Source organism: Phodopus roborovskii, unplaced genomic scaffold (assembly GCF_943737965.1).
Source record: "Phodopus roborovskii unplaced genomic scaffold, PHOROB, whole genome shotgun sequence".
NCBI lineage: Eukaryota > Metazoa > Chordata > Mammalia > Rodentia > Cricetidae > Phodopus > Phodopus roborovskii.
In genome coordinates, this window is record NW_026125059.1 from 11,337,820 (window position 1) to 11,398,767 (window position 60,948).

Here is a 60,948-nt window from a genome sequence, read left to right on the forward strand (position 1 = left end):
ATTTCCTCTATACCAGGCTGTTGTCCAACTGTCCCCACCTCACTTCCTCCAAGCCCAGAGAGGTTGGGTCACTTACATGAGGCTGCACAGTTAATGCCAGAGCTGAGATGTGAAGCCAGGTCCTTTGCTAGTTTCTGCAGGGGATCTTTGGTGGCAGGACTGGACTTGGGGACTCTGCTACCCAAGCCTGTGCCCCCCCCCTGGCAAAACTGTAAATAGAGCCTTCATTTTTGTGTGCAGAAAGGAACATTCCAGGGCTTATGAACCAGCAATGCCTGGGCCGCCTCCAGGTCTGGGCATATTTAGTTTGGTTAGCACTGTGTGTACGTGTTGGAAAAAAACAGGCATCGCCCCTGGCCGTAGTTTCTTTATAAAACTGTAGAGCTGGACTGAGGGATTTAAGGGAGTCACTTCACCTCTGAGGACCCAGCTGGCATGAGGAGGCCACTCTGAGGCAGTTTCCTGTGCCCTGCCCAGAGGCTGCTTCAGGGCAGACCCGGATACTCCTTCCTTCAGGGATGATGAGGTGTCCTATTCCTCCAGTCATTCTCCATGAGGGGCGACCAGCCTCTGCTCACTCCACAGACCCCACATCCCAGCTCTGTGTCTACCTTGCCGAGGCTTGTGCTTCTCTTGACTCCATGTTTCTCATCTGTGAAATGGACACACACCCTCCTGACCCTCTTCCTTGTTTGGCTGCCCATCAGGGTTAAAGGGCAGGTGTGTCGTGTAATCCATGATCAGTCGACTGGACTCTCTTGGAAGATTTAGTCCTTGAGGAGAGCCAATGGCAGCAAAGGAAACAGCTGAGCTAGAATTGTTTGGGGGCACACGGTGGGGATTGCTCTGCCTCTCCCTGCCCTGGAGCGGCAGTTCCCTCAAGTTTTCTGGCTAGCTCTTCCTTCCAGTGAGCCAGTGCTGGTTCCTGTTGCTTGCCCAAGCCCAAGTGCTCTCCTCCACAGGCTGACATCTGTTTAAAATTGGTGTGAGGGTCAAATGGCCTGGTCCGTGTAGACTTTGCAGATGTCAGGGTCCCCCCGGTACTGGCCCAGGATGGCAGGAGCTTAGCTTGCTGTTGAGCTCCTACATGCCCCTTTCTGAGCCTCAGTTCAGCCAACTGAAAGGCGGAAAAACTGCTCAGATCAGGATTGGTGATGGAGTTCATGGACCCCTTTCCAAGGTTATGAAGAATCCGTCCTTTCTGTTAGGATGACTGTTGTGTTGTTGCTGTTCTGATTTTTGTGACGCAGGCTCTTGCATAGCCCACCTTGACCCAGCTATGCAGCTCCTGCCCCCCCCAGGCTGGGGTAACAGGCACAAGCTACTGCACATGGTTCTAGGAAGGCTTTTGTTATTATGTGCTTTTCTTTATTGTTTTGTTTCTTTGATACAGATTCTTACTATGTAGCCCTGGCTGTCCTGGAACTCTCTGTGTAGACCAGGCTAGCCCTAACTCACAGAGATCAGCCTGCCTCTGCCTCCAAAGTTCTGGGATTAAACGTGGGTGCCTGTACAAAGCCTGGCACTTTTTTTTTTATTCTGACATTAATCTAGTCTAATCTAATCTAATCCAATCCAATTTAATTTATTTATTGATATAAGGTCTTCCTATGTAGCCCAGGCTGGCCTCAAGGTAAGTAGCAATCTATCTGCCTCAGCCTCATAAAAGCTGTGGTTATAGGCATGGCCACATCCCCTAGCTGTCCTAGTTTCCATCTAGTTAGTCCCTAACCCCAAAGGCCAATCGTCCCTAAATCTCATCATTTTGGAAACTTTTTGGCCAGTCTTTCTCCCCCCCAGACAGATTTTCTCTGTGTTGAACGAACCTTCTTCTGCTTCCGGAGTACTGGGAGTAATGGCATGTGCCACCACTGCCCGGCTTCATGCCGGTCTTTCAGGCTCCTCACCTGGCGAATCGTCCCCAGACCAGCCAACACCTGCCTCCGCTTTTCTGCTTTTCCTGTTTAGATTCTGTTACACCAATGTCAAGAACTGTGGGTTGGACCCGAGTTAGAATAAAAACCAGTGACCATCCTGCCCCAGACTGTCTGCTAGCCTGGTTTGGATCATGAAGTAATACCCTTTTTACAAAAAAGAAATTGCCTTGCTGGGCTATTCCTGCTTTGTTTCTTTGGACTCCGAGAAAGTGTGTTTCCAACAGACTTGTGAAGCATGCATCTTGCGTTACTTATTTTAGACAATCTCTCAGCTGTCCCAACACTACTTACAGAATAACATATCTTTTTACAAGTGGTTTTCAGGGTCAACTGTTGCATTGCACTCACATGCACATACCTGCTCCCCCGCTTGCCACATACATGTAAAATTAAAAATAAAATAAATCTTAAAATACAAGTACAACCTGCCACATTGATTTTTACTGTATATTAATTTCTGAATTGATTTGGATTTATTCCTAGGCTAGCCCCTCCCCCAATCTATTGATACACCAGTGTAAAAAATATTTAAACTATCAACTTTACAATATCTGATAGAGCCCTAGTATTCCACGGAGCTCATTGAAACCCTGTTCTCGTTCCAGAGAATTTTCTGGATATTTTTGTTCATGTAACTTTTCATTATTAAAATTAGAGTTAAAAGGCTATTGGAAGCTGGGCAGTGGTGGTGCACACCTTTAATCCCAGCACTCGGGAGGCAGAGGCAGGCGGATCTCTGAGTTCGAGGCCTGTCTAGTCTACAAAGGCTGGTTCCAGGACAGGTTCCAAAGCCACAGAGAAACCCTGGCTTGAAAAACAAAAACAAAAACAAAAAAAAAAAAAAAAGGCTATTAGAACTTTTATTCTGTTAGCAATGACTTTCTGAATCACCCTGGGGGTGATGGACATTGTGTAGCTACGAGCTTTCCTGTCCACGATCATGTTGTGTTGTATCCTGTGATGCGCCTGTCTCCCAGAGTCGGATTGGATGAATCAATGAGTTTATTGGGCTTACTTCCAGGAGTGTGACTGAGGAGTTACTGTTGCAGGGACAATTCAAAGGCCACTGCATCATTGAACAGCCTGTCTCAACACAGGCAACTACACAGTAGTTCACAGAAACTACAGCCCTGGCATTCTCTGGTCCATAGAGAGAATCTCCTTCTCCAGGGTTTCATCCACAGCCTGGGAGAGGGGCTGTGATGGGTACATTTCAGGGACTTCAGAAGCTTTGATAAGCCTCCCTCCAGGATGGATGTCCCAACCCAGCCATACAGAGGGCTGCACCGTGAAGACTTGATGTCCACATAAGGGTGCCTTTCATTCTGTTCCTTCCTTCCTTTCTTCCTCCTTCCCTCCCTCCCTCCTTCTTCCTTCCTTCCTACCTTCCTTCCTTCCTCCCTCCCTCCCTCCTCCCTTCCCTCCTTTCTCTTTTGAGGCTGGGTACCTCTATGCAGCCCTGGCTGTCCTGGAACTTTCTATGTACCTCAGACTCAAACTCACAGAGCTCCTCCTGTGCTAAAGGTATGAACCACCAGACCCAGCCAGGCGCCTTCCTAATCTCCCTTGGGGACTAAGTCTCTCACTGAGTCTGGCTGTGCACTGAGCCCTGGGATCTGCCTGGGATCTGTGTGTTGGTGGGGTGGGGCAGGGCTACTGGAACAGACCACCACAACTGGCTTTTACATAGGAGCTGGGGATTGAACACAGATCCTCATGTTTGCATAGCAGACCCTTTATCCATTAGCCCTCTCCCAGCCTCTGATCATTTTGTTAGTTTGCTTGCTTGGTTGGTTGGGTTTTTTTCAAGATAGGGTTTCTTTGTGTAGCCCTGGATCCTGGAATTCCCTTTGTAGACAAGGCTGATGTTGAACTCACAGAGATCCACCTGCCTCTGCCTCCTGAGTGCTGGGATTAAAGGCGTGCGCCACCACTGCCCAGCTTGATTCTCTTCATTTTATTAGAGACAGAGTCCCGAGTGCTGGAAGGCTCCCCGTGTGTGTCTCTGCATATTTGCTCTTTTCAGTTGTATTCCTCTGAGGGCCCCAGCTGTGCAGCTGTTGCCTTGTCTACCCCATTCCTGTACTTGCCATTTCTTCTAGTCTTGCTAATGCTTTCTTACCTCTAACTATTATCTTTCCTTTCTTCTTCCCATGACTTATTTCCATCATTATATTTCCTGTGGGGCCAATTTATGCTCCTTCCAAGTTTGTCTTTTGTTTGTTTGTTTGAGACAAGGTCTCACTCCAAAGCCTAGGCTGTCCTGGAACTCAACGTATGCCTCAGGTTAGCCTTAAACTCACAGCAATCCTCCTGCTGTGGTTGAAGCATGAGCCTCCACACTCTAATTTGTCTTAATTCCTCTCATGTCCCCCCCCCACCTCATTCTTTCCAGTGTGATTGTGACCAGGGCGCTCTTGGCCTGTCCCCTCAGACATGGACGAGTAGAGGCAGGAATTGAGGTTTTGTGCTATTCTTTATTCACAGAGCCGGCACTGTGAGAAGACAGCAGGTTAATGCCCAAAAATCTGCCTGCCTCGTCCCCAGCCAGCTGGCTTCATGGAGGAAGGAAGGACAGAGGCGGTCAGTCATCCCTATGCTCAGGCTTGCCTCTCCGATCACATGGCCAGCCAGCCAGCCACGTGGCTGAGACTTGTGGCATCTGTGCCTCTCTCCTGATCATCCCTTGCACTCTGCCCCATTCTCTGAGGCAGAGAAAGTCTGAACTCAGACTTTCTATATACATACATACATACAGTCAAGCCATGCTCAGATCTCCTGAGTTTGATGCCAGCCTGGTCTACAAAGTGACCAGGACAACCAAAGACACACAGAAAAACCCTGTCTCAAAATACAACCGATATAACCATTTCTTTATGTGTGTGTGCCTGTGTGTATGTCCATGCACCATGTGCACGCAGATGCCTGCAGAGGCCAGAAAAGGGCATCAGATTCCCTGGAACTAGAGTTCCGGGTAGCTGTGAGCCTCACTGTGTGGGTCCTGGGAGGGGAACCTGGGTCTTCGGCAAGAGCGGTCAGGGCTCTTAACCTCTGAGCCATCTTTCCAGCCCCTCATGTAGTTCTTAAACACTGAATCTGGTTAGTGACTGCCATATCAACCCCTCCAGGCCCATCGGGACAGTCACACCCACGCTCTGTCTCCCTTTCCCAATGTGGAGCGTGTCTCTGAAATGCAGGGCACATCACTCCTCTGTGCTCTCGTGACTGCAGCGTGTTCATTTAACCTTCTGGTTATGAGTTCCTTCCGAGCTCAGACTTCTGCTGCACTGCAACCCTTCACAGATGCCGTTGTCACTTGACTGCTTTGAAAGGGTCTAAAACCTTTACAGTTTGTTTCCCAGCTAGGCGGAGTGGCTCCAGTACTGGTGAGACTGAGGCAGGAGCATTCTCCCGACTTCTCTAAATTTGAGGACACCTAGAATATACAGCAATAGCCTGTTTCAGTGCACTGCCACCACACACCACATTTCATGCCAACGTGATTTGGGAACTGTTCTGTTTCATTTGTTTGAGACATGGCCTTGCTATGTATGTAACACAGGCTGGCCTTAAGCTCATAATTCTCCTGCCTCAGCCTCCCCAGTATTGGGATGGTAAGTACCCTCCACCATTCCCAACTCCCCTCCGTCTGTAGCAGTAGGGAATGTAACTTCTGGGAAGTTTTATTTTGTTTTGAGACAGGCTCTTGCTTTGTAGACCAGGCTGACCTCAGAATCACAGAGATCCAGCTGCCTCTGCTGGGACTAAAGACATGAATCTGCCCCTGACAAATGTTTTTGCTACAGCTTCCCAGAGTGTCATCACTGACACACACACACCCGTGTGACTTCCCCTCTCTCAGCTGTTGGGGGAAATGTCACCCACACACTTAGTAAAGTCCAAGGACTCCATTCTCTGCTGGATTTGTTTGCTTCTCTATCCTTTGTCATGCTTTGTTACAGAGGACAGGAGAGTATTCGAGGCAGCTCCCCCCCCCCCATCTTATTAGGTCTCTCTAGCGACTCTGGACAGAGGCTGAACAGCCATGACTGGTCCTCATTTTCCACAGAGGAAGGCAGGTTCCCAGGCTGGGGTGGCAGGAGAGTGAGCCGGCCCTGGGGTGGGTGTGGGACAGTGATTGGAGAATGGCATCTCTTCTCTGTCCTCCCTTCCAGGCAGGACAGCAGGAGTTAGGAGGTTGAGAGCTGCTGTATCATGGTTCTACTCCAGACTGCCAAAGTGGCTGGTGAGGAGCCGCAGGGCTGCCTATAGCCCAGTCCTGGTGTGAAAAAGTTGACACAGTGAATGCCATCTCCCAGGCCCAGCTGGGCCCGGGTGGGATTAGCTTGGCAAAGCTGGCTGCCAGCCAGCCCGGTGTTCATCTGGGCTGCTCTGGGGCTGCCACAGGGTCTGTTCTGACTACATTCCCCTCCTAATCCTGGCTCTCCCCAGGGAGGCTGCAGCTGAGAACAGAAAGGCCTGGGTTTGGAGGGAAAGTCATTTCTTGCTTTGGCTTCTGACTTAGACAGGCTTCATCTACTGCACAGAAACTTGAGTGAGGTAGTATGTCCTTTATCCTTTAAAATTCCCAACAGAGAGGCTGGCACGGTGCTGGATACTTAAGTACTTGGTGTGGGCACTTATGAATTATACTTTGTCTTTTCTATTTTATTCTGTGTGTGTGTGTGTGTGTGTGTGTGTGTGTACACGAACTTGTGTGCACACCCCCCACATGGCCATGTGGGGGTCAGAAGACAACTTTGGGAGTATGCCGCCGGCTCCCCGGTAAGAGAAATACATAGATCAGCAGAAATGGGTTAATAATTAAGACAGAGCTAGCCGATAAGAAAGTAGTAACCGGGCCAACAACATTGTATCAAATACAGAGTCTCTGTGTGTTATTTGGGGCTGGCGTGGCAGCAGGACAAGACCGGGAGGCGGCAGGCGGAAAAACCGTACTCTTACAGGAGTCAGTTTTCTCCTTCCACCGTGAGGTCCAGGGTTTGAACTTAGGTCGTCAGGCTTGTGTACAGATGTGTTTGACCTGCTGAGCCACCTCACTGGCAAGCATGAGCTTGACTAAACCCTGGGTCATTGCCACCTGAGTCCTGACCTCTGTGGCTGAGCCCAAGTAACAAGTAACCTTTGCTGCTTCTTGTAGTTTCTCAGCAGATTGTAAGGAAAAGCCAGAGAGAGGCGGGGGGGGGGGGGCGTTGAGGGGGGGGGAGAGCATCCCATCCTGATCTCAGTGTCAGACAAACCAAGACTTTGCAGCAAGGATGAAGTCACTTTTGTCCTCACCAGTCCTGTGCAAGCCACTTGGTCTTGTTGTGGCCAGCTGTCCCTAACTGAGGTCCTGTAGGCCTCGGTCTGCCTGGCTCTCTGGTCTTACAGAACCTTGGGGCTGTTTCTCATACAGACAACTACAGATTGTTTCAAACAGGCCCTTGGCACAGCTAGACTCTGGGGATCAAACTAGGAGACAGATATATGCTGTTGGCTGTCCTGTGTTTTGAAATAATTTGAGCTGCTATTTCTGGCTTCTCTTCAGTCAGGAGAGCTGGCCATGAGGGCCTGACTCTCTACCCAGCTGGACCGGCTGGAACTGAGAGGATGGGTCGTTTGGGATGGGACATCACCATCCAGTCTTCCACTGTCCTCACCCTCTCCTATACCCCCCCCCCGGCACGCAGGATTATACCACTCCCCAGCAACGTTCTCTGGGAGGCAGAACTGCCCGTCTCTCTTCTGGAGCATGAAACAGCAGGGACTGCAGTTGGGGTCTGCGTCATTGCCACCTTTGCATCAGGGACATACGAGGGGCACTGGGCACAGCCCCCACGGCTCCCTAGTCGGGGCCCCATGCGCAGGGACCATGGCCTTCCTTGCACTGGGTACTCGGCAGGGTTCCTGGTGCTCAGCGAAGGAGGTGGGACTTCTCTGCCTCCATGGAACTCCTTCTCCTCCTTCCTTTCCATTCTGCCCTCCCCTCCCTTCCCCTCCCTCCTTCCCTCCCTCTCTCTCCACTCTCTCCCCCTTCTCCCAACCTCCTCTGGCTTCCTCTCAAGCACATTCCATTCTAGTTTGGAGGTGGAGTACACCAGAAAGGCCTATGCACTGAAGGCGTGGTCCCCCACGTGGGGTTCAGAGGTGGTCTTTGGGAAGGTCACAGGTGGGGCGTGGACCTCATCAATAGATTCATCCACTGGTGGTGCACTCATCAGTCAGTGGACCCCTTGGAAGTGGTGGGAACTGGAAAGTGGGGCCTGGCCGGAGGGGGTGGGTCACCATGATCCCCTAAACTCCCACCCCTCTGCTTCTTGGATGCTATGAACAGACCCCTTCAGTCAGAAGCCACCACCTTGATATTCTGCTCACCACAGACCCACTGTCACAAAAGCTAGCTAAGCTGACATCTCTGAAACCAGCAAGAACCCCTCTTGTTAGTGTCTTGAGAGTTTTGGTGGCAGCGATGGAAAGCTTGAGGTACACTTAGTATGTCCTCTGGGCCATGTCACCCCTCTTCCTGTTCTAACTGATGGGGCCCCTGATCAAACGCCTGTCCCCATAGCTGATGGATATTTCCCACAAAAGCGGAGAGAAGGCATCCAGGCAGCCAACAGAACAAGCCAGGGCTGGAGGGCAGAGCCAAGTGGGCATGTACATCAGCCTGCCACAGGAAGTGCTGTGTGGCCCTGGGTAAGTTACTGACCCTCAGAGGTTTGAGTTCATCTTCTGAAGATCAGGGATAACAAAGGTATCACTTTACAGGGTCCATGTGGGAATTAAATGAGCTATGAAAAAAATGAAGATGCCCTAAGTTCCCAGTTGGAGCCAGGGCTTCTCTGATGGGCCGTTACTCAGCTCTGAAGAGAGTAATGCATGGTGTTTCCTCTTCTGGACAGTGTGTGGCCTTTCAGCCGCAGAAACAAAGCAGATGGGATTCTGAGAGGAGAAAGCAGGGTACAGTGAGGAATAAAGGACTGTGTGTTCCCAGGCAGAGCCCCCGTTCTGAGGCTGGCTGCGTGCTGACACTATCCTCTGACTGTGTGTTCCCAGGCAGAGCCCCCGTTCTGAGGCTGGCTGCGTGCTGACACTATCCTCTGTGTGGCCTCAGGAAGGACAGAGCAGAGGCTGAGTGGAGGTTTGCCCAGCTGTCAGCCTGTTGCAGACGGGGAACATCTGGACACAGAGGCGCTGGGGTGCAGAGGCTCTTCCAGGTCAGTGCTGGGGTGCAGGGGTCCTCCAGGTAGCACTGGGGTGCAGGGGTCTTCCAGGCCAGTGCTGGGGTGCAGGGGTCCTCCAGGCCAGTGCTGGGGTGCAGGGGTCTTCAGGCCAGTGCTGGGGTGCAGGGGTCCTCCAGGCCAGTGCTGGGGTGCAGAGGCTCTTCCAGGCCAGTGCTGGGGTGCAGGGGTCCTCCAGGTAGCACTGGGGTACAGGGGTCTTCCAGGCCAGTGCTGGGGTGCAGAGGCTCTTCCAGGCCAGTGCTGGGGTGCAGAGGTTCTCCAGACCAGCACTAAGGTGCAGGGATCCCCCAGGCCGGCATTGGGGTACAGGGGTCCCCCAGGCCAGCGCTGGGGTGCAGAGGCTCCGGGCTCCTCCAGGGCAGAGCCAGGGCTTGTCACCCACTGGGCATGTGCAGGATGCAGGGCTTCAAACCTCAGAGGTGGGCTTCCACAACAGGGTTGGTAGGCTTTATTTTTTAAATTATTGTATTTCATTTATTTACTGTGTGCTTGTGTTTGTGCGTGCACTCGCCACGGTACAAGGTGGAGTGACTGTCACTGTCCTTCCACCGTGTAGGTTCTGAGAACCGAACTTGTGTCTTCAGGCTTGGTGACCAGGGTAGAATATAAGTCTCTGAGAGCCAGATTCAGTAATTTCCCTGACACGACAGGCCTGAGGTCACCTTCTGGGCAGCCCTCACTCTTCTTACTTGAGGCAACACCAGCTCATCCCTCAGGCCCTCAGCAGATTGAGTGTGGAGCGAGGGGTGTGGGATGAGGGAGGTAGGGGCGAGGAGTATGGGATTGAGGGGTTGGGAATGAAGGGTGTGAGGGTAGGGGTGAGGGGTGTGACGGTTAAGATTTGGAATTTTGAGAGAAAGGAAGAGTTTGGTTTTCTGGGTGTTTTAAATTTTTTATTTTATTTAGTGTATGGGAGTGCTTTGCTTGCGTGTGTGCGTGTGCGTGTGTGTGTGCGTGTGTGTGCCAAGTGCATGCACGTCTAGTGCCCATGGAGGCCACAAGAGGGTATTGGATCCCCTGCAATGGAGTTATAGATGACTGTGAGCAGTAATAGGTGTGGGGAAAGGAACCCAAGTCCTTTTCACCAACAACTTTTAACTGCTGAGTCATGTCTTCAGCCCTGAGACAGACTCTTAAGTAGTGCAGGCTAGCCTCAAGCACACGCAGCTGAGGATACATAGGCGGAAGTTTCTGTCCCACCCAGCCCTGCAGCTGTTTAGATCCAAATAAACACACAGGGGCTCATATTAATTACATACTGTGTGGCTGATGGCTCAGGTTTCTTATTGGCTAGCCCTCTCTTCATTATTAACTCATTCCTATTAATCTGCGTGGCTCCATGTGATCTTGGCTTGCCAGTGATGCCCAAGCCTCTTGCTTCCTTGGCAGGAACATGGCGTCTCCTCGGAGACTCACCTTCTGAGTTATTCTCCCAGCATTCCTGGTGGCCCCACGTGTACTTCCTGCCTGGCTACATCCTGTCTTTCCATTGGCTGAAACAGCTCTATTCATCAACCAATAAGAGAAACATATATTCACAGCATACAGAAGGACGTCCCCCATCAAGGGTGGCTTCAGTGCTGGATTACAGGCATATGCTACCGTGCACACCTGTATGCTCTTCCAAGTTTCCACAGCTGGAACCTGAGGAGTTTCCAAGCCCTCATATCAGTTGATGTACACAGCCCTGCTGTGGAGGTGACCAGCCGGTGGCAGTACAGTCTAATTCCAGCACTCTGGAGGCAGGGGCAGATGGATCTCTGTGAGGTCAGCCTGGTCTACAAATCAAGTTCTAGGACACCCAAAGCTACACAGAGAAACCTGTCTCCAGAAAACAGAAAACAGAACATCCCCAAAATGAGGCAACTGGCCAGGCAGTGGTTCTGAGCTCTCTGGGTAAGCCCCAGAGTGGTTTTCCATGCCTCAGTGGGCCCTCCCCTGTTCTCAGCAAACAGTCTTTCAGATTATGCTTGGCTGTAATGGAGAAGGAATGATCTGGTATCTTTTTTTTTTTTTTTTTTTTTTTTTTTTTTTTGCGAGACAGGGTCTTGTGTGTCCTGGAACTCACTCTCTAGACCAGGCTGGCCTCAAATTCAGAGATCCACCTGCCTCTGCCTCCTGAGTGCTGAGATTAAAGGCGTGCCCAGCTGGGATCTGGTATGTTATCTTGATGCACTGAGCTGCAGTCTAGAGACAGGTGCTTCAGGCCAGCTCATTCCACAATATCAGGGCACTGTCTGCCTGCCTTGCCCTGACCCCACCCAGTTGCCCCCAAAGGATAGGAGGCAGAGAAGATGGAAGACAATTTAATTCCCAGTAGTCCCAGTGGGCATCCAGAAGGATCCAGTCTCTGGACAAAGCTCCCAAAGCGAGGGTTTCCCATAGTGTGGTGATGTTTTGTTTGTAAAGTTTGCCTGAAGATCAGAGTGCAGAGCTAGCACTAATTAGCCATAGATGTAGTGAGATATTCACTCTGTCTGCACTGACCACATCCATTGGGGACAGCTGTAGACGTGACCTGAGGGAACTGGGTCTGGGGTAGGGGACCCCTGGAACTCTCTATCTTCCTGGATGGAGACGAGGGAATCCGGAGACATCCTTGGGACTGGAACCTACTGACGTTCATCTGTCTCTGTTCTAAGTTATTTCTCCCTGAATAAACATCTATTCAGCCTATCTGTTTCCCCCAATCCTTATTATTCCACCATACAAAGAGGCCAGGCAGTTGTGATGCACACCTTTAATCCTAGCACTTGGGAGGCAGAGGCAGGAGAATCTCTGAGTTCAAGGCCACCCTGAGCTATACAAGATTGACCCAGTCTAAATGAGAAACAGAGCCAGGCAGTGGCAGTTCACACCTTTGGTCCCAGTATTTGGAAATCACACACCTTTAATCCCAGCTCTGGGGGTGGGGTGGATGGAGACAGGAGTGATATGGCCGAGCAGATAGGAACATAAGGCGGGAGAAGACAGGATCTCATTGCATTCAGTCTGAGGGTTCCTAGGGACAGAATTGCCCCTTCAGTCTGAGGATTTGGTAGAGGTAAGTCTCTCTAGTGGCTGCTACTCTGCTTTTCTGGTCTTTCAGCATTTACCCCATTTCTGACTCCAGGATTTTATTATTAAGACCAATTAGAATTTGAACTACACCATACTTCCTGGAAAGAGTCAAACAGGGCCCAGGTTCACTAAATTCCACCCGGGAAGAGGAACCCAAAGTAAACACATACCCACTCTTAGTTACTTTTCTGTCATCATGCCAAAACACCAGGACCAAGGCAACATATAAGAAAGCATTTAATTTGGGGCTTATGGTTCCAGAGGGTCAGAGTCCATGGCCATCATGCAAGGAGCGTGGCCATCATGGCAGACAGGAGCTGGAGCAGTGGCTGAGAGCTCACATCTGATTCATGAGCAGGAGGCAGAGAGGGCTGAAGGGGAGAAACTAAGAATGGGTAGCTTTACACTCCAAAGACCCTCTATGCAAATTACATACCTCCTCTAACAAGGCCACACCTCCTAATCCTTCCCAAACAGTTCCACCAGCAGGGGACCGAGCATTCACATGTGTGAGCCTATGGGGCCATTCTGGTCGGAAAACCACCACACCCACTCCCCTGATGTGTGAGTAGGTAAGAGGGAAGGGGGCTCTCGGGAGGAATTCAGGCTGAGTCCCTGCTGGAAAAAACTAACATTTGCTGAGCACAGAAGTGAACCTAGCGTTGGGCTGGAGGACCTCATCCTCTGTCCTCTAGTCCACAGAGATCTGGAGGAAGGACGGGTGCATCCCATTGCTCAGATAAGAAAACTGAAACCCTGATCAGACACCGAGCGGCTCAACTGGAATACATGGGGACTGTGGCTAGCTGGCATCGATGCTCACTCTGTGTCAGGGACTCTGGGTGTCTGTCCTTCAACCACAATCTCGTGAGGGTCTCTCCATTCTCCCCAGCTGGAGCATGCAGGGGGACTGCCTGGGGACTGGAAACTGCTGAGCAGGACACTGAACCTTGCTGCCATTGGAGAGTCCCCAGGGAGCATTGTGGGGACTCTCGGCTTCCCTAGCAGACAGGCGGCATACATAAACACAAGGTTCTGGAAACTTCTTTTTGCCTCTTGCTGTTCTGAATCTTTTGAGCTCCTTCAAGATCCACGTGGCTGTCTTGAAGGCCAACATGAGGCAGACAAGAAGGGAGTCCCTAATGTGATAGAGTTTGGGAAATAGGGCCCAAGAAACAGCCACACGGAAGGCAGTGTCAGGTTGATGTCACTGTGATAGTTGCTTTTAAATGTCAACTTGACACAATCTAGAGTCATCTGGGAAGAGAATCTCACGAGGGACTGTCTAGATCAGGCTGGCCTGTGCCTGTGGCGGGTGATGGTGGGTCTCTCGATGGCCTTAACTGATGGGGGAAGAGTCACCTTGAAGGTGGGAAGAGCCATTTCCTAGCTATGGGGCCATGGGCTGTATGAGGAGAGGAAGCTGAGCAGTGGCCATGCTGCGTTCATTCTCTCTGCTCCTGACTGTGGGTGCGGCGTGACGAGTGGCTTCAAGCTCCTGCCCCCACGTCTTCTCACTGACTTCTCAGGGTGATTTTTTGTTTTGTTTTGAGATAGGGTCTCCCTATGTCTGTAGCCCTGGCTGTCCTGGAACTTACTGTGTAGACCAGGTTGGGCTCGAACTCAACAGAGATCTGCCTGCTAAAGGCTTCTTAGGGTTTTTTCTTTTTCTTTTTGTCACAGCAACAGAATGAACTGGGAGGAGTGGACAGTGTGCAGAGTCATGTGGACACAAGCATAGGGCAGAGCTGTGAAATGCCCTAAGGGGAAGTTTCTGGAAATGGGGAGTAGCAAGCAAAGGCACTTGGGTCAGTGTGAGATTCTAACAGTGCAACTTGTAAAGGTAAAACAGATTCTCTGTGCCACCAGGCTCCACAAAGGACACCAAGGACCAACCTGATAGTGTCTGTCTTAGTCGGGGTTTCTATTGCTATGACAGAACACCATGACTAAAAGGCAAGTTGGGGAGGAAAGGGTTTACTCGGCTTACACTTCCACATCGCCGTTCATCACTGAAGAAAGTCAGGACAGGAACTCAACCAGGACTGGATCCTGGAGGCAGGAACTTATGTAGAGGTCATGGAGGGGTACTGCTCACTCACGTGCTTAGTCAGCTTTCTTATAGAACCCAGGACCACCAGCCCCAGAATGATACAGCCCACCGTGGGCTGGGCCCACCCCCATTGATCACTAATTGAGAAAATGCCTTACAGCTGTTAGTAGTCAGGCATCTGTACTGGCCTGTCCTTGGGGTTCTGACAGGATACGTCCTCAGCTGAAGCCACTAAAACACCACCTGTGCAATTCACTTTGTTCCCTTTTAAAAGGGCCCTGCCCATCTCTCTCCCTCGCCCCTCCCCTCCCCTCCCCTCCTTTCCCCTCCTCCCTCCCTTCCCCTCCCTCCCCCCCTCCCTCCCTGTCCCCGTCCCCCCTCTCTCTCCCTCTCTCCCCTCCTTCCTTTCTTCCCTCCCTCCCTTGTCTCACCTCTCTCTCCCTCCCTTCCTCCCTCCCTCTCCCCCTCCTTCCTTCTCCCCCTCATTCCTTCCTTCCCTCCCTCCCTGCCTGTCTCTCCTCTCTCCCTCTCTCCCCCCCTCCTCTTCTCCCATTCCTGTCCCCAGAGGCTGGTCTCCCTCTCCTCTCCTCACTTTTCCATTCACTTCCCCCCAATAAAAACCCCTCCACCCAAGTTCCTGCCTCATAGTGTCTTTCTCTTGAGCACCGCTTTTTAAAATTGCAACAGCTGGATCTCATGGAGGCATTTCCTCAACTGAGGTGCCGTCCTCTCTGATGTCTCTAGGGTGTGTTGACACACAAAACCAGCCAGTAGAGTGTCACAGCTTAGTCTATGCAGCTTTTGGCCTTTGTCTTATGGGTTTGTGTAGATTTTAAAATCACCATGGGCACGATGGAGAGAAATTCACTTCTTTTCTATATTTACTTTTAATTCATGTGCATCGGTAGTTTTGCCTATATGTATGTCTGTGTGACGGTGTCAGATCCCCTGGAACCAGAGATACAGATGTTGTAAACTGCCATGTGGGTTCTGGGAATTGAACTCAGGACCTCTGGAAGAACCGCCAGTGCTCTTAAAACCTCCGAGACATCTCTCCAGCCCTGAGAAATTAACTTCTTAAATTCTTTTATATTTCCTGTTTGTTTCCTTTTATATCTCAGATTTTATATCAGCTTAAATTGCAAAGGATGTTACAATTACCTTAGGTGTAATTCTGCTGTCCTGGAACTTTGATGCTTTTAGTTGTATATCTCCGCTTGTGGTAGCTACGCCTGGAGGTGTGTCATCAAATAGCGCCTAGCCGCCCAGGCTCGTCTGATCCCGGTTCAACCTAGACAGATGAACACCAGGAAATTCAACCCGATCCTCTCTTGTCCGAGTCACGCCAGAAAAAGAGCGCCTTCCTGGCCCCCTCCGACCTCCTTCCTCAGGTCACCTCCGCCCATAGCTCCACCCCCCAATGGGCGTGGTCAGTGCTACAGAAGGACTACCTCACTACATGTTTCTGCTGGAACATGGGGAAACTGAGGCACCAGGCCAAGGACCCCAGTGCCTGTAACAGTTTAGCCTCACCTCATGCAGAGGAAGCTGTTGAGCCCTAGAGTTCAGCTTCATGCTGGTAGGAGCTTCACTGAGTATGTTCTTTGAAGAGGCCACAGGTGCTGCATGGGTGACAGTGGACAGGACTTTGGATCCTGCTGTGGTCTTATTTTGGAAGCACACTGATTAGTGTTATGATTGGAATGTCCCTGGTAAATGGCCGGGGTAGGACCTGGTTTTGTTTTGTCTTGGCACCATTTTGTAAAGATGTTTTGAAACGAGCATTGGAGACCACTGTCACTGAGGTCTGGGCTGAAGAGTTGCTTGGCTGTGTGACAAAGGAGCTCAAGTTTTGTTTGCAAGAGGTTTCACTTGGTCTTCTGGGACATCTGTGGGCTCATCTGGCACCCTGAGTACACTGGTCTGGCTTGTCCATCTGGGTTTGCTCATCCACAGCACCCGAAGTGGCATCTGTCTGTCCAAACTGAGTTATTTACTTCTTTACTTTGTTGAATCTTAACCCCGCCCCATGGAGACAGAGTCTCTCTATGTAGCCCTGGCTGTCCTGGGGCTCGCTCTGTAGACCAGGCTTATCTCAAACTCGGAGATCCACCTGCCTCTGCCTCCCGAGTGCTGGGATTAAAGGTGTGCGCCACCATGCCCTGCTCAGATTCTGTTTTAATCTTTATTTCCACATTTGAAGAGGGGAGATGGTTTGGACACCTCACAAGATCAGCTGCCTGAGGTGCAGGTGGCGAGGTTGCTTAGTTTTGGTGTACCACTATTATTGGATAGAGATCCAGAAAGCCAAAATTCTCAGCAAACCTGTCTATTTGCATTTAAATTTGAATACCATTTAAAACCATTTATCGAATATTGGGGAGCTCACATGCCATTGAACACTGGAAGAGGTCAGAGGACAACTAGTGGGAGTCAGTTCTCTGCTTCCACCACGTGGACTCCAGGGCTAGAACTTCGGAAGTTAGGCTTGATAGCAAGCGCCTTTACGAGCAGAGCCATGCCACTTACAAAATAAAAGTTCTGAGTTAAAAATGGTATCGGCTATAAAGATTTTGGTAAGGGTTTTCTTCTAGAGTCTGAAAAAGAAATTTACATTTATTTTCTTACTGAGTACCCAAGGGGCACAAAAAATCAAGAGAACACAAAAATATTTTATGCTAATCAAAATATATTATTTGAAATACACCGGAGGAATCCAAATGTAATTGCCTTGTGACATTTTCTTGATCTATGGAGGCTGCCACACATGAGCTTGCTGAGATGTGTAAGTAGCTTGATGCATGATTGTGGAAACGAGATAAAAATCTCTCTAAGTGATGTTCATCAACATTTATTATGTTGCTGTGGGCTTATTTTCAGTATTGTAATTGTTAAGTAGGAGCTTTTAGGAAGGAATATATGTAAGATCATGACTGGTTGGACTGGCAAAATGGCTCATCAGGTTAAAGTGCTTGTCCCTAATCATGAAAGCCTGAGTTCGATTCCAGGGACCCACATGGTTGAAGGGGAAAACCATTTCCTGCATGTTGTCCTCTGAGCTGCATACTCGTGCTATAATTAAAAAGAAAGGAATGTTGGGCAAAAGATGTGGCCTAGTGGTTAAGAGTGCGGCTCTTGCAGGTGACCCAAGTTGGGTTCCTAGTACCCACATGAGACCTCTCACAACTTCCTGTAACTCCAACTCCAGAGGATCTGATGCCCTCTCCTGGTCTCTGTGGGCACTGCACTCATGGGCAAAGACACATGATAAGAAAAAAAATATCCGTTGCAGAAACACATAGAGACAGCTGACCTGAACAAGGAGGAGCTAATGGGCCCCCAGACTGATGGCTGGGAATTCAGCATGGGACTGACTCAGGCCCCCCTGAATATGGGTCTCAGCCAGAAGGACTGAGCAGTCTAAGGGACCTCAGACAGTGGAACCAGGACGTATCCCTGGTGCACAAAAGGACCTCATGGAGGGATAACTGCCTTAACCTAGAGACAGGAGAGAAGTCCTAGTCCCTACTTCAAATGACCTGAGAGATCTACATGACTCCAACTGGATGGCATTGCCCTACATGTGGAATTGGGGTGGGGGCTGGGAGGGGAGGGTGGTTAGGGTGCATGTGAGAGGGCAGAGAGGGTAAAAGTGAGGGAGAGAAGGAGGGAGAGAAGGAGGGAGGGAGAGGGAACTGGGATCGACATGTAAAATAATAAATTAAATTAAAAAAAGAAAAAATATCATGGATGTACATTTGCTGAAGATTCTTTTTATTTTTGTGTGTATGATATGTGTGTGCAGTTGTGTGTAAGTGGGAGACTCTGCTTTCACAGAGAGGTCCGGACATCCACTTCTGGGGGCTCTCAACTGCCTGTATCACCTCCAGGAGATCTACCATTCTCTTCTAGCGGTCTTGGGTACTGCACTCATGTGGAAATTCATACATTCTTCTCACACCCATATACTCATAATTAAAAATAAAAATAAAACCTTAAGGGGAAAAAAGGGCTGGGCTTGGCAGCATGCTTATCATCCCAGCTGGAGAGATGGAGACAGGTGGATCCCTGGGACTCACTGGCCAGGCAGCCAAGACTACTTGACAAGTCCCAGGCATGTGAGAGATTCTCAAATTCAAAGTAGATGTTGTCTAAGGGGTGACACATAATATTGTCCTCTGATCTCCACATGTGTGCGTGCTCAAGCAGGAACACACACATACATCCATACACAAAAAGTTCAGAGACAAAACAAACAACCCAACCAAACCCAAACCCTTAGCCTTTTCCTGTGCCAGAGAGTCTGGAGTAAGAATGTGAGCCCACACACATTAATTAGCCAAGAAATATCTGTGAAGCTGTCAAGAGAGCCACTTGCTAAGTTTAGCTGTGAGATGAAACCCAAGAGCTTTGGAATTGTTTTTGATACATAACACCAGAAGTCACCATTTTTTAAATGTATTTGATTATTAGTGCATGTGGGAGGTGTGGACGCCATAGTGCTCATGTGGCACTCAGAATAACTTGCAGCAACTGCTTTCTCTCTCTCCTTTTACCAAGTGGATCCCAGGGATTGAACTCAGGTCATCAGACTTAGCTACAGGTGCCTTTATCGGCCTAGTCAATTTGCTGGCCCAAATATCAGCATTCTTATGCTCAAATGATCTAATTCTGCCAGGCTGTGGAGACTCATACCTTTAATCCCAGCACTCAGGAGGCACATACTGGCGGATCTCTGAGTTCCAGGTCAGCTTGGTCTATAGAGTGAGTTCTGAGACAGTCAGGACTACATAGAGAAACCCTGTCTCCATAAAGAGCAAGACCAAACAAAACATCTAATTCTATTTGGTCTTACCTTTTCTTACTCTGAGCCAACTTTTTGAAAAAGAAAATCAAATGATTTGAAGAAACGGTGAGGTGGCTACCATTGACCCTCAAGTTGACAGAATCTAGAATGATCAGGTGTGGTGTTTGTGCAGCTGCTTCAATGGCATGCATTGGAGAGAGAGGACCCACCCACTGTGAGTGGCATCATTTCCACAGTGGATGTAAGTGGAGAGGGGAACTGAGAGGCAGAATGTGCTCACCATGTCCTGATTGTGGCTGAGGTGCGCCAGCTGCTTCAGGCTCGCGCTGTCTTGACCGCCATGATGGACTGCACTCTTGAACTGTAGCCCAGGATGAACCCTCCCTCCCTTAAGCTGTTTCTGTTGGGGCATTCTTATCACAGCAACAAAAAGAATCCAAAACATCCAGGGCTTCAGACTTCTGGAATAATACCCTCTTCTAGCAATGTACAGAATATGTTGTCTAGAACTTTAAAGGAGTTTGAAAGCTTTATATCAGTGGTTCTCAACCTTCCTAATGCTGTGACCCTTTAATACAGTTCCTCATTCTGTGGTGACCCCCTCAACCATAAAATTACATTGTTGTTTATGGTGATATGTTATTTGGCAAGCTTTAGTAAATCATAGCATATCACCACAGTTGCTACTTCACAACTGTAATTTGCTGCTATTATGAATCCTAGTGTAAATATCTGATGCAGAATATCTAATATGCAACCCTGTGAAAAGGTTGTTCAACCAAAGGGGTCTGGACCAACAGGTTGAACTTAAGTGTGTGTATGTGTGTGTATGTATGTAGGTGTGTGTATGTATGTGTATATGTGTGTATGTGAGTGTGTGTATGCGTGTATATAAGTATGTATTGTGTATATATATGTGTGTGTGTGAGTGTGTGTGTGTGTGTGTGAAGGTCAGAGAACAATTTGCAGGAGTTGCTTCTCCCCTTCCCTCATGTGCATCTGGCTGACGTTATCTTTAGTTTTTGTTGTTTGTGACAAAGTCTCTCTATGTAGCTTTGGCTGGCCTGGAACTCTCTGTGGACCAGACTGGCTTCCAACTCAGAGATCCACTTGTTTCTGCCTCTCCAGTGCTGAGATTAAAGGCTTGCATCACCATGCAAAGCCATCATCTTCATTTTTAAACACAGATAAGTTAGGCGTGCCTAAGAACTCACATTCTAAGCATGCTGTTGTAATAGTTTAAAGGAGTAAACATTAAACACCCCAGGAGTCCTAATAGGACCCTAAAGTCCTCAGCTTTCTTCTGTTGTTTTGGTGCCCTTATTTTTGAAACTTTGTATCTATTGAAACTTTGGCTACAGTCCTAAAACACAAACCACCGTCAATTACCGGGTGTGATGGCTACTGTGTCAATTTGGTACACCTGGGAAGAGACTCAATCAGGGATGTCTATATTGGGCTAGCCTGTGGCTGTGTCACGAGAGATTGTCTTAATTAATTGATGTGGGAAGACCCAGGTACCATTCCCCAGGCAGGGGAATCCTGGATCATATAAGAATGATGTGTTGATTTGAATGAAAAATGGCTCCCATTGGCTTAGAGAGAGTGCCATTATTTTAAAGGTTTAGGGCCTATGGCCTTGTTGGAGTAGGTGGGGCCTTGTAGGAAGAAATGTGTCACTGGGGTGGGCTTTGAGGTTTCAGAAGCTCAAGTCAGGCCCAGTGGCTCACTCTCTCTTCCTGACGCCTGCCGATCTGGATTTAGAACTCTTGGCTCCTTCTCCAGCACCATGCCTGCCTGTGTGCGGTCATGCTTCCTGCCATGCTTCCCACCTTGATGACAATGAACTAAACCTTTTAACTGTAACCCAGCCCTAGTTAAATGTCTTCCTTTATAAGAGTTGCCGTCGTCATTTGCCGACGTCATGGCATCTCTTCACAGCAATAAAACCCTGGCTAAGACAAATATAGAAATAGAGCTGAGCACAAAAAAATAAATAAACAAACAGGTGAGCATGCAGGCATTTGTTTCTCTCTGCTCTTGACTGTGGGTGTGTTGTGACCAGCTGTTCCAAGTTCCTTCAACATCATAATGGACCTACCTCTCCCCTGAGTGACTGTTTTTGTTTTGTTTTGTCAGGGTGTTTTTATCCCTGCAGCAGAAATGAATCTAGATCAGAGCGTAGCCTGTCACCTTGCCACCACTGGAATTCCAACTTAAAGGTGACCTCAGAGAGAAAAACAGGGAGAAGTTTCTACTGGACAACTTGTTAAAGAAGGGACCTGGGTGGGTCTTGAGACAGAGCTCTGGCCAGGTGCAGAATGCAGAAATAGAAAGGGATTCTTTTCACCCAAGACTTGGTGTTCTAAAAATGTAAGAATTTAGGCTGGCTCAGGGGTTAGGAGAGCATACTGCTCTTGAGAGGACCCAAGTTCAGTTCCCAGCATCCATGCAAGGTGACTCAAAATCACCTGTATCTCCAGCTCCTACAGATCTCACTCCCCCTTTGGGCCTCCACAGGCACTGCACTCATGTGCACATACCCATGCATAGAAACGTACACTACATACACATTTTCTTGCTTTCTTTTTTCTTTTTTTTTTTAAGTAAGAATAGATTCCAGGTAAACAGCCTAAGATCTAGTAGGTCTTCTAGACTCCTCGGATTCTTAATTTTGGTCTAGAAAATAGGCTTCAGGTACAGGCCAATAATGGCTGCTGCTGTCTCCTCCGTGTGGCATCAAATCAGACCCTGCAGTGAGAGACAGATAAGTAGCAGTGTGTTCAGAAACTTCACCAAGACAAAGGAAGAAACTAAAGCCCAAAATGATAAGGGTGAAAGGCCAAACTAGCCTGGATCACAGAGAAATTAGCAAAGAGCAGACTGGCTTGAGCCAGCCCTTCCCAACATAGCTGTGGCTGGGACCTCAGGCAGAAGCAAACCCTCTTCCCACTTGCTGGGCTGCCTGTTTCTCAAAGTATTTGGCTCCTGGCAGTTGTTTCCGACAGGAACATAGCTCTGAAATGTTCACACTGGTCCAATAGATGACATGGCACCTCACATCCATCAAGGCCGAGGAACAGACAAAGTGTTTGTGGGTGCTGTCAGCTTGACTTGTGAACATATAACAGACCCCCATCAGGAAATGGAGTCAACCTGTGGCCCTCGTTACCCTCCTGAAAAGCACTCCAGGGGAGGGCTGACGAAACTTCGCAGCAGAATCTCCTTACTTCTGGCCTCTGCCTCATGGGTGTCTATAAATTTTAAGACTGCCAAAGCTGTGGTGAGAGAGACCAGGTCTTACCCTGGTTCGGCCAAACCATACATAGACCCATTCTCCTTTGTCAATTTATTTTTCCTGGATGTCAGTGTCCGGTAACAAGCTTGGCTCTTTGGGGCGGGGACAAGGACACCAGTGTGGCAGAGCAGAGGAAAGGTCTAGCAGTGATGGGGGGGGGGGCTCAGCAGATTTGCCTGCTCCTCGGGGACCATGTAGGGATGTGGCTATGCTCTGAGTGACAAGGAGCCAGGGTGGGCTCTGGCCATGCACAGGGAAAGTTCTGCAGAAGGCTCTGGTAGCGAGCGAGCGAGCGTGCGTGCGTGCGTGCGTGCGTGCGTGTGTGTGTGTGTGTGTGTGAGTGTGTGACCAGGTGTTGTGAAGCTCAGGCTGGTTTCCAACTCACTATGTAGTCAGAGCTGGCTTTGAACTCCTGATCCTCCCGACACCACCTTCCAAGTGCTAGGGGACCGGTAGCAGGCTTAGCTCTGGTAGGATCCCTTCTGATACCGTGGGGAAGACTGACAACAGAAAATGAGCTTGGAAGCCAGGGGGCAGATGGGGAACAACTTGGGGAATGGTGGGAGCATGAGGAGGTGCAGGGGAAACAAGCGGCAGGACTGTGGTGTGTGTGGGGGTTCAGGGTGTGTGTGTGGGGTTCAGTCCACCCTGGGTCCGCTTTTCATGTCAGCTGGGAGAAAGTCTGCAATCTCCCTTCTTGACAGACACTCAGCCGCTGTCAGGTAAAGTGCAGCCCTGACCATTGGTCTTTGAACGAAACTGCCCTCTAGGCTAAGCCTGGAACGGAGCCCTCCCAGAGTGTGTGGGTGCGTGTGCGGTGTGTGCCGGGTGCGTGTGTAAAGCAGGCGCAGGGCTGACTCCCTCATGTAATATGACCACAGACAGGGTCCTGAAGCCCTGCTGTGAGCTCCACTACAGTCGGGACTGTGGGTTTGGGGCAGTCCTGAGTGGCCCTAGCTCCCGGTGAGGTGGACGGTTCCACAGCTCACACCACAGGAACGAAACACAGGTCAGGGCGGGTGGGGGATGGGCTGGGGAGTGTGGTTTGCAGGAATGAGTCGGAAAGGCTCCCCTGGTCGCTCTGGTTCAGTCTCCTCCTCTCTGCCCCCTCCCATCACCACCGGGAGCCCGCCTCCCCAATCCCCTCTCCTCCCCTCCGCAGCAGCCCCGGCAACCCCTCCCTTCCCGCTCCTCCCTCTCCATCCCACGTTTTCCAGCCAGGCTCTTAAGAGTGGGGGCCTTCAGGGCTGGCTGGACTGGGGATCCTGTGGTCCGGTGTTGGTGGCGGTGACCTGTTGCCACTCTGTAGCCTCACACCCTCGAGCCATGTCCTGGGCTGCTCTGCTCGGCCTGGCCGCGCTGCTGCTGCTGCTGCTGCTGCTGCTGAGCCGCCGGCGCGTGCGGTGAGTGTCCCCGGGACGCGCGTCAGGGTGGAGAAGCATGCCAGGTGAAGACGAGGGTTGGAGGCGTGTGACCCGGGCAGAGCTGCTGCTATTACCCACGCTGCAGCCTCCACGGTACCCGCGCACACTTATCTCTAGACTCACCGTGGCTCGATCCCGAGTGGGTATTCTCAGGATGGACTCGAGGCCCTGCTAGGGACACACTGGTCCTGAGGGATTCCCACTCATGCATAATGTTCCCATGATCCACGACATACCCACCAGCGGAGAAACTGAGGCCCACCAGTCCCGCTGACTGGGTAGAGTCGAACCAGATTCTTGGTCCTTTAAAAGTGTGGTGGGTATCCTTGGAGATTGCCATTTTGGAGAAAAAACTAAAAACTTTTCTTCATGCCGGGGAGTTTAGCTGGCAGTAATTTTTTGTGTAAGGTATTACAAAGTTAATTTGAATCGCAAAAGACCAGCATACATTTGCCCTCTCATTCCGTCTCTTCTCCCTTCTCCAGGCCTTTCCTGTTGCTGGGTTTGGGAGGAACTCTCCAGATTAAAAAAAAAAAAAAAAAAAAAAAAAAAAGGAACAAACAAACCCAGCCACACACACACTATTTCAGACTGGTCTGAAAGTTACAGAAAAGTGGCATTATCCCACTTCCCTTCGGCTACTGCTCCTGCCCCAGCTCACATCCGACATTCTTGTGGGATGTTTGTCTCACTTAAAACCCAGGCCTGGTCCACGGCTGAATTTCAGACGGTGGAGTTCACCGGTCCTCTGGGTTAACTTCCAGGGTCTGTCTGCACCATCAGTAGTCTAGAGTTGTCCAACAGGACATCCCCAGATGTTTCAACAGTGGTTCCCTTCCACAGACTCCAGCTCTGGTATTATAGGGCAGCTTTGGTGTGTGTTTACATTACAGCGCCTTAAAATCCCAGAAAGACTGGGAACCTTACATTTTAAACAATGCTTAACTTGAGTTTTCCAACAGTTAGCTCACACCAGGCACTTTTCCAGGTGAAAGCTAAAACTATGTGTTTGCTTATCTGCCCCAAAAGGAGGGAAGGAAAATTCAAAAGTCATTCTTGTAAGGGGTAGCTGGATGTCCTTATCTGTCAGCTCTTCCTGTATCAGGTCTGTGTTTGCAGCTTGCAGAGTTTTCTTTGCTCACACCAGATGTTAGACGTGACAGATGCTCATGCTCCGGCCCAGGTCACTTGTGGGCTCCCCAGCCCATCCCCCACCCGCCCTGACCTGTGTTTCGTTCCTGTGGTGTGAGCTGTGGAACCGTCCACCTCACTGGGAGCTAGGGCCACTCAGGATTGCCCCAAACCCACAGTCTTTCTGTTCACGGACTTTTTGATTATTATGAGAGCTTTCTTTTTAAATAAATTGTGTGTGTGTGTGTGTGTGTGTGTGTGTATTCACGTGCTCGTGTGGGTGCACACACACATGTGGAGGTCAGAGAGCAAGTTACAGGCACTGGTTTTCTCGCTTTGTGGGTGCTGAGGATCCAACTCAGGTCATCAGACTGGACAGCAAACACCTCTACCCACTGAGTCGTCTTGTGACCCTATTTCTATAGCTCTCTGGGTCTCACATATGGTGCTCTGGTTTGCCTGCAGGGGCCTATGACCTGTGCTATGCCCTGGGGCAGGTAGGACAGCTAAGAAGGGGATGGATTTTATGAGGATGGACGTCTGTCTGGGCTCCAGCCTGTGGAGCAAGTTCGTGTCCTCTGCCCCAGTTCCCAGTGTTTAACGTGATGATGATGATGATGGTGACTATGACAACCAACTATGACAATGACCATGACTGACCATGACGACAACATTGTCCTGGGGAGGGCACACACCTCCCAACAGGGCAGTTTGGGCTGGCTCTTGTCTGAGGATCTGAGAGCTCCTTTATCTTGGGATGAAACTGGTTTTTATACCTTTGGGTGTTAAACAAGATAGTGTTGAGCAAATAAACATGGGGACAAAGCAGAAGTAACCCAGCAGGGCAATTTCTTTTCCAAAAAGGGCAGCACTGTGATCCAAGCCAGGCTAGCAACAGCTTGTCTAGCACCTGACCAACTATCTTTTGGTTCCAAGACACAGCCCTGGCGTGCTGTAAATTCACATGAGTCTCCCAGATCTGGCTACCTCAACCATTTCCCAGTGATGTTTGGCTAGTGTTGGAAGCACATGGTTGGGAAAACTCTAGGCCCCCTCTAAAAACCAGTTTAAAAAAAAGTTATACATAACAATGTCAAACACTAAAAAATCCACTATGGTGGAATTTTGTCCCTGGTGTCATATAAAAATGCGTTGACCTCACTGGCAGTAGAGCCAGCGCTGGCATTTCCTCTGGAGCTCCCATTTCCAAGACCACATTAGACATCCAGTGAGGGAAAGGACCAAAGCCAGAGAAAGATTAGAACCTGGGACTGAATGCCTGTGGTCCAGGAAATTCTAGGAGTGCAGCGACCCTCCAGGACTCAGTGGTTCCAGGAAGTTTTAGCGGTGCTGCCATGTTGGCTCACACCATGTGGTTGGTTGGTTCATGGCCCTCACCATCTTGATGTTGTCACCAGTCAAGATGGCAATGATCCGTGGGTTTACTGTGGGCTCAGCCCTATGATGAAATGAGCCACCCACATGGGGACACAAGTTCTTGTGGGATCCACGCAGTTCATAGGCTCTGTGTGAACTGTCAACTCCCCTCCCCCACCTTTTTTTTTCAGATGAGCATCTAGGTCAGATTAACATTAGGATAGAGCTGCAGACATTACCCTCAGGTGTGTGGGCAAACTGGAGAAACGGAGGAAGGAGTTCTGTGGTCCCAACCCAAGGCAGTGAGTCCCTGTGTCTTACCACAGATTATACTGGAGTAAAACAATAGGATCTAAAGGTTTCCATGTTCCCTGGATTCCTAAGTACAGTCTGTTGCTGGGCTGGGTGTCCATGAAGGAAACAGAACAAAAGGGAGGTGTGCCCAGTGCCTGTAGGGGGCACCATTTCCCTGGAAGCCCATAAAGAAACTGAGCTGCAAAAAGTGACTTTGGTGTCAGTCTATCACACCTGAGCATGGCAGGGCCTGGACTGTTCTGTGACCTTCTTCACACTGGCATAGATTATTTTTCTTTTTAATTTTTGTTTTATGCATATGTGTGTTTTCCCTACATGTATGTCTGTATACCATGTATGTGCCTGGTTCCCTTAGACGCCAGAAGAGGGCATCAGATCCCCTGGAACTAGAGTTACTGATGGTTGTGAGCCACCATGTGGGTGCTGAGAACTAAACCTGGGTCCTTTGAAAGAGCAACAAGTGTTCTAACCACTGAACTGTCTAACTGGTACTGGTAGGAATTTAAGCTCTTGAGAAACTGATTTGTTAAAATAGTTATTTTTGCCACGTGTGGTGCAGCTGCCTGGCACCATGTGGTCCAAGACAGTGTTGGACCTAACCACACAAAGTGGATGGGAGTCATGTTTCTGTCCCCCAAACCTGATCCAAAGTCTCCCGGGTTCTCTGAGGAGAATCCCACACCCAGGAAGGGGAGATGGGAAGTTGCGTGGTTCAGTCTTCCCCTTTGCTTGGGCAAGAAAGACAACGTTGAATGGGACCCTCTGGGCAACTTGGTTCCCCCGTTTGGGGAAATCATTTCCTTCATTTTCCTTTTCTTTCTTTCTTTTTTTTTTTTTCCTGATTATTTTACATTACAATCATTAAAGATTAAACCCCAATTCTTATATCAAAATACAGTGGAGTCCATCCACTGTAATATTTTCCTGGGCCCTTCCTGAATTGCTGAGAAACTTCCCACTCTGGTATTGTTACTGACCTGAAAGAGTGTCATTTGCCCCAGACCCTGTGGGCCCCAGCAATGGGCCATGGGCTGTGTCTTCCCTAAGGGAAAGGAATCAAACTCTCCCAGGTGGAATCGAAATCTGGAATGATGAACCTTAAAATTATTGGGAGAAAATATCTTGATGTCGAACAAAGAAACACACCAACAATGTGATAGTAACTAGGCAAGGGGATTTCTTTTTTTGTAAAAAGTGCGCGCCATGACCTAAACTGGACTAGCGAGCATGCCAGGGCCAGGGCACTTAGTGTCTATTTTAGTGCAAGTCACAATTGTGTTTTTTCTCCAGGGGCTGGGGTCTGACCTCTCAGTCTTTTTCAGCTGTATACTTTTCAAAGAATCAAGGCAAAGGAAGGGAGGGAATGGTGGGAGAAACTCAGCTGCTCCAAGACTGCGAGACCTGGGAATGATGTAGTCTCACCCATGGGAAACGAAAAGATTTCCATAGAAGTTTCATAAGGTGGGGGAGATTAATGGAATATTGGCACTTGTGGGCTAGCCAACTTTTTATAGAAAAACAAAACCAAAAACATTCCTCCCGTGGGCACCTGGGGAAGTAATTGAGAAGGCTTGGGGAGGAGGCGTGGGTATGGAAGATCCTGGCCTCTTGGGGTAACCCTTCTCACCTGCCTAAAAGCACTCTGGTTATTCCCGTTAAAGTATTTTTTAATTTTATGCATGTGAGGCTTTTGCCTGAATGTATGTCTGTAAACCATATGTATGACGTCAGATCTCCTGGAACTGGAGTTACAGATGGCGTGAGCCATTCAATGTGGGTGCCAGGAATGGATTCCGGGTCCTCTGGAAGAGCATCCAGTTCTCTTGACTACTGAGCCATCTCTCCTTTGTTACCCTCTTCTTAGAGGAGGAAACATAACTTGCTAGAGCTCTGCCCTGGTTAAGACTCTGGGCTACAGGCATTTTCCATTCCCTGGAACGATGACTTCTTTCCTTTTCCTTACGTTGCTTCGCTGATCTGACCACTCAAAAATCCCAGATGATAAGATCCACAGCTGGGAACCAAACAATCCCATGGAAGGAAAAGATAGGCAAGTGTTGGAGGACAAGTTCGTGGGCGGGCCCCAAAGTTTGGGTGGAAATACGAGAGGCTCTCCTCCACCCTACCCCATTCCTTTCTCCTGACCAAACCTGGGGGTGACTTCTACCACCCCATCACACCACCGAGGTTTGACTGGCTGGGCAGAAAGTACATGCCATATCTACCCTTCAATTCCCCGGGTTCCTAGGTCCCTACTTGTCCCAGCAAAACTAGACTATGCGAGTGGGTGGGTGACTGTGCCTGCCCTCCAACATTTACAACACCCCCAAAACAAACCTTCAATTTTGTTTTTAAATAAGAACATTGTTTTCAGAAAAAGAGGCTTACTACACAGCGTTAAGGAAGCAGGTCACAATTACAATCATTTAGCAGGGTGTGATTCGGTGCCTGTTACCTAAGATTGTCCGCGGCCTGAGAGTCCCAGTTAGTAACGAGGACAAAGGCAACACAGAACCGCCTCTCTCCCGGAACTCTACATTCTCACCACCTGTTGGTTGATGTTCCTTCCAGAACAAATGCCAAGCTCAGTCATAGGAAAGACAGCAGAGGTGGCCTGGGGTTTTTCTCAGGCCCCACGTGAGTCCCACACTGTGTTAAATGTCATGAACTTTGTACTCTTAGAAGGTTCAACTATACCTAAGATGAATGACCCAAGAACCCCTTTCATCCATATTTGTTTAAAATATTACAGATGTTACGATGTTTTTCTCCCAAATGTTCCAGAACATGTATCGAAAAGGGAGAGTCTTAATTCCGTGATCCTGTCAGAGTAAAGAACAATTCTTACTAGCTTGCACGTCCCCGTCCAGATGCAGATTTCTGTAACTATAAGACTTTAACATCTTGTTTAATGTCTGTGACTGTTCTCTCTGGGGACAGTGTGGACAGCTGGAGATAGGGGGATGGGGAGGTGGAGTTAGGAATCTGCTGTATGGGCCCGGTGAGTCTAGTCACTTGCCAAGTAGTTACCAGCAACATTCTTTCTGCTTTCCAGGCCTCAGTTTCCCCATTGGTACTCTGAGGTAGCTTGCAGAGGTGCGTATGCGCTTACTAGCTGACCGTGTGGGCATCCTTGAGAGATGTCTCAAGGGTGGGATTCTTAGCTGAGGGATTAGAGAGGTCCTCTGTATTATTGAGGAAGGCATGGCCTGGGCAGGAGGCAAGATTACTATGCAGAAATGGATGTCATTTTAACAGGTATAAAACAGAGGTAACTAAATTGGTCCAACTGTAAGTTTAGTTCTTCCCGGTACCCAGTGGGGCTGGGAGGGGGTGGGTGCAGGGCTTCACACAAAATCCAGTCTTCCATCTTCCTGTAGAAATGGGAAAACACAGCCACACTTCCTGGATTTGGGGGCCTAGCTCTCTCTAAACCTCACAACAGCCCCTGCCTCCTCCTGCTGTTGCTCCAGCACGCAGCTGGTCTGTCCGCCACAGGGTCCTCTGCTGTGTTATGGGGAGCCATATGTAATAAGTAATTTGACAGTCTGTTTGCTTCGAAAACAAAGTCCAAACTAAGAACCTGCCCTGAGGAGGCCGTGGGCTGCTACCAAAGCTTTCTCTGAGGGTTTGTTTACGAGTATTTATTTATGCTTGTGTGTGCATGTGTGTGAGAACGTGTACTGTGGCCTGTGTGTGGAGGTCAGAGGACAACTTGGGGGAGTTGGTTCTCACCTTCCACTTAGGGGTTGCCAGGCTTGGCAAGCGACTTTACCCACTGACAGATGCCCACTGGCCCCTTCTTGTGTATACACGTTTGTGTGTGTGCTATGCTCCTGTGGTGTGGAGGAGTCCAGGGCTAGACACGTGCTATTGCCCTCAATTGCCCTCCACCTTAATTTTTGAGTCAGTCTTTCACTGAGCCCGAAGCTCCAAAAGCAGTTACGCTTGGCTTTTTTTTTTTTTTTTTTTTTTTTTTTTTTTGTGGATGTCGATGACCTGAAAATCCTCTTTCTCTCTTCGTTCTTTTTCATTTTTGAGACAGTCTTATGGATTCCAGGCTGGTCTTGAGTATGACCTTGAACTCCTGATCCTCCTGCCAGGGTGCCAGGGGTTTACACTCTGTTTATTCATGCTGAGGATAACCCCAGGGCTTCATGCACGCCTTGCAAGCATTTTACCTACAAAGCCACAGCCCATCAGCTGCCATCTGCTTCTTCTAACAGGCTGTGAAGCAGGGAAGCAACATGTAATAGTTTTAGAAGAGCCTGTGTTAGTGGCATACAGGATCCCTGGAGGCCTGTGGGTGGGCTCTGGAGGAAGGCTGGGCTAAGTAGGTTAAAGAGAAAGTTTACCCACCAGTGGAGATGACCTGAGCCCTGCTCCGTTTCCCAGAAAATTCTCCCAGGGTTCTCCCTCTGCTTGCACAGAGAGGTTGGGCAGCCTACCAGCATTGCACAGCCAATCCAGCCAGCCTCTGAGCTGGATGTCCCAGAACCAGGAGTGCATGCCAGGCACTTCACCTGCCTTGATTTCTTGACCCTGAGTCTATGTGCACAATGGACTCATGTGAGTATAGTCTTTAAGCACCTACTAAGTTCCAGGGACAGTTTCCAGAGTTTGAGTGAACACTAGGTGCCCTGCTCTCTTGAAATATGGCACCCAGTGAAGACACCATCCTCAAGCCAGGGTCACCGTAGTGTGAGTGACAGCCACCACAGGCTCCCTACCCTGGTTCACAAAGGCTGTGGCAGAGCTGGCTCTGGGGTCTATGAGTGAGGACCCACCAGAGTCTGAGGTCCCTACCATCCAGGAGAGACCAAAGGGAGCTCTTGGTGTCTGAACGTGGAACCCAGGAGGGGAGGGCCAAGCCTCAAGTACTTCCCTCCCCCAACTGCTGGCCTGGCAGCTCCTCAAAAGAGTGAGAGTGTCAATTAGCCTTGGGAGACCACAGGCTCTGAAATAGAACCTCCTTAGCCCCAGCTGTCCACAGGCTGAGTCACTCTGGAATGTGGCCTGGGCTTGGATTGGCTTGGGGTCCAGTGCAGGGGAGACGCTGGCTGCCTGAGGGGCTGGGCGCCCAGGCTCCAGCTTCCTGCCTTTGTCTGCGCCTTCTTGGGCTTCTCTGTGGGAAGAAGGGCATGGCCAGAAATAACACCTGGTCCCCCGCACCATCGCCACGGTAGGGTAAAGCCACGGAAGAAGCCCCTCTGGCCCAGGGACAATCACAGGTGGGGGTGGGGTACCACATGGGAGCCCAGCACTCTGGACCATGGGGGACCTCCAGGCAAGGATCTCAGCCTCTCCATGCCTCCGTTTTCTCCACTGTAAAGTGGGCGCTGTGGTCCTCACAGTGTCGGGGGAGGAGTCACTGAGTCAGGAGGGAGGAGCCACCGAGTGTCAGTAGGAGCCACTGATTTCTGGGCTCTGAACAGCTGCTACTACCCAGCAAAGCAACACTGGCCAGTGTTATGGTGGGGCCGTTTCTCAGTAAAGGACACTCAGGCGGCTTCTGGGTCCTTCTCCCACTCACTCCTGGCTGCCAGGTGTCAGGTGATCTCCTCGATCTTCACCCTCGTCAGATGGACAGTGTTCACAAGGCAGCTCTTCCCACTTTATAGACCAGGAAACAGGCAGAGAACAACCAAGTCATAAGCTGGCAGGGAGTACCTCTGGGATTTGAAGCCAGGAAGTCTGGTGTCCAAGTCTGGGTGGTGCCCACTGGCCTTCCGGCCTCTCTTGCACAACCAACTTCTCCTGCTCTTGATCCCGGACTTGGGCAGGTGCACATTGGCTAGTGACAGCCGGCCTAGCCCTGGGCTTCAAAGGGACTGGGAAGGAAGAAGGCCCCTGGCAGCTCCAGGAAACCCCTTGCAGAGGAGACATGCTGGCTTTGTTGGTCTCTGGGCTTGCCAATGACTCAGAAGCAGTCTACTGAGGGAAAGCTGAGGGGCTGGAGGGCGAGGCACTTCCTGTGTCGCCCAACATCACCTGTGGGTCTGCTTCAGTCTTGCCCAGCCTTGGCCCTCTTGTCCCGCACACCTCTGGCCCCCACTCTCTAGGGACTCTGGAGGTGTGGAGGGCAGAGGGAGAAGGGTAGGGGGAAGCCCGTGCTCTCCTGAATTGCCGGATGTGAACCAAAGGCCCTCACTCTGGGAGTGGGAGAGCCGATGCCAGGCCTTCCCTTTTGGACAGTCGCCAGAATCTCTTGACCCCGCCCTCCTTCCTCGCCCCTCTCTACTGCTGCCCTTTATAAAAGCAGCTGAGTCCCTGACAGACTCCTGCTCCACCCCTCCACGGGATCCTCAATGTTTGGCGTAGAAGCCAGACTCTCCTTGACCTTCGGGCTCTCATGGTTCTCAAGGTCATCTCTAACAGCCTCTGTCACGCCTCTATGCATGCTGCCATCCCAGGGCCTCAGCCCCTGCCCTCCCCTTGCCAGTAGGTTCTCGTCCCCCCCTGCCTGAGTGTTCTCACCGTCAGCCCCTTCCCTGGGGACACACATCTTCCTTCATGCTCTTCTTCCATGCGGTCTTTCACTGTCCTAGCCATTGCCCTGTACTTTTCACTTGATGGGATGTAATTCACATACCATAAAATTCGCCACTTAAAACTATAACTCAACGTTTTTGTATAGTCAGGGAGCTGGACAGCCGTCATCCCTGCTTCCAGAACATTTCTCTCCAAACAGAACCCCTGAATCTGTTGGCAGATGTTCTCCGCCCTTGTTTCCCAGGCAGCCTCTAATCTATGCCTAGCCCACTGGCTCTCCCGACTCTTGGGTCTCGCTTCTACTTAGCTTCGTTTTTCTTTAAGGCTGAAAACTCTTCCGCAGCGTGGACACACCACATTTAGCTGTTTCTGCTCCAAGGCTGTTATGAGCAGCACTACTGTGAGTGGCCTGCCTATGTGTGAACACGTTTCTCTTTCTCGGGGATAAATTGCTTCCTCGTGTATTATGCGCAACTGTTAAGGAACTGCCAGTTTCTAAAACAACTGCAACCATCCATGTGTTCCAGTTTCCTATTATTTATTTATTTTTGTGGGGTTTTTCTTGTTTTGTTTTGTTTTTTTCAAGACAGGGTTTCTCTGCATAGCTTTGGAGCCTGTCCTGGCACTCACACTGTAGACCAGGCTGGCCTCCAACTCACAAAGATCCACCTGCCTCTGCCTCCCAAGTGCTGGGATTAAAGGCGTGCGCCACCACCATCTGGTGTGTTCCAGTTTCTACACATCCTTGCAAACCCTTGTTTTCCTTTAAATGTTAGAAAGAAAGGAAGAAAGGAAGAACTGCAGCCATTAGAGTGTGTACAAAATAGTGCCTTGTGATTTTGTTTACCCTTGCCCAGGAAAATAAATGCCCGCTGCTCATTTTAGCATCTTCTTTGGGGAACCATCCTGTTCAAATTCTTTGCTTGTTTTAGTTGTTGGTTTTTGAAAGAGTCTTCATCGAAGCTGATCTCAAAATCATGATTCTCCTGCCTTAGCCTCTTGAGCGCTGGGATTCCAGGCCTGGCCACCATGTCTGGCTCTTCTTTTTTTTAATTTCTTTTTTTTTTAGACAGGGGTTTTCTCTGTGTAGCCCTGGCTGTCCTGGCACTCACTCTATAGACCAGACAGAATCTGGCTCATTTTTAAATATATATATATATATTTATCTGCAATGTTGGGGATTGACACTCCACAGCTTCGTGACTGATAGGCATACACTGTACCACTGCAGGCTGGCTCCAAACTCACAGAGATCTGCCTGCCTCTGCCTCTGCCTCCTGAGTGCTGGGACTAAAGGTGTGTGCCACCACAGATTGGGTTTCAGGCTCATGAATTTTGAAACTAGGCTGTTTGTTCTCTGTGGCTGAACCGTGTCTCTCTTGTTCACTCCCTAATGGGTCTGGGGGCATCGGCCCAGGTCTCTGCTCTGTCTTCTCCAGTATCCAGGTTAATGTCTGCCTTGTGGTTAATGTTTGGTGAGTGAGTGAATGAACCACAGCATGAGGAGAGTTATGACAGTTCACTCATTCATTCATTTGTTGGCTTTCATTCACTGAGTAAATCACTGTCAGTTATTCACACATTGGTCACTCATTTCTTCAGTCACTCATTCATTCACCGCATCCCTATGGTTCTGGTGATTCTCCGTCTGAGACAGGGAGCTCCCAGGGGCTTCCTCAGCTCCTGGTTCCTCCCACGGAGTTGGCAGATGAGATGTAACTTCCTATAGAAACTGAGCACAGGCGCTGTGAGTCTGGGTGGTAGTTAGTTATTGTATTTCAAGCTAGCAGCTGGTCCTGGGTTAGGGTGGGGATGGGCAGAGTCCACATGGAAGGGAAGCCAACTGCAGAGACTGACCCTTATATTCCTTTCCTGATTTGAATTCCTTTGCCTGGAGAAGTCCCATCTCCCCATCAGGACTGGCCCATTATGAAGAAAGCTTGTTTTAAAGTCTGTTCCCTGGGGCTGGAGAGACGGCTCCCCTGTTATGGTGCTTGCTGCTCTTTTAGAGGACCTGGTAGAGTTCCCAACATCCATGCTGGGCTGCTCACAACTCTCCAGGCCTTGTGGTAGGATCCTGCAAGAACCTTACATTGCTCCTTTCCCCGGGAACCCTGGCCCTGAACAGTGCAGACATAGCCTTTGTGGGGAGATGAGGCAGCCTGCATTTTGGCCTTCCTCCAGGCCATACACGGAGGGCTGTCAGGTTTGCATCCATGGAGAGGGGTAATGAACCCTGTGTCCTTGCCATGGATACCACCCTCTTCCTGTGGGCAGGAGAGGGAATGTGAGATGGCCCAAGCCCAGACTGGCTCAGAGGACTCTGCCCTTCTGCTGGGTTCTGGAAGCTTCCTCCCATGGGGAGTCACCTATGCAGTAGACCCTGCCTGGCTCCTAGGACCCACCCTCACCTTATACAGAGGCTAATGGGACTACAGAACATGACTGCACCGGCCATCTTCGCCACAGACCCTGTCAGGAACCCCACCCCACTCAGACACAGCCACAGTGCTGCTACCCACACGACCACAGGGCCTCACCCAGAACCTTTCTGGCTCTGGCTACAGCCGCACATGCTTGTCCTTACCCTGTTGGCCCACCCACACCTGCTCCCATACTTTCCTTTGAACCCATAGCACCAACCCCAGGGCCTTGATTCTTGCTGCTCATCTTGCTGGAAAGAGGTTTTCTCGCAGAAGAAAAACCCCCAGTTGTCTGTTCAGCGCCTCCTCTGACTTCCCCATGGCCTCTACTCTGTCCCTCCCTTGCTTTATCACATGGTGCTAAGTGCTGTGGTTTCTGCAGGCGACCTGGCGAGCCTCCCTTGGACCTGGGCAGCATCCCCTGGCTGGGCCATGCCTTGGAGTTCGGGAGAGATGCTGCCAGCTTCCTTACCAGGATGAAGGAGAAGCATGGTGACATATTTACTGTGAGTATCTCTAGGAGGAAGGGGTGAGTGACTGGCTCATTGCTGGGGTCACCGACTCCTTCAACATCTACCCACACACTGACCCATCCATCTGTCACTTGTCCAACTACACATCACGTATCAGTCATCAGCAGAGCGCTGTGCTCTAAGGGTGTCTGGAAACAGGCACACCCAGGGATGGGTTTCCACGTTTAAGGTGCTTCTTGATGCAATCAGATCGGGAATTAAGATTAAATATTACACTTCCACCCATCCACTTATCCATCTGTCTTTCTGTATACTCACCCTGCATGTCTATCATCTCTCATCTGTCTATCCTATCTTTTTTAAGATTAATTTCTCTCTCTCTCTCTCTCTCTCTGTGTGTGTGTGTGTGTGTGTGTGTGTGTGTATGATAGTATGATACCTGTTCGGATGACTGCAAAGGCCAGAGAGAAAAGTGTCAGATCCCCCGGAGCTGGAGTTACAGATGGTTGTGAGCCACCATGTGGGTGCTGGGAGCTGAACTCAGGTCCTCTGCAAGAGTAACCAGTTCTCTTAGCCGCTCTCCATCTGTTTTCACCTATCAAAATTCACCCAGCATTCTTCTCTCATTCACCAACATCTGCCCGGCTTCCATCTCCAGATTCCATTTCCACTGACTTCCTCCAGTCTTCTCCCTGCCTTTGTCTCCATCAACCACTGCCTGCCCAGCGCTTACCCTCTATCCATTCAGCGCCTGACTCTGCTTGACTCTCTGCACATGTTTTGTATTTTATCCATCCACCCACCCACCGACCACCCACCCACCCACCTACCCACCACACATCCACCCATCTACCCACCACCCATGCACCCATCCACCCAATCCATCCACCCACCTACCCACCACCCATCCACACACCCACCCATCCACCCACCACCCACCACCCATCCACACACCACCCATCCACCCCCACCCATCTACCCACCACCCATCCACCTATCCATGCAGCCACTCACCTACCCACCCACCCATCTGTGCACCCACCCACCATCCACCCACCCACTCATGCATCCACCCACATGTCTACCCATCTATACACACCTATCTGTTGTGGAATATTATTTTAAGATGTATTACATTCATTTATGCTGTGGAACAGTTGATTAATGATGCAAGGATGTGTTGCATTCTTTTATGCTGTTTTGTTTAACTCTGTGAGGCTGTGCACTTTACCTGCCTAAAACACCTGGTTGATCTAACAAAGAGCTGAACAGCCAATTGCAGGTAGGAGAAAGGATAGGCGGGGCTGGCAGGCAGAGAGGATAAATGGGAGGAGAAATCTGGGGGGAGAGAGAGCTAGGAAGAAGAGGAGGTTGAGGAGTGAGAAAAGAAGGGGCCAGACACCCAGCCACATGGCCGGACATGGAATAAGAAGTAAAGAAGGTATATAGAACAGATTAAGATAAAAGCTCAGAGGCGAAAGGTAGATGGGATGGTTTAAGAAAAGCTGACTAGAAATAAGCCATGATAAGGTAAGGCATTCATAAAAAAGAATAAACCTCTTTGGGAGCTGAGTGATGGGCCCCCAAAGAGCCAAAAAATAAATAAATAAAATAAAAACAAATAACAACAAAACAAAACCCAACAACATTTTGGTGCCCAACATGGGGTGCCATATGTAAACATCGGTTCGGACAAGAAACATCCATTTACACCTACCCATCCATCCATCTACCTACCCACCACCCACCCACGCATCCATCCATCCATCCATCTACCTACCCACCACCCACCCACGCATCCATCCATCCATCTAGCTACACCACCCACCCACGCATCCATCCATCCATTTACCTACACCACCCACCCACGCATCCATCCATTTACCTACACCACCCACCCATGCAACCACCCACTCACCTATCCACTCATTCATCGTTTGTCCATCTTTTCAGCTCCTTCAAGCACCCCTCATTCTCAAATGCTTCCAGCTCTTGGCCCTCCAGCATTCATCCTTCTTAGCATATTGTCACCCATGTCCCTAACATTCTAACATGCATTCATCCACCTAACAAATTAATTGATCTGTCCTGTCCTCAACCTGACACACTCAACCTAACACCCTCTATCTCTCCTTCCTCTTACCTTCTTATTTTCCTCTACCCATCCATTGTTTTCTTCCGTTCATTTCTCCTTCCTATATCAATTCAGTCACCATTAGCATTTACCCATCCACTTACCCACATTTCCATTCATCTGTTCACTTATCCACCTACCCACCTACTCATCTACAGTTAGTCTGCTAGCATTTACCCAGTCATGTCCACCCATCCACTCACCCTCCCCTTTTTGTGGTAATGGGGGTTGAACTCAGGACCTCTTGCATGCTACGCAAGTGCCATACCATTTTTCATTTTTATACCCCAGCCCTCTCTCTCTCTTCATTTGGAGCAGGATCTTACTATTACCTGGGTTGGCCTGGAACTCACTCTAATCCAGACAGACCTTGAAGTTGGGATCCTCCTGCCTCAGCTTCTTGAGTAGCTGTGATTATAGGCCTGGCTACAACCTTTGATTTTAGAAGGCTTTAGCTGGTCTTAGCCCTGCTTCTTTCCAGCATGGAGACTTTGTTCACAGTGTCCCTTCTCCCAGCCTAGATGGGCGAGTGGCGGTCCCTAGCTCACAGAATTGGTGGGACAATCAAGAATGATGCCGGTGGGGCCAGTGCTTGCCCACAGATGGCTGAATGCAGAGTGCTGCCACCATTCCCAACCTCCAACAGGTGCTGGTGGGAGGCAGATGTGTCACTGTCCTCCTGGACCCACACTCCTATGATACGGTGGTGTGGGAGCCGCGCACACGGCTGGACTTCCACCCTTATGCCATCTTCCTCATGGAGAGGATTTTTGATCTGCAGCTTCCACATTTTAACCCCAGTGAGGAGAAGGCCAAGATGAAGCCGTGAGTACAGAGCTGGGCCTGTGGGTGGGCCTGGGCTGGGTTGTTTGGCCTGTCTTAGTCATGGTTTCTCATGACTCATGAAACACCATGAGCAAAGCATCTTGGGAGAGGAAAGGGTTTATTTGGCTCACACTTCCACATCATAGTCCATCATTGGAGGAAGTCAGGACATGAACTCAAACAGGGCAGGATCCTGGAGGCAGGAACTGATGCAGAGGCCATGGAGGGTGCTGCTTACTGGCTTGCTCCCTAAGGCTTGCTTAGTCTGTTTTCTTATAGAACCCAGGACCACCTGCCCCAGGATGGCCCCACCCACAATGGGATGAGCCCTCCCCCATCAATCATTAATTAAGAAACTGTCCTATACAGGCTTGCCTACCGCCTGATCTTATGGAGGCATTTTCTCAATTGAGGTTCCTTCCTCTCTAATAACTCTAGCCTGTGTCTAGTTAATATAATACTAGCTAGCACATCCATGAAGCCACTGTCCCAGAAAGACAGTTAAAAACAAATGCAACTGGAATCACTGTCTGGCCCACACCTGCTGGTCCTTGTCGCCACCACTAGGTTCCACAGGTAGCACCACGCCCTAGACGCTCCTCCGGTCACTTGCTGCCAATTGTGGCTTAGATGGAGCTTTAGTGTAGACAGAGCACCTCTCACCCTCTGCTCTGAGCAGCAGCTCCCCAGGCTCTGCTAGCAAGAAGGAGACCCAGTATGGACCTCACTCTTGCCACATGCTCCCTAGACTTTGTCACTCAGGTGCACACGAAGGGACCAGGTTAGTGGCCCAATCTCTCTTTGTCTCATCTGAAACTGTAGTTGCAGCCTTCTGCTGGATTTCACGGCGAAGGAGCTGGCTAGGCTCTTTCCCAGGCCCACCTTGTCCTGAAGCTCGTGGAAAGCCCACGGGTCCCTTGTCCATGTTTGTGCACCAGGCTAGGACAGACTGCTCTGGCCAAGAGCTCATAATGTGGAGTGGGGCCGACTAGGGTTCAGCCCCACACTGGCTGTGTGGCCTTGTCCTGATGCTGTCCTTCATGCCTGAGTTTCTCCGCTGTAAAAGTGTCTCGGTGGTAACTGTCATTCCTTTGACATGCGCACGGTCTTTTCTCTGAGTACCCCAAGTGGTGAGTAGCTAACTTCTGTTGCTGGCCGCAGGATGCTGATGCACAGAGACCTGCAGGCGCTCACAGAAGCCATGTACACCAACCTCCGGACGGTCCTGCTGGGCGACTCCACAGAGGCAGCCAGTGGCTGGCGTGAGACAGGTCTCCTTGATTTTGCCTACAGCTCCCTACTGAGGTGAGCCCACAACCCTGCCGTGGCCAAGGGGGGGGTACCCTGTAGGTGATGCTTGAAGCAGAATGTAGGAGGGGAACATTCAGGCGAGACCCCAAACTCACCTCACATGACTTGAGCTGTAAAGCAGACGCTAGTTGTGAAAGGGCCCCAAGTGTTCCCTGGGGCAGGAGTTGCCTCTTTGGCTTCACAGAGCATCTGTGCTGGGGTTTAGACTCTGGCTTTCAGAGGCCAGCAGAGAGGATGCTTGGGGGACCAGGGAGCTTATCCTGAGGCCAGACTCATGACTGTAGTAAAAACAGTACAGCCAAGCGCAAATCCTTCAGCTGCGCTGTGTCCTCAATGGTCCCATGGGACACAGCAGAGACCATAGCAAATGAGTTCCTTCTGCCTGAGAAGGCACAGATCCAGAGATAGGACATCAGGGGGTGCTTTTAGTCTCAGTGATGAGGTCTAACTGTGGGGCTGAGGGGTGCCTGCTGTACCAAGACCCTGGTGAGGAAACGGCATGTGCAAAGTTCCTGGTGGGAAGGAGCCGGGTGAAGGGGCCGGTATGGCTACAGCAATGGGGGCAAGTGACAGAGGGGGAACAGGTGGAGACGTCTGCAGAAGCCAGTCTCACAGCCTGCAGGAAGACCTCGGGATGGAGGCTTAGCCGGGCGGCAGTGGTGCTCCCTTGGGGACTTACAAAGGGCCCGCTACAATCTCATGTGTAAGCTTTACGCTCCCGTGTAGGGGACATCTATAGGTGCGAACCAGGCAGAGGGACCCACTCATAGGTGAGTCCCAGTGGCAGCCTGTGCCTGGGAGAATGCGCAGTGGACAGGACCTACTGAAGGCTTTTAACAGGTGGCTAGGGACCGGGGACTGGGCATCTCCATGGTTTGCAGAGCCGCTTAAAAAGAACAAGACATTGTAACTATCCCCAGAAGTTCAGAGCCACACACGTGCATTTCTGATAAAGGGCAACTGTTTGTTGGCTACACACTGGTGGCATCAGGTCTGTGTGGAATGGATGGGTAAACTCACTTCGTGTCCCATAAGGTGGTAATTTACAGACTCCACTCGTTAGATGGGAAAACTGAGACCTGGGGACTCACCTGGAGTCCCTGTCCGGGTCATAAGCGGCTGCTCACAGCCACGCCTTCAGTGTGGCTCCCTGTTCATGTGATGTTGGCTCCCCTGTTCTTCAAGATGAAGATCTAATTTAAAGATAGCTGAATCTGACCGGTTCTGGCACCGAGTGCCACCTAGTGGCCTCCTTGAACCACTTACGCTTACAGGGAAGCTGACTTAGGTTCTGGGCTGTGTCTTGCTCTTATCTACCCAGAGTATAGTCAGGAGAGGGGAGGGAGAGAAACTTCCAGGCTGAGGCTGAGGTAAGGGTAAGGTTGAGCTTGGTCTCTGACCCTTCACTGTTCCTAGGGGGAGGTGGGCTTCTTGTTAGCCTAGAGGACAGAGAAGAGTCCCCTACGCTGAGGGCTTGTCTCCAGGGACACAGACACTAGCCTGGCCTGGGAAAGGGAAGTGATGGTGACCCTGAAGGCTCCTGTCAGAGACTTGGATAACCTGCCAGCAGAGTTCTCGGGAGTGCGTTCTACTTATCTACCAATCTTTCTAGTCACCCCATCACCACATCCACCCATTCCCTCACCCATTCAACTATCCATCCATCTGCTCACCTTCCTACTCACCACCCATGCACCCACTCATCCCTCCCTGTGTCCCCCCACCCATCCACACCCACCCACCCCCTCATCCGTCTGTGTATCCGCCAACCCAGCCTCTCAGGTATTTCTCCATCGTCCTACCGCCGCCCCCACCCAGCATTCATTGCAGGCCCTACTGCCGCATACACTGTGTGGGTGAGGTGCAGGCTGTGGCCTAAGCGTGGATCTCTCTGTCTCACCCCCCTCATTCTGGTGTCCCCCATCTTCCTGCTTGGAAAACCCTCTTCTGGGAGACCCGTGACTGGAGGAGCTCAAGCAGGGGGAGCGGTGGGCTGTTTTATCCTGTTGTGGTGTAAAACACTCTGACTCGAAGCAACTTGGGGAAGAAAGGATTTATTTCATCTTACATTTATAGGTCTCAGCCTGAGGGATGTCAGGACAGGAACTAAAGAGAGGAACCTGAGGCAGGGCAGGGACTAAAGACAGGAATGTGACTTGTTGCTGTCATCCCCAGAGCCGGCTACCTGACCCTGTATGGAGTGGAGGCCTTGCCACGCACCCATGAGAGCCAAGCCCAGGACCGTGTCCACTCGGGTGATGTCTTCCACACCTTCCGCCAGCTGGATCTGCTGCTCCCCAAACTGGCTCGAGGCTCCTTGTCAGCGGGTAGGCACCATGAGGATACATCAGAAATGGGTGGTAGGCTGTCTTAGAGCTTCTGTTGCTGTGAAGAGACATCACGACAACAGTAACTCTGATGAAGGAAAAACATTGGGGTGGCTTACATTTTCAGAGGTTCGGTCCATTATCATCATGGTGGGACATGGCAGCATGCAGGCAGACGTGGTGCTGGAGAAGGAGCCCAGAGTCCTGCGTCTTGACTCACAGGAAACAGGAAGTGGTCTGTCTCACTGGGTGTGGCTTGAGCATATATGAAATCTTTAACCTGCCTCCAACAAGACCACACCTACTCCAACAAGGCCACACCTCCTAATAATGCCTTCCCTTTGGGGATCATTTTCTTTCAAATCATCATAGGCCCCATGCACAGACCGAATGGTATTTCCCTCAATAAGCAACAAAAGCCAGGCTTGGTGGCACATTCCTTTAGTCCCAGCACTTGGGAGGCAGAGGCAGGCGGTTGTCTATGAGTTTGAGGCCAGCCTGCTCTACATAGCAAGCTCTAGGATAGCCGAGGCTACATAATGAGATCCTGTCTCAAGCAACCAAAAATTAAAGTAATTAATTAATACAAAAGAAACAGTAAAAACCCTGCTGTGATAAAGTATCCAAGGGAAACATTTTAAAGACAGAAGGCTCTATTTTGACTCTTGGTTTCAAAGGTTTCAATCCACAGCCACCTGGCTCTGTTGCTGTTGGCCTGAGGTGTGGCTGCCAAGTAGGTGCACTTGGCAGAGGAGGCCGCTTGCTTCGTGGCAGCCAGGAAGTGGACAAAGCTGGTCTTGGGGAAAAGGCACACTCTTCAAAGACACATCCCCAATACCACTAGCCCTTTCTAGCAGTAAACTCTGCTGGGCATTAACCTATCCGTGAGTCTGTGTCCCACACTCCAGCTCTCTCTCCATAATGCCACCAACTGGGTACCAAACCATCAGTACATGAGCCTGTTGGGGACACATTTCATATCCAGACTATGGCGGTCCATTTGGATTCAGAGCTCTTGAGGAGACCAGGCCAAGTGCACATTTGATGGGAGCCATGAGGAGGCCGGGAAGAGCCACACGTTCCGGAATCTCTGGCGGCTTTGAGCTAGCCACTTCTCTCTGTCCCCTGCTCTGATGGCACAGCCCAGAAGACAGACTCTGGGCTCCACCTCTCCATGTCTCTGATCTCACTGTCAGATGGGAAGGCGGCACCATCTTAGAAAGTGGCAGTTTGGGTTAGCCAAGGTCGTAGCAGCATCGCTTACCGAGGACTTCATTCTGAGTGTCAGCCAGGCCGAGTGTGCTCACATCTGACTACAGTTTAGTTTGTTTGTTTGTGGTTGTTGTTTTGAGACAGGGTTTCTCTGCATAGTCCTGGCTGCCCTGGAACTTGTTCTGTAGACCAGGCTGTCCTTGAACTCACAGAAATCTGTTTGCCTCTGCCTCCTGAGCCTGTGCCACCACCTGGCACATTTTAGTTTTTTTTTTTTTTTTTTTAGTATGTTTTCTTTCTGCTTCATTTTGCTTTTTTTGAAACAGAGTCTCTCTGTAGAGCAGGCTGGTCTTAAATTTAGGATCCTTTTACCTCAGCCTCCCAAGAGCTAGGATTACAGGGGTCATAGCCATGGTGCAATTCACATGCCTACCCAGAAGACCAGGCATCTGCCATGCCCTAGGGCCACCACCTGCCTTTCTGTTGGTTTGCCAGCCTGCTTGGTAGATGCTGGTAGCTTTCTGTTGTCACTTGCATATTGTCATAGCATTGTCAGAATTCAGTCATTGGCCTTCAAATTCTTGCCAATGTGGAGGGCAGAAACGGGGCATCAGCGTCCTCATTTCCCTACCTACCATGCCAAAGCATCATTTGGCTTCTCTGGCCGCTGCTCATAGTTTCTGGGAGCTGTTCACTGCCTAGCGCAGTGCAGTCCCTGCGGGCTGACGTTCTAGAGCCCCCTTTGCAGACAATAAAAAAGCTGAGCGAGGATCACACAGATGAAGTCGCTTGTCACACACAGATGCAGCAGGTAGGTGGCGGAGTAGGCAACATGCATGCTTTGTCTGATTGCAAATTCCGGAGTATTAAATGTGTGTTCCAGCCCGGTACTAGTTGCTTCTCCAGAAAAATGGCTTTCTTTGTCATCCCTCCCTCTTTGGAAGCTTAGTGATGCACAGGACACGTCCATGAAAGGCTGCGTTTCCCAGTGTGAGCAGCAGGTGGTAGTGTTGGTCAGTCGCCCTGAGGCAGAAGCAAGCTGTTCACCGACCTTGTGAAGACCTACTAGGCAAAACCCACCAAATATCAAACATACATCTTTTTCTCCCACGCTCCTTCTCCCAGGAAGTGGTCCTCCAGAAATACTCACGTATGGTAGCAGAGGAAGATACTCAGGGCCACGCTGCCTGTGACAGCCGGAGCTAGAACTCACCTTGGGCCAGAGTAGGGGCTGACTAGAGAATGAGGCATTGTATGAGAGCAGACCGCACTCTGCGAAGCGGAAGGGGATGAAACCCATGGTGCTGGTGACTGAGGTGCAGAGCATTGGCCAGAGCCTTTCACCTCCATCCAGATGTGGCGGTGATGTTTGGACTTCACCTTTGAGGAGTTCGATGAGGCAGGGAGAATGAAATTTACAGCATACCCACCGTGGACTCTTAGGTCGCTGCCTCTCCTCCCCCTCCTCCACCAGGCAGCCAAGGATGACTCTGAACTTCCAATCCTCTTGCCTCCACTCCTGAGTCCCGGGATCGAAGGTGTGCACCCACACCTCGTTTGCTTTCTCCCAGTGTTCCCAGTATATATGTGAAGTTCTCCATCTTTTCAAGTATATTTCATATATAAATGTACTCAAGTTGACAAAATCATACATGTAAAAGGAAAGCTGACCCTCCAGAGTCTTGTGCAGTAACAAACGAGAGTGTTAAGTTCTATTTGAGATATATATGTATACATATATAATTTTTTTAATGAGAAATGGCTTTTGGTAGCAGGGGGAGGGGCTTGAGAGATAATCTTACTGTGTAGGCCAGAATAGCTGGGAACTCACTATGTAGCCCAGGCTGGCCTCAAACTGTCGATCCTCTTGCCTCTGCCTCCCGAATGCTGGGACCCCAGATGTATGCCACCACACTCAAGAAGGGCTGCTCACAGAGTCAGTATGACTAAGATTCCAAAGGCCCTGACTGCGGTGACACCGAAGGCACTCACAGCTTGCCTCTGCCAGACCATCTCTGATCTGAGCTTCCCAGATCCCTAGGGCCCAGAGGGCTATCTGGGGAAGTTACTTGAGCAGACAAGGCTGAAGGCCCCGCTCTGTGGATGACTGAGTCCCAGAGATGACCCGGGCCTCAGTCAGACACACACAACACAGACTTGTGCGTCTCCCATCTCTGGGTCACCTCCTCTGCTGTCAGAACTGTCCTGGACATAGGGGAGGATGGGGCTGACCATCCTCAGGTGCTTTTTAGTTGTTATAAACACCCAGATCTGGAAAAGTGGCTTGGGGGTAAAGTGCTTGATGTCAGAGGATGAGGACCGGATGAGGACCCCAGCACCTAAATAAAGGTTGAGTGTGGTGGCATATGCTCTAATCCCAGCACTGGAGAGTGGGGTAGGTCCTTTGGGGTCTTCTGGCCAACCAATGTAGCTAAAAGTTGTGGGTTCAGCGAGGACCCTGACTCAAAAACTAAGGTGGAAAGCAAGAGAGAAATGGTTTCAAGCTGAGGGTCGCGACCCCTTTGGGTCAAATGAACCCTGCACAGGGGTCACCTAAGACCATTGGAAAACAGGGATATTTACATTAGGATTCATAACAGTAGCAAAATTACAGTTATGAAGTAGCAGCCAGCAATTGTATGGCTGGAGGTCAGCACACCATGAGGAACTGTATTAAAGGGTCACAGCATTAGGAAGACTGAGAACCGCTGATCTAGAGGAAGGCTCCCAACATCAATCTCTGGTCTCCGTATGCACACAGATGTGAGTGCACCAGCATACACATGTGCGCATGTACACACACACAAACACACACACACACACACACTGACTGCACAGGAGAGACTAAAATTGTAAGGTTGGGCCTCAGGGACAGCCAGACATTTCTGTGGCTGTGGTGAGCCTTTTACCTCTTTTCTGGCTATCTGGTCAGGCTACTTTGGGGATATCTGGAGCATTACTGGGAGTGATGTTGTCACCTCTTATGTCCCTTGGTAATTTTTTTTAGAATCCCCCATGCTGATCTCAGCTGGGGATTCACACAGTCAGCCTGGCTGGAGGCTGGGCTCCCAGGACATTGAGTGCTCCCAAGAACCCAACACAGTGGGAGATACAGGAAAGTTTTGTGCTTCAGCTGAGCCCAGGGACTCTCTGCTTTAAATCTAGAATGTTGCACCACCCTAAATAGTATGGAGAAGTTGAGCCCATTGTCTGAAAATGACTTCAAAGACAGCAAGGCCAGGCTCAGTCCACAGTGCTGACCACACAGACACGGGACCTGAGTTCCAATCCCAGAGCCTACATAAAAGCGGGATATGGCAGTACACCTATCATCTTGGGTTTACAGTTTTTGAAGTCAGTTAGCAGCGTTTTCAGTGGGATCCCCTGGGGCTCACCAAATCCACAAGCTCCAGGTCCAGTGACAGATAGCGTGTCTCTGAAAGAAGGTAGAGAGTGATGGATACTGAGTTTCCACCACAGCACCTGGGTCATTGGCTTCTTTAGAGTCTGCCTGGTGGGGCCACTAGCTCGGCCATTCCGGAGGGTGGGTTGCAGTGGTCTGGAGGTCTCTCTGTTCTTCAGATCTACATGGTCTCTTCCTTTGGTGACCTTACCTGTCTGCTCTAGAGGGAGTTGAGTGGAGACACCAGATGTGTGTCCCCAATGGCCAGTGAGGCTCTTTCTGGTTTGCTGAGCCCCTGGTCGTGCATGCCTGGTCTGGCCTTGCTCTGGGCTAGGTCCTGGGGAGGGAGGCTGTTACCTGGAGTGTGGAGTGCTGTCCCACAGAGCCCCACACATTTATCAAATCTCCACTGAGTTCTTGCAGCGAAGAGTTCTCTCTTGCAGGAACAGACCCTTACTCCTTTCTGCTAAGCCACATGGATTCTAGGCAAGGGGACCCTCACAGAGCTTCACCCCAAGCTTTCCCACCAGTGACACCCAGAACACTTGGTGGCATTGTGAAAGCTGAGGCTGGGTGGCCCTGGCCTGGAGGTGGATTCTGAAACTTCCCTCCTCTGTTCTCTGTCTCTGCAGGGGATAAAGACCATGCAATCAGTGTCAAAGGCCGCCTGTGGAAGTTGTTGTCCCCAGCCCGGCTCGCCACCAGGGCTGACCGGAGCAGCTGGCTGGAGAGTTATGTGAAGCACCTGGAGGAGATGGGCGTGTCGGAGGAAATGCAAGCCCGGGCACTGGTGCTACAGCTCTGGGCCACGCAGGTGGGCATGGGTGTGCAGGTGCGGGATCCACTGTGTGTGCTGGTGTGAGCAGATGAAGGTGTGTGTGAGCGCACAGCCTGCTGGCCACTCCCACCCTTCACTCTTTGTCCTGTCCAGCAGCTGTGTAACCAGCAGGTCCAAATGATAGATAGGCATTGCTTATTTAACATATGGGGGAAAAATGGCAGACTGGTAGGAAAGTGGGTCTCAGGTAGCCCAGGCTGGCCTCAAACTTGCTATGTAGCCCAGGATGACCTTGAACATATGAGCCTCCTTCGGTCACCTCCTGAATGCTGGAACTGTAGATAGGTGCCACCATGCCTGGTTTATAAGGTGTGCATTCTGGAAAGGCTTTACCTCCAGCCCCCTGGAAAGTTCACGTGTAGTTTAATGAGCTCCTTAGTTCTCCAGCCCCTCTCACACACCTCAGCTCCTTTCCTTCCCTCTGTCTTGCCGTGATTTTGTCCCATTTGTGGCTAAGTTGCAGATAGCCTGGCTCTTTCCCTCTGCTTACGTCAGAACGTCTCTCAGGAGCAAGATCATTCTCCCACATGGCCACAGCCTGATGCCAAACAAGGAGGCTTAGCCCAGCCCCGGGATTGGGTCTAGCTGTGCCTCACGGTCTTCCCGACGGTGCCGCCATCTTTGTTACTTGCCCACTCCTGTGATGAGACACTCTGACCAAAGCCATCTCGGGAAGGAGGGGTATGTTTTCATCGTCGAGGGAAAGCCACAGCGCCAGTCGCTTGACAACTAGTCACAGTGTGCTTGTAGTCAAGAAGCAAAGAACAGTGAACAATCTATGCCCAGCTTCTCTGTCCCCTTACCCAGGGCAGGACTCAGCCCAGGAGTGCAGCCGCTCAGGGAATGGTTCCTGCTTCAGTTAAGGCAGGATTATCCACACAGGCACCCAGAGGCCCTCTCCCAGGCAATTCTGCATCTCAAGCTGACAACTGAGAACAATTGAGAAGAGCCATTGCAGCCACTTAAGGCTCATCCTAGCCTGGGCCTCTGCACCAGCATCCTACGTGGCACCAAGCCATTCTGCATCTTCGGTTCCCATTCTTCTGGTGCTCTCTTCTTTTCAGTTTTCCAGGATCGTGGCGCGTTCTGTTTTTGAAGTGTGTAGAGAAGCTCCTTTGAGTACTTGCAGCAGGACCTTCTGGGAACGCTTGCATTTCAGGCAGGCTGGGGCAGGGAGCTGAGCTCCAGGAAACATGCTCAGTTGCTGCGGAGGAGGAGGAGGAGGAGGTGTGGTGGGTGGGAAGCAGGGCTGGGGTTGGATCTGTTCTGGGAGTCACAGCTAGAGGCTCAGGGAGGCCTCTCCAGTAGAGACGTTTGAGCTCTTTCTAGATGTCAAGAAAGCTAAGCTAGTCAGGAATCTAGAATTTGGAAATATTTCAGGCAGAGGAAATAGCAAGGAGTTGAGTGTGGCCGAAATCAGGTGACTAAGCACACCAAAGAGTGATGGCGTTGAACCTCCTCTGGGGGGGGGGGCTAGGAGGAGTTCTGAGATTTCTTTCTTTCTTAAGATTTTATTTATTTATTATGCATACAGTGTTATAGAGGACACTAGATCTTATAGATGGTTGTGAGCCACCATGTGGTTGCTAGGAATTGAACTCAGGACCTCTGGAAGAGCAGCCAGTGCTCTTAACCTCTGAGCCATCTCTCCAGCCCGAGATTTCTTTTTTAAGAAACTTTATTTTGTGTGTGTGTGTGTGTGTGTGTGTGTGTGTGTGTGTGTGTGTGTGTGGCTGTGTGCCTGGTGCCTATGAGGCCAGTAGAGGGCAGCAGATCCCCTGGAACTGGAGTTAAAGATGGTTGTGAGGGGCCATGTAGGTGTTGGGAATTGAACCCAGGTCCTCTGAAGGATTAGTGAGTGCTCGTAACCTCTGGGGCAACTCTCCAGCCTCAATTTCTAAGATCTTATGGATAGGATCAGGTTACCGGTGAGGAGGTTATGCTGGTCACTGAGATATTGAAAAATGAAGCATTAATCTAATTAATCTTATCAATAAAAACCAGGAGTCAGATATTGGGGTAAAATCCTGAAAGATCAGAAGCAGAGGAGCAACCACAGTCCCTCCCTACCTCTTCTGTTCCTCCATCCAAATAGCCAAGATCCTGTCTCAGCCCCGCCTTACCATTCGGGTCCTCTCTCTACAGTCCTCCAAACCTCTATGGTCAGCTAGTGGCTGGCGCTGCCCTCCGACTCCAAGCAGGCTGTATTTGTCAGAACACAGTGAAAATATCCCACGACAGGAGAATCAGATAGATGCAGGGAACTAAGATGGCAGACACTGATGTTGGGCATGGGGTGAGTGTTGGCATGGGAGGACGGAGCAGTTGATTGGATGCTGTGAATCTGAGACCTGATCGCTGCTCTCATCCTGCCCAGCCCCCTTGCCTTCTCTAGGCCCCACTTGGCAGGGACTGTCAGACAGGCTCATGTCCCTGGGTGATTCCTCTCCATCGACTGGCAACTTATTTTTAGTTGTCCTCAGAGCTATTAACTGTCCTGCAGGCAAAGGCTGGCAGGGGCAGGCTAGGGCTTAATCAGCAGTTGGCCCTATGCATGACTGATAACATATTTATGGGCCAAAAGGACAGGGTGCTCCAAAGTGTTCTCAGAGCCCCTTGTGGAAATGACTTCTGTCCCCAGAGTAGGAAGTTGGCCAGGCACCGGAGAGCCAGATCCCAGGGAATGGCCTCCGGCAGGGCTAGGAGTGGAATAGAGTCCTCCAGCTCCTGACACAGCTGTGGAGTATGAGGTGGCTTTGCCTTTCTAGCGAGTCAGTCACCGAATCCTGCAGTGCCTCAGTTTACCCACACATACAATAACTAAGTAGCTCCTCCCTGGGCTGTGGTAGGGCAGTAAAAGGAGCTTTTGGCCCACACCCAGCAGGTAGCACTAGCTCAGCAGGTGACTCAACGGAGATCTGTAGAACCAGGCCTATAGCGCACACCTGCCACCCTGGCACTTGGGAGGTGGAGGCAGGAGGATCAGAAGTTCAAGGTTACCCCCTTAGGCACAGTGAATTTGAGGCTAGCTTGGGATACATGAGACCCTGTTTCCAAAACCCAACCCAATGAAACATCAGCAACAGAAATACACTAGGCGCCTTGTGTGCATGGCCTCATTCCAGAAAGTTTGCATCTACAGAACAAGCCCCTGGCAGGGAAGAGCACGATTAATGGATGGGGGAGTCTGTGAGGTCACTAGAGAGAACAGTAGAGAGGCCTCGGTGGGCAGGTGACATCTGAGCAGAGACTTGGTGTGAAGGGTGAGCCACCATGGGCACCTCTGGAATGAGGATCCCAGATGCAAAGGCCATGAAGAGGGCTTAAGGGTGACATAAAGCGAGGTAGCAAGTGTCACAGAGCCCCTCCAGACCTCTTGGCTATGAGGGAGCTTCATTTCAAGCGATGTGGGTGCCCTAAAGGCTCTTCGTAGTAGCAGAGTGGCCAGCTGTGCTTTACAGGGGATGTGGAAGACAAGGAACCAGTCTCTAGGTCAGAGAAGGTGGGGTGGAGGGCAGGGGAGCGGTGGCGGGCCCTAGGGTCCCCTATGGTAGGTGCAAGGCTGGAGCCAGTATCAGCTAGTATCCAGTCAGCTTTGGGTCTGAGCCTGGTGTATGTGTGTGTGTGTGTGTGTGTGTGTGTGTGTGTGTGTGTGTGTAAGAGCTGTTAATGGCTGGGTAAGATGGCAGAGGGAGTGATCAAGGCAGAAGCTCAGGGTTTAGTCACACGAGATGCAGATGGTCTAGAGCTCAAGTTAAGGATGTGGACCAGAGACAGACCCGTGGGACCCAATGGTGGACAGATGGCCATTAATGCCATTGCACTGGGGACAAGGGGAGAGAATCAGAGTACAAAAGCTAGTTCCAGGACAGCTAGGACTGTTACACCGAGAAACCTGGTCTGGGAAAGAGAAAGGAAGGAAGGGAAGGAGGGAGGGAGGGAGGGAAGGAGGAAGGGAGGGAGAGAGGAAAGGAGGAAGGGAGGGCTACGAGAGACCCTGTCTTACCACGGTGGGCAGTGCCTGAGGGACCACAGCAGAAGTTGTCCTCTGACCTCTGACCTCTGACCTCCACCGGTGAAGACTGGCATGTGCACCGCCCCCTAAAAACACCTGACACCTCAGCCTCCCAGCCCCCAGCCCCTCCCACAGGTGACCTTAGGGCTGGGTCCTGTGTCTCCTAGAGACAGTCCTGCTTCCTCAGATGACCCCTCTTCAAACCCGCAGCAGCTCTCAGGAGCGCTGCCACACACCTTGCAGCCTGCCTGCCCCGTGCGTCTTTCAGACCCAAAGGAACCGGGACTTTCTTTAAACAACTTACCACACAAGAAGTCATTGGTGTCAGCTTGTTTTCAATTTGGGGGTGCTGTATCAGGGCTGCAATTCATGTCCTCTGCCCAGTGCAATTGTGCCTGTAAGACCTTATCGGGAAAGATGATGTGTAAGGATGCTGTTTGAGTCTGTGACTACAGTCACATGTAAGGATAGAGAAAACATCCCGGCAGGTTGGGGTCGCTGGGGATCCATTGTAGGCATCATTGGAAGGTGGGTGGGGGCTGGGTGAAGATGTTTAGGCAGGTCTGTCCTGGTCTTAGAGCACACCATGTCATTGATTTTTCGGTTTCAAAAAATTTTTGTTAAAAAAAAAAAATGAACAGCTTTTTAACTGCTCGTCACACAAGAAGCATGTAAGGAAACTTTGCTTTCTAAACTATGAATAGCTATCCTTATCAGCTGGTTAAGCCCAGCAGCCTGTGTTGATAGACATGAGCTCATAGGTCTGTGGATCTGGCTGGTCTAAACTGGCCCAGCCGGGGCAATTTAGCTGGGCCCTGTGTGATCTCACCCTGCATCCAAAGGCTCAGTCAAAGGCCAGGGCTTACATCTACTATTCATGAATTCCACTTCGCGCTAGTTGTTGGTCAAAGCAAGTCCATAGCTGAGCTCAAGTTCAAGGGCAGGGAGGTGTGCTCTGCCTCTCCTGTGGAAACTGCAGAGGAACGTGGAAAGGGCCAAGCGCAGCCACCCTCAGACAGTCAGTCTCTTGCCTTGGGCCTTTCTTCTCTTGTACACTTGTTCTGGCAAAGTTTGGAGGCTTCCCTGGGTGACCCCAGACCAGGGGCTTCACTCATGGTCAGCATGGCAAGAGTGGCCTTCAAGTAGGTACCAGGCTCAAACAAACAAAGCTCCAAGTAGATTTTGGCCACATTCTGGGGCTGAAACTACTGGTGATGCCTAGGTGCTGGCCAGCGTGGGAAGCAGGCACGCTGAGCGCTGCACTATGGCCCAGCATGAGGAGCCCTCTTGGTCATTTGGTAAGTGACAGGCTTCTCCTCGTTGCAGGGGAATATGGGTCCCACGGCCTTCTGGCTCCTTCTCTTCCTCCTCAAGAATCCTGAGGCCCTTGAGGCTGTCCAGGAGGAGCTGAAGCGCACTGTCTGGCAAGCAGAGCAGCCCGTTTCACAGATGACCACCCTCCCACAGAAGACTCTGGACAGCATGCCTGTGCTAGGTAGGATGGCCAAGCCTGCTCACCTGGGTACCTCCAAGGGTCCCTCAGTGTCCTCCTGGTCTCAGGAGGTCTTTGGTGTTAAGTGACAGAGGACTGTGATGAAAAAGGCTCAATCCGAGTCATGCCACCCGACATCTTGAGGTTTCTAGCGTCAGACTCAGGTGGACCCAGGTGCTTGGACAGTATTGCCAGGGCTAGCTCTCTCTCCATCCTTCAGCCTCGTTTTCTCCCAGGGTGCCTCTGGTCTGTGGAGGCTGGACAGCTGTCAGCTGCTGGAGGTGGGGCCTCTCATCCAACATCCCCATCGAAAGTCTCAGGAACGTGTTCTTTGGTTTGGGGTTTTATGTCCATCCAGAACCAAACACAGGGCTCAGAGGGGTAGGTTGACTGGGTCATGGAAGCTCAACCCCACCAGCTAAGGGCAGATCAACTGTCCAAATTCTGGGAACAGGGGTGTGGTTCCTAAAGGAGGTCAGGGGACTGTTTCCAGAATGGAACATACCCTACAGGTAGAAGCAGACACTGAGGCCCTAAACTCTCCGCCCCAGCTGTCTGATATCCCTGTGGCTCCTACTTTCCCGTGTCCCCTCACATCCAAGGGTTTCTCAGGGACCATGTAGTGCACACTTTGTCATCTGGCCCTCCCCACCATGCTGTGTGATTATGTGCAAGTGTACACCCTCTGGTCATTGTTGTATTTGCCCATTGAGAGGGCAGCTTGCTAACCCTTCCTGCCTCATCCTTGCAGACAGCGTGCTGAGTGAGACCCTCCGGCTCACAGCTGCCCCCTTCATCACTCGCGAAGTCATGGCAGACCTGGCCTTGCCTATGGCAGATGGGAGGGAATTCTCTCTTCGACGCGGTGACCGCCTCCTCCTCTTTCCTTTCCTGAGTCCCCAGAAGGACCCAGAAATCTACACAGAGCCTGAGGTCAGTAGCAGGGGCAGGACTGGACATCTCAGGGCCTGTGGGTGTGTGTGTGTGTGGGGGGGTGACTGAGGGATCAGCTGGTCCTGAGTGGCAGCCTGCTGTGATCTTCACTTCCTCTGCAGCCTGTCGATTGTCATCTGCACAGTCCTTAGAACCAGGTCCTGTCCAGTCCCTCCCATTACACTCAGTTATGACAAGTCTGCATGAGACCCCCAGCCCTTCATCCTGGTGCAGGCTTGTGTGGGGTGACGTCACACATCACCTTCTCGTTCCAGGTTTTTAAATACAACCGATTCTTGAACCCAGATGGGTCAGAGAAGAAAGATTTTTACAAAGATGGAAAACGGCTGAAGAATTACAGCATGCCGTGGGGAGCAGGGCACAATCAGTGTTTGGGGAAGAGCTATGCCATCAACAGCATCAAACAGTGAGTGGGGGGGGCAGGGCATCAGGGCTGGCAGGGCATGGCGGCAGAGATGCATGGCCCATCAGGGAAGGGCCCATTGGTGGGGTGTGGCCAGGGCAGGGCTTGGATGCGGTCCAGGACGTAACCAAGGTGCAATGATACCTGATGTCTCTGTTGCTCTGACTGATGGCCTCGGGCTAGTGGTTACAGGATTAGATTCCAAACTGGCAGAGAGTCAGCTCCTGTCTGCAAATCTGCTTATTTGTGGGTTTTTTTTTTTTTTTTTAAATGTGGGCTTTTTTAAAAATCAGAAGAGTTCTTGAAAAAAAAAAAAAGCCACATCTCTGATTTCTTACACAGTGATCAGATCTGGCAGCAGGGTTGTCCCTCTGAGGGTGGTGTGGGAACACCAATCGCTGGGTGCTCAGTCCAGCTGGCCATGGCTGTCCATCTGTGGCTGCTGCAGCAGATTCTGACCTTTGTGGCCGAAACTGGCCGAACTTCAGGGTCTCCCCTTGGCTGTTATAACTCCTGAGAGAGCCAAGAAGCTCCTATGTTCTCTTCCCGGGATTCCACTGAGCCTCGGTTTCCAGGATCGCAGACTGCCTGGACCAGGGTCTGTGCTATCTGCCTGTAGTTCCTCCTGCAACCTCAGCCTGTCTCCTCAGCTATAAAATGTGGGTGCTGATTACAGCTCCAAAATGGATCAGAACGGAGCTTTCTATGTTCCTACCCCCACATCTGACTCATCACAGGCTTTGAGAATTGGTAACCCGTATCTGTATTATTCACGTCATTACCGTGCAGACGCATTGCCAGGGGACAGTAAGTCATGGTAGCCTTTTGATCTCACTTTTCTCAACAGTGAAGTGGAGATAATGATGGAGTCAGCTCTGCCCTGATGTTTCATGTGCCTTCCCCAAAACCACCTTGCCATGCATAATCAGGCAGTGAAAACAACAGGTATCAGGCTCAGGAGCATAGGCCTATAATGCCAGCTATGGGGCAGGCTGAGGCAGGAGGATGGTGAGTTCAAAGCCTGCTTTGGCCACTTAGTGAGCTCTTATATCAAAACTAAGAATAACAAGATGATTGAGGCTGGATCTCAATATGAGGTGCTAGCCTATCACATATGAGGCATGAGGTTCTGTCCTCAGCATCACAAAACAAAACAAACCTAAAAAAGAAAACAAACTACGGATTATGGGCAAAGGGAGACCTAAGCCTAGCAGCTGAAAATGTCCCCAGTGACTCACAAGGACAATTACAGCCAAATGGAAGGTGGTCACGAAGTTTACACCTGCTTAAGGCACGTACAGGGGTGGAGAGCTGGCTCGGCAATTAAGAGTGATTAAGCCATTGTAGGAGACCTGAGTCTGGTTCCCAGTACCTAGGTGTGCAGCTCATAACTGCCTGTAACTCTTGCTCCAGGGAATCTAATACCCTCTTCTGGCCTCTTTGGGTACTGCACTCATGTGCACATATCCCCCTACCACACACACAATAAAAAAATAAAACTCTTTTTAAAGGTACAAAGTCTGATGAACAGGGTGGTCAGCTGATGCTCATGTATGTATATGTATGCTAATGCAGGCTGTGTGTTTACCCCTGTGTCTGGAATGTGAAACGGCATATGAGCAAATGGTTGGTTTGCCCTCTGCTCATGTTTGCGCCCTAACGTATCGATCACCAGGATGGATTCTCTCAGTCAAATCAATAACTGTGACAGAACTGATTGCAGTTCCTGCTTCATCCGGTTTAGGGACAGACAAAAGAGGTGCTGGGTACTATGTGTTTAGCACCGTGCCTAACTCATGACATCTCAACTAATGAGTGAATTTGTTGTGACTTCAGTCAGTGTGATCTCCCTGATACGAGGCTCTCAGCCAATGGCAGCTACGATAGCCCCTACCATTGGGGACACGGGTAGCAAGGCCTGTCTCCCTCCAGAGCTGGAAGAGCCAGCTTACCTTTGCTCCCTTTGACCCCTCAGGAGAACCAAGCCCCCAGTTGGGAACAGGCTGTGGCGAGGGTCTCACGTCCCCGTAATGTAGTGGGCCGGTTTCCCTCAGCTCATTGTCTGCTCCTCTTTCAGTGAGGAGAGAGTCCTCAGCATGGCTTCAGGCCCCGGATTGAGGTGGGGGACACTGATGAGGCACGGGACAATTAGGGTCACATGGACAGTAGTGAGTCATAAGCCGGAGCCTGTCATCGTGTCACTCGGGCACTGATGGCGTCCTAGACATGACAGCTCTGTGTGTCTCCAGAAGGTGTCGGTAGAGAGTGCTGCCTTGAAAAGGTGGCCCTTGGTGACAGTTGCCTCCCGTGTAAGAAGTCTTGAGGGAGTGGTGCAGGTTTTTATAGGCACTCTTGGTGAGTGAGTGAGGCCAGGGCTTAAGAGTTCTAAGCTTAGGGAAAGGGGGTGCTGGCTTGTAGAGAGGCAGGAAGAGACGTTCTTAACATCACAAGCACTGTGATGCGCCCGGGACGCAGGACTGCCCAGCTATCCTGGGTGTGGGATTAGAGACACGTGGCTGGGCCTTCCTTCTGGCCACCCCATCATCTGCACCCGTAGCTGCAGGCAGTGTGGAGTGTGGAGAAGCCACACTCTGGCTTTTAGGGCTGTGCTGTAGAAATGACTGCTGCAGAGACAGCCACTTAGCCTCATTCCACTCTGAGCTGTCCCCACCGGACCAAGCTCTGCCAAGCTCAGAGAAGCTCAGTCTGAAGCACCCTCTCTCCCTGCAGATTTGTGGTACTCCTACTGACTCATTTCGACCTGGAGCTGGACGGCGAGGACACAGAGGTCCCTGAGTTTGACCTCAGCAGATACGGCTTCGGCCTGATGCAGCCGGAGGAGGATGTACCCATCCGGTACCGTAGCAGGCTGTGACCTGTGGAGCAGACACTATACTCACCGGGGGCCTCCCGACTTCCTCTGCCTTCGTCACTGCCCCCCTGTTGTTCTCCTAGAGTGCCGTGTCTAGAGGAAGGGACCTAGAGGACACAGAGAACAGGAAAAACCAATAGAAACGCTATAGCCCGCTGTGAGGACACTTCCAAATCAGGCTGTCTGGGCTCTGGGTTCACCTGTGCCTCCTGTCCTGGGTACCCACAGTCCCCGCCACCATGCCCCTAACTCCCAGAGCAGCCACTGCCCCCACCTTTAACAGCCCCTGTAGTCCAGGCCTTGGCCAGCATGGCAGATGCGGAGACCTGTGAGGATTCGTCAGTGTGTTTTAAGTTCTGCTCCCAGATTGTTAAAGAGACATTGTCCTCCCTCTCTTCATGTGTCTACCTGGGAAGATGCAGGCTCTACTCTGAGGGATAAAGTCCTCTGTCCTTGATTCACAGACAGTAGGTAACAGGGCTTTCCTTATGCAAAAACTGGGGTGGAGTGTGCACAATTTTAGGAAAAAGGCCTGACTTCACGGAGACTATAATTTGCAAACCTCTGTTTAACTGCAAACATGCATGTTTCCCAAGTGTCTTTATTCTTTTTAATTTTTATTTTTGGTTTTTTGTTTGTTTGTTTTTGAGACAGGGTTTCTGTGTGTAACAGCCCTGGATATCCTGGAACTCACTATGTAGACGAGGTTGGCCTTGAACTCATAGAGATCTGCCTGCGTCTGCCCCCTGAGTACTGGGATAAAAGTGTGCACCACTGCCCAGCATCCCAAGTGCTTTTAATTGCTGAGACAGGCACAACATTTCTCACAGAATCTTGGAGATGATGTGGTGTTATGCCAGCTTTCCAGATGAAAAAGCCAGCTCAGAGAGGTTAAGTGACTTGCCTAGCATCACACAGCTCTTGCCAGTAGAGCCCACTCAGCCTACACACCTCTCCTAGAAGTGGATGTTGGGTGGGCAGTTTGTTCTTCATCCCTAGGGCTCCAGGGGTGGTAGTGGGACACTTCTGTTTGGCATTGGAGAGATGACAGCCAGGAACACCCAAGCTTGGTGCAGCTTATGAGACACAAACACATCTGTGATGAGGTCCTTTTAGCTTTGGCTGGAAAGACAGAAGAGGCCCTGTACCTGTGTGTTCCAGGGGCTCACCTCTGGGAGCAGAGCTAGGGCTTAGAGGCTTCCACAGCCCTGGGTCTCCAGGCACCCTCGGGATTCCCGGATAGACAGTGTGATTGGCAGGAGTCTGGGCATCCCCAGGGAAACCCATCTTCATGCTTGGGTGACCCCCCCCCCACTGCTGCCTGCTTCTTATCTTTGCAGGAAATCAGAGCTGGCAAGCCTCCTGTGGGAGGATGAGCCAGTTTCCATGGCAACCCCCAGTTGCCTCCTCACGGCTGAAGAGGAGGAAGAAAGTGGCAGAAATAGCTGTGGAAGGTCTCACAGGCTTCAGTCCTGGTGCTAGAGGGAAGCCCTTCAGAGTGCCATCCTAATTGAATCAGGCTGGACTGTCCCCAAGATGCTCACCTGTGCTCAGCAAAGGGCTAAGCTCCCTTTAAAGGTGGCGCCTCCTCAGCCACAATCACGAGGGAATCAAGTACGGGGAAGATGGTTAAGGTCAGGCAGCTCCAGCGGCTGAAGCAGTGCTCGGAGGATAATGTTCATGCACGCCCTCATTTAAATTCCTTCCCCTTTCTGTTTCTTTCCTTCTTTATAATAGGCTGGGAATTTAATTCAGTTGGTAGAGTTCATCTCTGGTTTTGTAGAAATTGGGTTATGGTGGTGTATGCCTGCGATCCCAGCAAGGTGGAGGCCTGAGGATCAGGGGTTCAAAAGTCATACTTGGCTACATCGTGAGTTTGAAGCCAGCTTGGGGCTCACAAGACTGTCAGAAGAAAAGAGGAAGGGCCAGAGGAGTTGGCAGCTTAGAGAGGAGAGATGAATTAGCCACCTGCAGGAGCGGGGTCTCAGCTCTCCATCCCTGGGTGGTAGGATGTGTGCTACTCTTCAGTCTGATCTGGACCATCTCACTATGCTTCTGCTGTTACTTGCTGTTCATCAAATGCTTTTTAAGCAGATCTGTTTGTTTTTCCAATGCTGGCAGGAGTGGGCCTGTAGCATTCACATCCCATAGAAGTGTGGACACTGGGGGTTGAGTTCTGGCCCCAGAGCCTGTGTTCTTGGGTGAGATGAGCAGTGTGCTGGCTGAGGCCTCGCCCATGTCTCCTCAAGCTTCTCATTGGTGGACCCACTGTGGGTGAGGGGTCCAAAAGAAGCCCTGTCTCCGGGGAGAGAAGCCTACTTTGGGCATCTATCCCAGACTTTGGTTTTGATGCTTTTGTCATTTTTAATAAACACAGCATCACAGTGTGTTTCGTGAGTGACGTGGTGGTGTAACCTTGCCGTTTCAACATAGTGCTCGAGCTTCATGTCACAGATGGACCTGTGCCTGTCAATTGAACTGCCTCTGTGTGATTCTGAAGAGGGAGCTTCTGGGTCTGGAGGTGAGGTCGTCAGGTACTGGGAGGTGAGCAGGAAGTACTGGGAGGTGAATAGGAAGTACTGGGAGGTGAGAAGGAGGTACTGGGAGGTGAACAGGAAGTACTGGGAGGTGAGCAGGAGGTACTGGGAGGTGAACAGGAAGTACTGGGAGGTAAACAGGAAGTACTGGGAGGTAAACAGGAAGTACTGGGAGGTGAAGGGGAAGCACTACCCCACCAGGCCTCATCCTGGAAGCATGTTTCTTATTGTGAACAGAGTGAAAAACTAAAAATAGGGGAGCTGGGGGGGGTAAGAAGAAGAGAGATGGAGAGGGAGGTGGGTGGCCGGGAGCACTAGCCAAGGACAGTAGAGAGGAGGGGGTGGGTGGCCGGGAGCACTAGCCAAGGACAGTAGAGAGGAGGGAGGAGGGAGAAGCACTAACCCTGAAGGGCAGGGAAGCTGAGCTCTCAGGAATATGTCATACCAGGGGTATGCGCTTGCTAGCCCTTGATCTCTGTGCGTTTGGTTTCTGCTTTTGCACACTCCTCTTGTGTGTCTCAGAGTTCCCTGGCTCCCTGGAAGGGAAGAGGGATTAGCTTACCTTTAATTGCTCTGCTGGAAGCCTGC

General features: G+C 50.7%; 1 protein-coding gene across 1 annotated transcript; it reads left to right on the plus strand.

Annotated features, from left to right (window-relative positions):
* The first annotated feature begins 23,560 nt into the window (after positions 1–23,560).
* Positions 23,561–60,210, plus strand: Ptgis (prostaglandin I2 synthase). The gene is made up of 10 exons (XM_051186006.1): positions 23,561–23,805; positions 35,947–36,070; positions 38,818–38,996; positions 40,158–40,301; positions 42,483–42,634; positions 47,882–48,063; positions 53,429–53,597; positions 54,346–54,527; positions 54,803–54,954; positions 57,682–60,210. The coding sequence occupies exons 1-10, from the start codon at positions 23,729–23,731 to the stop codon at positions 57,824–57,826; spliced, it is 1,506 nt and encodes a 501-aa protein (XP_051041963.1). The 5' UTR covers positions 23,561–23,728; the 3' UTR covers positions 57,827–60,210.
* Positions 60,211–60,948: the final 738 nt, after the last annotated feature.

What these genes read in the sequence shown, in the direction of transcription:
- Ptgis (XM_051186006.1), top strand. Translation starts at nt 23,729, where the DNA reads ATGTCCTGGGCTGCTCTGCTCGGCCTGGCCGCGCTGCTGCTGCTGCTG. An exon ending in AGCATGGTGACATATTTACT is followed by an intron (nt 36,071 to 38,817) that starts GTGAGTATCTCT and finishes AACCTCCAACAG; the next exon opens with GTGCTGGTGGGAGGCAGATG. An exon ending in GCCTACAGCTCCCTACTGAG is followed by an intron (nt 40,302 to 42,482) that starts GTGAGCCCACAA and finishes TGTCATCCCCAG; the next exon opens with AGCCGGCTACCTGACCCTGT.